Source organism: Vanessa cardui, chromosome W (genome assembly GCF_905220365.1).
Source record: "Vanessa cardui chromosome W, ilVanCard2.1, whole genome shotgun sequence".
Lineage (NCBI taxonomy): Eukaryota > Metazoa > Arthropoda > Insecta > Lepidoptera > Nymphalidae > Vanessa > Vanessa cardui.
The window spans coordinates 12,852,970-12,925,058 of NC_061153.1; the positions used below are offsets into that span (position 1 = coordinate 12,852,970).

Here is a 72,089-nt window from a genome sequence, read left to right on the forward strand (position 1 = left end):
CTTTTAAGAAAACAAATAATTGCATATAATCAGGTTGTAGTTATTTAATGATAATCAAACACTTTCATCATAATAGATTTGATGCTTACGATGATACATATACAAGGGAACAATCAGTTTTCAGCTTCAGGATCCACTTCACTATTTTCACTTTGATCGACAACTTTCCAATTATTATTTTCCACTCTTTTTAAATGAATGATATTTCTACGATATTCTTTTCCTGTTAAGTCGTTCCTTACTCTAACGTCTCCGCCATATACATCTGTTACCGTATGAGCGTCTGGGTTAAAGTTTGGTGTTAGTTTATTTTCCTTGGTCATGTTTTTTATATAGACTTTTTCACCGATTTCTAAATTACTATCCACAGCTTTTCTCTTCATATCAGCATATTCTTTTCCTTTGTCTTTCTTTTCTTTGTCTCTGTCTCTTACCTCTGAATCTGTTATTTTATTTTCAATATCTGCTGCTATTGGTATTTTATCACGGAATTGTCTACGAAAGAATAGTTCTGCTGGAGTTTTCCCAGTTGTAGTATGAGGTGTGCTATTATACATTATCATGTATTCTAAAAGATCATCTTTCCACTCTTTCTTTTCTAGTTGACTAATTCTTAATCGCTTAAGCACATCTCTATTCTGGCATTCGACTTCACCATTCATTTGCGGAAAATAGGGGATGGTATTATTTATTGTAATGCCATATTCCTTACAAAATTCCCTAAAATTCTCGCTAGTAAATTGGTTACCGTTGTCACATGTCAGCGTCACAGGGTATCCGAGCCGAGAAAATATTTCTTTAAGTGCATTAATCGTTCCTGCGACTGTAACATTCTTCATGACTTTTATCTCCTTATACCGACTAAAGTAATCTACAAGAACGAGTAAATAATCATTTGATGGCAGTGGTCCTAGGAAATCGATCGCCACATCAATCCAGGGCTCAACTGGGAGAACTCTTCTTTTAATCGGATGAGGTGGATTTGGTGCTGAAACAAGCGTACACCCTTTGCAAGCCTTAACTCTATTCTCAGCATCCCTGTCGATCTTTGGCCACCATACCTTGGTTCTAAGGCGTGTCTTCATGGCTACTATACCGGGATGTCCTCGATGAGCAGCTTCGAGAACTCTATTACGAAGTTTTTTCGGGATAATAAGCTTATTAGCCCTTAATGCTATATTGCTATGGAAACAAATCTCAGTTTGAAAAGGTTTATAAGCAATAACCGATTCATCCCACTTATTATCGAAAACTGCGTTTTTTAATGCTGTAATCTCAACGTCTGTCGCACTGGCTGAATCAATTTCGTTTAGGGGTACTGCAACTGGTCTGCTATACTCGATAATTGAATTAAGGTAGTTTTCACTGTCGAATGGTATCGGTTCATTTGATAAACAAAGCCGAGAAATTGCGTCTGCGATATTATCTTTACCCGGGCGGTAGACAACCTTGTACTTGTAAGCTTGCAACCGAAGTAGCCAGCGTTCAATACGTGCACAAGGTTTAGATCGGGGCCCAAAGACGGTCTCCAAGGGTTTGTGATCACTGATGAGATCAAACTCTTTACCTAAAAGATATATTTGAAAGTGCTCCACAGCCCATATAATTAGCTAAGGGTTTTATCCCTTCTGCTGTTAGTTCATGTCCTAGAAATTCTATTCTATTTGTTTTGAAGATGCACTTAGCTTCGTTAAGGAGAACATTATTATCCTTTAGTACTTGCAGTACTTTATTGAGACGTCTGATGTGCTCCTGTTCGTCAGACCCATAGATGATAATATCATCTATGAAGTTAGCAGTACCTTCGCAACCTAATAATAACCTCTCTAATACTTTTTGGAACATTTCAGGTGCACATGATACACCAAACATCAGTCTTTTATAACGAAACAATCCTTTACTGGTGCTGAAAGTGGTAATATATCTGCTGCTTTCATCAATTTCTAATTGGTGAAAAGCATTTTTTTATATCGAGTCGGGAGAAATACTTGGCTCGCCTAAAATTTGGCAATAGTTCATCCATTGTAGGGAGTGGGTGATTTTCTCTAATAATGGCCTCATTTGCTCGTCTCATGTCAATACAGATCCGAACCTCACCATTTTCTTTCAATACTGGTACCATTGGAGAAACCCATGCTGACGGTCCATTAACCTCTTCAATTATGTCAGCTTCTTTAAGTTCGATAAGTTTTTTGTTCACTTTTTCTTTTAAGGGGATTGGTATTCTCCTATACGGTTGGATAACTGGTGATATTTCTTTATTAATGGGAATTTGAATGGTGACATCTTTGAATTTGGGAAAGGTGCTGATATTATTGACAGGGATACCAACTCGAAGAGCATTAAGTTGTATTGCACTGACTTTACCTAGAAGATTACGGGTACCATTCCGAATTACATAAAAAGTTGCGGTTTTAGTAATTCCACCGTCGATAGTTATATTGGCGTCAAATGCACCTAGAATATCTAAGGGTTTTTGACTACCGTAAGGCAATAATATTTTATCGGGATTCTTGATTTGATTAAACGCCTTTACCTTTTGACCTTTTAAATATTCCCATGTCTTATCTGTGATAATGTTGCATTTACTGCCAGAGTCAATCAGCATTTCAATGACAACACCCCCGATTTTACAATTAACAATTGCATCATCATCTAAATGAAATATGTAGTCTACTTCCTCTGTGTTTTTGTAAGATTTATTAACTCTTTGTCTTTTGGTTCTATCCGTTTCTCCATCGTTATTTGTTTGTGTTTTCCGTTTCTGTAATTTAGTCCTACAATAGTCTTTATAATGTCCGACAATCCCGCATTTTAAACATTTTCTTTCTCTTGCTGGACAGCTGCCATCAAAAGACAGGTGTCTACTACTGCCACACCTGAAGCATGTCTTTGAAGAGCTCTGATTTGTAGAAGGAAATTTCCGAGTATCCAATTTATTAATATCTGATTTATTTGTGTCACATATTTTACTTGAACCTGGTTTGTCAAACATATCAAGTTGCCTGTTGACGGTTTCGAGTGTGGTGGCGATTGTAATAACCTGTTGAAGCGTGACACTATCACCCGCTGATAGAATTTTCTTTCTTAGTTCTGCGCTTTGGCCTTTTTCGACGATTTGGTCTATTAAATGTTCATCCTTAGCAGCATATTGGCATTTATCAGCTTCATTTCGCAGTCTTACCAAAAATGTTTCGAATCTTTCTCCTTCCTCTTGTTTCATAAGTCGAAAAATGTACCTTTCATAATATCGACTTTGTTTAGGGGAGAAATATGCATCTAATTTCTCTATTGCAATTTTATAAACATCTACATTATCAATTTCGTCTACGTGAGCTCCGGGCAGGTTGTAATATACTTCTTGAAGAGCAAGACCACCAATATGCAAGAGGGTTGCTCGTTTTTTCCCACTTGAGTCAATATTGGCAGTTAGGAAATATATATCAAGGGCTCTTTTCCATTTTTCCCATCTGACCCCCACTGAAACTGGGTCACCTTCACAATCAAAATTTTCGAGACCTGGGAGCGCTGATGTTATCTGAGCCATAATGGGGCGATCTGTAACAATCGCATAACTGCTTATAATTTGTTTAAAGTTACACAAAGGTACTTGTAACCCAACCATTCAAACAACCTGTCCACTTAAACAGAATGGTCTATCTTATTGACCTTCTTAGCCTCTCATATTGATTCTATAAACCATAACGATATTTACAAGATCCAATAATACAACGAAATAGCCTTTCTTATTGACCATTCATTAACCACACGGTCTCTCATATTGACCTTTTAACAACAGTCTTTCTCCACAGACATCTTTTAACACTTCATTATAAAAGTCTATCTCATTGACTTTTCATTTACACAGGGCCTCTCATACTGACCTCTCAATAAAACACGGTTTCTTCTATCAATTATCACACCATTTGTGTTTACTAGTGACCTATCATATTGGTCTTCCATGTTCTCATTTTATATTTATATGTTTATCTTAAATGTATTCACAATACATAATTGTGATTACGTATTTATTCCATATAAATAAATACTTACAAATATACGTATTAAACATACAAATATCTTAGATACACATCTGTTAATAACATAGGTATATAGTACATAAGGCATGATATAATAAACCTTTCGTTCAAGTTAAATCTTTGACTATAAGAAATCATAACAATTAATTTATACCGATAACATATTACGATAGCAGATTAAGATACATTAATTACGTTATTCTATCGAGTACGCTCGTCAGTTTATGCATTCATCTTACATTTATTTACAATACAATGTGGTAAACAACATGACTCAGCGCGGCTGGTCGACAGGTCACCGTAATTACTTTAAAGGTGTAGTAAGAAAATCTGCTAACCACATTGTGACATTTTATCATAATATTAACCTTATCTCATCTAATTTCTTTCTTTTTTTTCAAAATATTTGTGCATTAACACTTACGTTTTTCCTCGTCGCCACTTGTAAAATGCTTGATAACACCAACCACTATCACTATATACACTGACCAACGACACTCGTGCGCACGCTACGCCGGTCAAACACTGAATGCCCCTCACCCCACCCCTGTATTCTACACCTGTATACTACACTCATATTCGTTATAATACATTTTATTTCTCATTTCTATATATTTATTATCAAATGGTTAACATGAGCAATCTTAAATTTGGTTTATTCAACCCGGGCTCACTTGGGTCACATCATGAGGAGTTCATAGTTTTAATGGAGCGTCATAAAGCCGATGTGATAGCCATTAATGAAACTTGGTTGCGTCCTGGAGAAAATGGCAGAGCCCCTCGTGTCCCAGGTTATCGATTACGTCATATTCCGCGACCTACGGAGATACGATCAAGGGGTGGTGGTGTTGGCTTTTATATAAAATGTGGTATATCTGCGCGTACACTTGCACATCCTGTTGTTCATTTGGTTGAACAAATGTGGATACTCGTTAAATTGAACGGCAGGACTATAGTTGTTGGAACAGTTTATCGCCCCCCCTGGTTGAATACGTCCGGTTTTTTTGATGCATTGTCAGAAACTATCAGTGCATTGCCTTATTACGATTCGTTATATTTATTAGGAGATTTCAACATCGATTATCTTAGAACTCACGAATATCGGAAACAAATCTTGGACACCTTTTTATCGACTCACGGTTTGACACAACATGTCACGAAGCCTACACATTTTACGGCTAACAGTGAAACTTTAATAGACTTCATTTGCTCTAATACAAGGGTTCACAATATTATAGTAGAACATATTGCAGAGCTTAGCGGCCATGCATTTGTTTCTTGTGAATTAAATATTAAGAGAATTAAAAGTCCATCAAAGATCTTTATGTTCAGACCGCTAAAAAATATTAACACAGAATGTCTCACAGATACACTTAATTTAGTTAATTGGCAGGACATGCAAAATCGAGGACATTAATGACATGGTAAGTCAGTTCACTGGTAGGTAACTTTGATAGACAGTCTTTATTGTCACAATGTAAGTCCACACACAGAAGGAGAAAGAGTAAGCGCAAGGAAGATAGAAGCGAAGATACAAAAGTTATAAAAAGCACAGTATGAAAGGATAACACAAAACTATTAAACTATTAGCTATGTACAAGTATGTATAGCGTATGCGTATAAGTGAGTGAGCACATAAAAGGTGGCACGGGTTTCGCGTCTAGCGTCGGGATCGTGACTGATTTGAGACAAATCCGTTTTTCCGGATCCTGGAAACCGTTAATATATTTCGTTTTAGATACAAATCATATTTACGTAATCTACAGCTTCAGTCATAATTTGTTTTTTATTATTATTTTTTTTTTCTTTTCTTCTTTTAATTTAGTTAGTTAATTGTAGTATGCATATATCAAAATGATATATATGTGTAGACCAAGTTGGTTTATATATTTATTTTTATCTCGTTATATGAATAATTTATATTGTTATAATATAAATACTTGTAGTATATATGTTATAGGTATAATTTAATTTAATATTTATTATAATAATTATTTATCTCTTACCTAAAGGCATGGCTCCGTAGCTTATAGCACAGATTGGTCTAGCAACGCGCTGCTGCAAAGGCTGCTATTTGTTTTCTTGTTTTTTTGTACGACTTCTTCGTGGTCGTACATATTGTGCTGTATGGTTTGAATGACAGATAATTATATAATAAAGCATACAATTGAGTTACGTAAGATATAATAATTGGATATTCAACTTACCGTTTTAACAAATTACAACTTTCGGATTAAGCTCATTAGATTTTATATTATATAGTTTTTTGTTTTATTTTGTATTTTATTACGGGAAACAGTAAATAACTGAAAGTATTACGTATATACGCAATAGAAGGATGCGTGACAGCGTCGATACACTGCCGGCGCGCGCGCCTTACTGAGGCGGGAGGCCTCTTAAAACTTACACCTTTAACCGTCACCTTGCATTCCTTCCCCCGTCACCCCCCGAACGATTATTAGCTAATGGAACAAAATTGTCATTAGCTAATGGGTTCATAAAATATGTATGTATTTATATATTGTTATTATGTGTATATTGTATGTACATTCAAATTGTAGTTTTTTATTTATTTATTTTTTATTATTATTTTTTCATTTTTTATTTTTATAATATATTATCATATATTGTCACAGCCCGTCACAACCACACAGGGTACCATTGAAAATCAGCGTTGGGTTCTTGGAACCCAACTTGGAAGCTGAATGGTACACCTTTAGGACACGTTAAGCATCATTGTGTTGTTTTGGATTGTTGTTGTTGTTTTTTTTTTTGTATATTAAGTTAGCGAGTAGTTATAGTTAGTTAATATGTTTATATTTTTTTGTTGTTTTTTCTTCCTTTTGTTTTAAATTTTTATACTTCTTATTTTTTTATTATGTTCTGTGTCCTAATAAACATTTCTTTCTTTCTTTCTTTCAAATATTCAGCAAATAAAATAAGTAAAAATATAAAGATAAATATATAAAATATACATATATGTAAAATAATATATATTAATTTTATAATTACAAAATAAAAATAGGTAAATGAATAATTATACGTTAATTAATTTCATATGAACACTCACCCGCCAGTTGCCTAGGAATAATCACTTAAACACAAACAAAAAAATAGAAACAATAATAACACTAAAAACTAACATTAACAAAAAAAAAATCGTTTATTTATCAGGCAGCCATAACAACAATTTTTACTAAAAAGGAATATTATTATATTATATCTATATTTATCTATTATCTATCTATATCGAATATGAAAATGAAATAGAGGCGATCTTTATAAATGCCTCGTATACAACTAAAAACTAACCATTCAATTCAATTCAATTTTTTATATTTATGGCCTCTGTCAATAGGTTGACAATTCTGCCAGTGTATTTTTCAACCCTGAGGTTGAAAAATACACGTGGTTGCTTAATACAGCTCTTTCTCGTTCTGCCCAATGACCAGTAGCACGATCTAAAACAAATAGGACATCACAATATAATATACCAACACCCACTAAGATACAAAATAATAAAACTACCTACATAGATATACTTATTATATAAATAATATATACTTGAACTAACTCAGAGTTTGATATTATATCTTTCAATATACTTAAATAAAATAGTTATAATAGAAATTTCTGAAGATGACAAAATGCAGGACATGTTGAAAGGGCGAGGAAAAGTAGGAGGAAGAAGATCATACAATGAAATAGGAAATCTGGTGCAATCAAAGAAAATATGTTCAACAGTACCCTCATCAAGGCCACATTCACATAAGGAGTGGTCCCGAACCCTGATCTTTGATAAAAAATGGGGGCTACAGTTATGACCAAGACGCAACCGAATTATTGTAGAAGTAGAAAATTTAGAGCATTGACGAAACTTAAAGAACCAGGGTTTTAATGGAATATCAGGTTGCAAACTGCCATAGAATTTACCTTTAACATGACGGGAACAGTTCCATACCTCACTCCACTGCTTATTCAAATCAATTTTAGCGAGAGAACGTAAATCTTGGGCAAAGCAATTAGCATAAGTCTCCGTACCATTGCGAATAGACCACTAATCCCGGAGTGGCCAGGAATCCACGCAAGGGCTACCTCAATTCCAGCAGAGTGACACTTAAAAAGAAGTTCCCGAGTTTTGAGGTTAATAGGGTGAACATTTCTAGAACGTAACGGAAATTTTAAAATATCCTCTAAACAACTGCGACTATCTGTAAAAATTATGGTTTTATTAAGGTTGTGTGATTCTATCAGGGATACAGCTTCATAAATAGCTATTGTTTCTCCAGAAAAAACAGATATCCTGGGTGAGCATTTAAAACTAAGAGTCAGCTTCATGTCAGGAACCCATACAGCTGAACCCACAGGGGCATCTGTAGATAGTTTGGAGGCGTCTGTAAACATAGTTCGCCACCCGGGAAACTGTTCGTTTAAGAGTTCTTTAAACCGAACGTTGGCTCCAGGATCTTCTTTGTTAATACCAAAACAATTACATTGGGCCTAAAAGCAAGTGCATCAAAAGGGACAGCAAACAAAGGATTACCAGGAAATTGAAAAAGAGGAGATGTTGCAATAAATTTTTCATAACTTTTAAAAAGACAAGGAACTTCTTTATGAGCCCAGTAAGAAGAAGATGAAATATAGTTTGAAAGGTGACGAAGAGAAGTAAGTAATGGGTGGCAAGAATTTTGAAAAGCTTTGTAGAGAAATCTATCACAAAGATATTGTCTACGAAGAAATAAGGGAGGATCCAGACATTCTACTTGGAGAGCTTTGGTGGGCGAAGACTTCATAGCACCACAAATGATGCGGAGACACTTAGCTTGAATTTTGTCCCAATCGGCTAAAGCAGATTTATTACACGGTTCAAGCAAGAATGAACCGTAATCAAAATGACTCCGAACAATGGCGTTATAAAGGAGTTTTTGAGTGTAGGGGTGAGCACCCCACCACACACCTGATAGAGACCTTAAAACATTTACCCCAAGCTTACATTTTTCCTTAATGTAATTAAGGTGGACCGTGCCATTCATACGGGAGTCAAAATACACCCCCAAAAATTTAACTTTATTTTTTACTGGAATGGTCTCATTTTCCAGAAAAATATCAATATCCGGTATCAATCTTCTTCTGGAAAACACCACTACCGAGCTTTTAGGACCAGATAGAGATAAGCCGTGATCTGCTAGCCAGATATAAAGATTTTCTATGGCAGCATTAAGGCGAACAGAGCAATCATCCATAGACTTTGAGGCATAATAAAGAGCTATATCGTCTGCGTATTGTAATATGTTACAATCAGATGAACAAGAAGAGTCGAGATCAGAGATATATAAATTATAAAGAATGGGACTTAAAACCGAGCCCTGTGGTAACCCCTTCCATACTGTTCTTGGGGGATACATAGTACCTTGCACTCGAACAGAGATATACCCTTGAGAGGGCCAGGCGAAATTCCGAAGAGAATACGCTCAGGCTGTCCATCGTGCCTACACCTTTTCTAAACCCAAACTGCGATTTTGGCAAGATATTCCTACTTTCGAGAATCCATTCCAGTCTATTTTTTATTAAATGTTCCATAATTTTGGCTAGAACTGACGATAAGGCAATAGGACGATAGGAGGAGGGGTCATTAGGATCTTTATGGGATTTAAGAATAGGAATGATGATTTGATGTTTCCATGATTCAGGGACCAACCCAGTTTCGTAAATTTTGTTAAAAATACTGAGTAAAATTAGTCTTTAACTGTTAGAACATTTCTTTAAAAAGGAGTAAGGAATACCATCAATACCAGGGGAGGAGTCGCGAAGATTGTCTAAAACAGAGCAAAGCTCATCAAATGTAAAAGGATCATCCATTCGATCATAGGAAGGAGGAGAAGGGAAAGATGAAGGAAAGCAATTTTCAGGAGGAACAAAAGGTGGAGCCAGTTTATCCAAAAAATCATAGAGCCATTTAAATAAAACTAATTATAACGGATGAATCGCGTATATTAATTATTTTTAAACATCCCGACGTTAAATAATCGCGAAAATTTAAGACAACATTATCATAGAGCCAGATAGAAGGATCATTAGAAACAGGATTACTATCAATGAAAGAACCTCGGAAGTTTTTTATTTTTTTCCAAACAAGTGAAAAAGGGGTTCGAGGAGAAAAACTCTCACAAAAACGAAACCAGCCGTTACGTTTCTTCAGGGATAATTCTCTTTTTGATTTGGCATTTGTACTTTGAAAATTTAAGTAATTTTCTAAAGACGGAAATTCCATGAAGACCTCTTCCATCTCATCCCGTTTGCGGATGATGTCCGTGCATTCATAGTCCCACCAAGGGGGGGAAGGAATGAAATCTTTAGGAGACTTTTTAATTGGGATAAATTGATTGGCCGAAGTTAATAAAGCAGAAATAAAATCAATATAAGTTTGTAAAAAGTTCTCAGTAGTTATTACTGGAAATAGATCTGTCTGGCTTGTAACAGATTTCTGAAATTCTGCCCACTTAGTCTTCGAGATACGATATTTTAAGAGAGGAGGAAATGGCATAGGCGAGACAGGAACATTATAGGATAAGGAAATAAGAATGGGGAGATGGTCACTACCATATGAGCAGGATAATACCTTCCAGTTACACTGAGAGGCCAGATTAGGGGATGTTAAGGACAAGTCAACACAACTGGGATTCTGAGATGGAGAAGTTCTTCTAGTAGGCGAGCTATCATTTAATAAACAAAGGTTATTATTATCAAACAAATCAATGAGATGAGCAGAAGGGTACTCACACTGAAGGGAACCCCACATAGTATGATGACGGTTGAAGTCACCTAAAACAACTAAAGGGGTGGGAAGAGTTAAGAGGATAGAGTTTAATTCGAAAATAATGGCAGAATTAGGATTAGGAATATAAATTGACACGACAGTTGTATTTATAGCCCTGACGGCTACAATATTAAAAGAGGGAGAGTGGTGAGGAAGAGGAATCAAGGAGTAGGTAAGGGAATGCTTAAGAAGAATGGCACTTCCATCCCATCCACTAACATGATCATCGCGGAGACACGAATATCCAGGAACCCGAAAACGCGAACCCGGCTTTAACCATGTCTCTGAGATGGCACAAATATGAGGATGATAAGAGTTAATTAGAGAGATAATTTCATGTTTTTTATGCCTAATGCTCTTGCAATTCCATTGAAGAATTGTTACCATTTTTATTAAAAGAACTAGGTGTGAACCGATTAAGTTTTTCAGTGACAGTGTACGGTAAACTGATATTATGCTGGGTAATAATATCAATTAAAGAAAGCAAAAGTTGGATGATGTCGGATAATTCAGGATTTTGTCTAGAATGATTATCTGAAGTTGTAAGAGCACAGCCATTAGATTGGGAAGATTTTGGAGAAGAAACAAGGGCAAAGTGAGCGTCTTTGTCAAATCCCTTACTAAGGGGAGGACGAGGTTGTTGCTTGACAGATAAAGTTGTCCGTTTGGACGAAATAGGGATTAAAGGGCTGGAGATTTCATAGATTGGAGTGAGAGGGCTCATAGTAGGGCGAGAGGGAGTGGACAAAGAGCTGGGAGAAGAGCGTGTGGAGTCAGCAAAAGAGCGGCGGGTAGGGCGAAAACGGAGAGAGGCTTCAAGGTATGGGATATTTTCCTCTGACATTACAATTTTTATTTGCTTTTGTCTCATATGTTCAGGACAATTGGGGTCAGTAGCCATATGTGAACCGGAGCAGGACAGACATGTAGCCTGACTATGGGGTATTTGACAGGAACGTCCTGGATGAGCTTGAGCACAGATAAAGCACCTTGGTTTGGACCTGCATTTATCTTGGGTATGTCCAAAGCGGCAGCAATTGTTGCACTGGATAGTGGGAAGGGAGTACAGGGTTACTGGAAGAGATGTGTAACAACAATAGATTCTCTCAGGCAGAGTTTGACCTAAAAATGTAACAACAACTGTTTGAGTTGGTAGCCACTCAGCTTTACCATCAGTAATAGATTTGCGATTTAGCCTTCTAGCTTTTATAGCCCGGCAACCGGGGGTGTAGCATTCAACACAATTCAAAAACTCCTCCATAGACGGGGATTTGCTTCACAATACCCATTCGGGTAATGTGGAAAGCTGGGATAATTATATTATATTTAAGCATTTGAAACAGTGGATTCTCAATAAAATTATTGGCAGAGGAAGCATTCTGAAATTCAACAACAACACGGTTGCGTCCTGCTGATTTAATTCCTCCCTTGAGGACACCAGAGACATTGTTTTTGTAAATAGTTTGGGCAAATTTAAGCAGGTCAATGTTATAGCCAGCTGATGGCTCGGGTTCCACTCGAGAGACGTGGACAATGAAAGGTCCTTGATCGGAGTCGGTATACTTGAGTTTAGTGCCACTAAACTCGGGGAGTGTAAATGTGTGCTGGATGGAAGCGCTAGGAGGACAGGAAGCAACTTTTTTGTTTATAATAATATTATTCTCTTCCGCGGTTTGAGGGCGTTTGGTAGCCTTCAAGACTTTTTTACTGTCTTCTCTAATTATAACCTCAGTAACCATCTCTACATCATGACATATGGAGTCACCTCCGCCCCCATCCGGGGGCTCCTCAGATTCCATCACCAACTACTAACTAATTAAAGATAAACTTACCTCACAACAAGTAACACACACGGAACAACACAGGACAATACAAATATTAGTGAAACTAAGCGATATTAGTAAAAAAATCTAATGAGATCGCGCACGTGTAGTAAACAATACCCAACCTCAAAACTTTAGGCCAACTTATCAAAACTAACCATCCAAAGCAAGAAAACTATAGCGCCTGATTGACAAACGTCAGAATGACGTTAACTTTTAACTAAATAGAATTCGTAAATAGTTTTACACAACAAAAAATTAAATCGAAAGCAGGTAGACAAAGAAATAATTTTAAAATTATAGAAAAACAAACAATAATAAGAAGAAAGATAAATATAAAATAACTATTTCTTAACTACGCGCTTTGACCTCTGCAATATAACTTTATCGCTTATGTTTGCGATGGGAATTTTTTGGACTGGGGACTTACAAGTTGAAATCGAGTCAAGATCAGATAAACATTCGGCACGATGTCTAGATCCATCTGGGGCGATAATGTGTATCACACCGTCTCGTATCCAACACTGTTGATGCCGAACCGCTTCACCGTACGAACCGTCAGGAACTCTGACTCTGTGACACCGGTGCCCTTCAACTATTGTTGTTTGTTTTGGCGAACCAGACCTTATCCCTAATAGCAGTCTCGGTAAATTTGACCACTATAGGTCTGGGCTTGCTGTCCAAAGGTCTTCCCAAGCGATGATAAGATTTGATACTGCTGGTAGAAAAATTTGGCAAGTCCAAGTGGAGCAACAAGGCTGATAACGCGAGAAGTGGCATCCTCGGATCTCTCTTCGCTAATACTATGGAAAAGAAGCACTTTTCGACGTCTCTGCAATTCAGTCCGATCCATTTCCCTGGCAAGAAGTGAAGAAGCAGTGAGAACAAAAGACTTGCGATTGCATTAGAAATTCGCATCCCGAATTTAAGGTTGGGAAAGGGGTGGGGGTAAGGGGGTGTGGTGTAGTACCTACACCACCACTCCCCCCGCGCGGAAAACATTGATTTTTTTTTTCAATTTTTTAATTTTCCATACTAAAATCATCAAAATTCGTACAGTTACTTAAATTTTGGAAGGGGAGAGATATACAATTCCAATTATTGGTATACAATGTGATTTCTGGCGTTTGGTCATAAAATCTAACCTAACCTAACATATCCTTAGCTACTATAACTATCTACTATTTTTGTTGCCGGGGTGGCTTCGCCGCTCCTGTCCCCCTCACAGGAGCGGCGAAGCCACCTGTTAATGTTGGGTGAAAAATAAAAACAACAATAGGTATATTTTAGAAATTTATAGGAACCATTTATCTGTATATATATATACTTGACTACATTTAATAATGCGATAAATGGATCTTTTTTATATTTTATATTATATTGTAATATCATGTTCGTAAAATCTTCTGGGTGATTATTATTTTCTTTATAAAAGAATCACTTCACTACAAAATTAAATTAAATTTTTACATGTTTTTTTTGGGGGTAAATTCCAAGAGAGGGGAGCAACCCCTTTAAGAAACAACCCCTACTATCATCAAATTCGGGATGCGAATTTCTAATGCCGGCCCAAGGACTTAAAAGAATTGAACTCCGATGAAAGAGAAGGCACAGTCGCAGGTGTTGTTGTCCTCTGCAAGTCTTGCTGGGATTCATTCATACGGCTGTTGAATAAGTCGGTCATTGCAGCCAGAGACTCCTTGATAGATTCCATTGTTGTTGTGTAGTTTTAAAGTGACAAATAGTTCAAGTGATAAGTAATTTTCAAAGAGAATTCACTATCTGGTGGGTAGAATAGGTCACATACACATAATATATTATAAATTAACTTGTTTTAAATAAATATATATACTATAAAAATAAAAAAAATCTTTAAGAGCTTTTAAAAGTGGCGTTGCTTGTTTTTTACTCCGTGGTTTTAATTCTGTGTTTAATTTTGTTAATAAATGTTAACGATTCGCCTTCGATGTGAAAAACGTTCGCATATTTAGAACAAAGAGCTATTAGATTACTTTTTTCTTCGTAATTTAAATGATCCGTTCTCAAGCGAGATAGTACTTCTTGTCGGCGTGTCGTATGTCGGGTGCATGTGTTCTCAATATTAAACAACTCAGCGCTCGCCGGCCGGTCTAAAGATAATATAATAATAATAATAATAAAGATTTATTGGTCAAGTTGCACTACAACACAATAACAATCTTATTCACATATCAAAACAGTATAAAAAACACAATAAATTAAAATTACACAAAAAAAAAATTATAATAGAAAAAGGGAAGAAAAAAAAAATTGTGCTGCAGTACAACAATACCAAATGGAGATTCGCTCAGTAAAAGAAGAAGCATCAATGATGCTTCTAAACTGATTTTCAGCGGTCTCCAGAAGGTATGCGCTGATAGCTGTGACACAAAAAAAAATAGTAATAAAAGTAATACAAAGCAAATCTAAACACTAAAAACAAGCAAAAAAAAATTCTTACAATAATATAACGAAAGTAATTAAAAAAATAATAATAATAAAATGATAACAATAATAACAATAAACAGTCCTAGCGGAACGCTGTGCGAGTGAGATATCTACATGAGATAGAAGCAACTAAACGGCAATTTTAATGTTAGAGAAAAAAATTATATTTAACAATAACAATGTAGACTTAATGTTCCATCTCACTCTCAGTCTGAGCGTCACCTCTAGCGCTGAGCTGTCGTGCGTACTGCTCGTCCGCACTAAATAATTATAATTATCGTTTATTATAGGCAAGATCAGAACTTAGGCTTTTCAGTTGTATTATATTTCTCTGGTCCAAGTCCTTTACTTTTCAACCGACTTCAAAAAGGAGGAGGTTATCAATTCGTCTGTATTTTTTTTTTTTTGTTTGTTACCTCATAACTTTTTACTGGGTGGACCGATTTTGATAATTTTTTTTTGTTTGAAAGGTAGTGCTTCCCGTGTGTCCCATTTTTTTTTTATTTTTTTCCGATGATGGTATCCGTATGAAAACGACATAAGTCTTAAATTTGCATTATGTATGTGCGCGATAAATAGGTGAATAACTCAAAATTGGTTGGCACAATTTTGATGATTCTTTTAAAATTATAAAGGACATACTTTAAGGGTAGTTTGGTGAAAGTTAGGTAAGGTTCTGAGTATAGGATCCATGACAAATTAAGGGAACGGGAGGGAACGGAACGATTCTGAGGAGCACGTTAGCAATACTCGGTCGAATCTTTTATTTATGGGTTACTTGGATATTTAAATCATCTTCCGGAACTTGGTTGTGTTCATGTAATTGTCATAATCGAATATTATAATTAACTAGCGACCCGCCCCGACTTCTCACGGGTGCAAAACTGATACTAAATATACTAAAGAATTTGTTTATTTACGACATCACATTGCAAACTTCTAAAATTGTCAGTGTTTCTTTACTATATTGTTCATTTATTATATACACAAACCTTCCCCTTGAATCACACTATCTATTAAAAAAAACCGCATCAAAATCCGTTGCGTAGTTTTAAAGACACAGAAAGGGGGACAGAGAAAGCGACTTTGTTTTATACTATGTACTAGCTTTTGCCCGCGACTTCGTTCGCGTGGACTTCAGGTTCGTCCCGTCTAGTCTAGTAATCGCTTAAAATCGCTTCGTAAATAAGCCATTATTTCTCGTACAAAGTAAAGAATAACATCACGGACTTTTTTGTAGACCTTTTTAAGTTGTACAATACTGTAGTACATTGTTTTGATCTATCTTGTAGGATTCAGTTAGCGTTTGCAATGTAAGCGCAAAAAATGTGTTTTTTTACGACCTCACATTAGAAACCTCAAAAATTGTAGCCTATGTGTTATTCTGATGTATAAGCTATATTGCGGTAAAGTTTCATTCAAATCCATTCAGTAGTTTTTACGTGAAAGAGTAACAAACATCCATAAATACAAACTTTCGCCTTTATAATAGTAGTAGGATTGACGGAACTCCTAAACGGCTTACAGTTAGGGTGCGATTTGGGGCAGAATTTTTTACTGTCTTTAATCAAATTTTGTGTATATGATGTGATGTCATATGATGTACGACTTAGCATACGAATAGCTCTTTTGCAAAGTTTTTTTACTGAGGTCGATTACAGCTCATTCGAGGGTGGTACCTTGTAGTTTATGCCGCATGACGTATTAAAGCCGCATTTTCGAAAATCTATTTTTGCTTATTCGAAAGTTTATTTTGAAATTGTCCCCGAAGTAGTTTCTGATTCATATAAACGCCACGCTTAATCTATCCATATTAAAAAAAATGTTAGTCTACATCAGCTTCCGTTACCGACACCGGCTCCAAATATAACAATAACTATAACTACGTTACATAATCGTAAATCGACTTTTAAGTAGTCTAATATTTTTCATTTCATTTTACCTAGGAGGACTCTCAAAAATATGTTAAATATGCAATTATTTTTATTACTTTTTAGTACATTTTTATTTGTTTTAAAATAGTGTTTTGTTTGAAGTCGGTTTTTCTTTTTGTTAAAATTTTATTTTTATTTATTTATATTCTAGGCTCTCAAGTGTAAGTGATCAAAAACAATACTATACGGAGAATACTAATGTTAGACAGACAGTTAACGCCAAGAAAATTTAAACCAGTGGAAGTATAATATTTAATATCCAACACAAAAAAAAAAATTGGAGTCGGAGATTGTGTTTAAAACTACAATCAAAATCAAAATCAAAATAAACTTTATTCAAGTAGGCTTTTATAAGCACTTTTGAATCGTCATTTTACAATTAAGTGAAGCTACCACCGGTTCGGAAAGTAGATTCTACCGAGAAGAACCGGCAAGAAACTCAGTAGTTACTCTTTTTTAACATTTAAAAAATACAACGTCATGTTAATTAAATACAATTATTTCAATTAATGTATCCTGCTTGGAAGTCAACAGGTATTAACTCCACGCTTTTTTATCATCTACAAAATCTTGTATCGAATAGTATGCTTTTTCTACCAATGTATTTTTAACAAACGATTTGAATTTACTAAACGGCAAAGTTAAAAATTTCGGCGGAATTTTATTATAGAAACGGATACCTTGCCCCAAGAAGGATCCATTGACTTTGTGGAGTCGGAAACTTGGCGTTATAAGTTTATCCTTACTTCTAGTGCATATACAATGATTATCACTGATTTTATCAAAGTGATCAATGTTACTGTGAATATACATGATATTGTTGTAAATATATTGCGACGCAACAGTAAGTATTCCTACTCTGTTAAAAACATCCCGAAGAGAGTCTCTAGCTCCAAGATTATAAATAAACCGAATTGCTCTCTTTTGTAAAATAAAGACAGATTCAATATCTGCAGCGTTACCCCAAAGTAATATGCCATATGACATAATACTGTGAAAATAACCAAAATAAACTAAACGAGCGGTATCAATATCAGTTAGTTGTCTAACTTTTCTAACCGCGTATGTTGCGGAGCTGAGTCTTCCTGTTAGGGATGATAAATGAGAGGTCCACTGAAGTCTGGAATTCAATTCTATTCCTAAAAACACCGTAGTATAAGCTACTTCAAGACGGTCACCATTTAAAGATATATTATAATTTTGCTTGCTAACATTAGGTAGGGTAAAAACTACACATTTTGTTTTTTGAGCATTCAAAACTAAATTATTTACTGTAAACCAATTGTGTATCTGTGATAATGCACCGTTCACATCGTCATAGTCATTTTTTTTCCTGTCAACCTTAAAAATCAGCGAAATATCGTCAGCAAACAACACTATATCACAAATACCCTTAACATAGAAAGGAAGATCATTTATATATACTAGGAATAGAAAGGGACCCAAAATTGAACCTTGTGGAACTCCCATTTTTAACGTAGATCCAGAAGACTTTATTCCATTAATGAAAACTTGCTGGATTCTTTGACTTAAATATGAAGCGATGAGATCAAGAGCTTTACCTTTAACACCGTAATATTTGAGCTTATAAAGAAGCGTTTCGTGTTCTACACAATCGAATGCTTTAGATAAATCACAGAATACTCCAATAGCGTTCTGTGATTTCTCCCAAGCATCGTAAATATGTTTGAGAAGCGCAATTCCCGCATCAGTTGTCGAGCGACCTCTTCTAAAACCGAATTGCTCACCATGAAAAATAGCATTTGTACCGAAATGGACGAGAAGTTGGTTTAAAATAATTTTTTCGAAAATTTTACTTAAGGATGGGAGTATTGAAATAGGCCTGTAATTACCGGGATCGCTTCTGTTTCCAGTTTTAAATACTGGTAAAACTTTACTACATTTTAACAAGTTAGGAAATGAACCCGTGTCCAAACTCTTGTTAAAAATTACTGCTATATACGGAGCAATATGGTATATGATGTTATTAAAAAATTTTACCGAAATGCCCCATATGTCGTTAGTTTTTTTAATATTTATAGTTTTAAATACTTTTATGACATCTATTGCAGAAACCGTTTCAAATGAAAAATCAATAACGCATTTAGAAACACTATTATTTAATAACCTAGCTGCATTTGATGTAGATGATTTTAAATGAAATGTTATTTTATGGGGTACTTTATCAAAAAATGATTCAAATAAATTAGCAACCTCTAATTCAGAACTCGTGTATCTACTACCTGTGTTCAATTCTATTGGTATCATTTCCTTTTTGGGTTTTCCACTAACACTACTAATAACATCCCATGTGGCTTTAATTCTATTATCAGAATTCAGGATTTTTTTCTTTAAATATAAGGACTTAGCAGAAATGCATACTGTTTTAAAAATTTTGGAATATTTAATGACGTATTCTAAAAAGGCTACGCTTCGATTCCACCGCCTCATATCATATAAGTCGTATAATTTATTTCTACTTTTATAAATACCAACAGTAGCCCAGTCACTAAACTTTAATTTTGTGTTACTATAACATGATTTCATTTTAAATATATTGTTAAATTCTTTTAGTATTACTTCAAAAAATGAATTATAAAGCTCATTTGGATCCTGTGTCGTAAGATCTAGATTAGACAATTTATACGCCACAATATCTTTAAAACAATGTAATTTGTTAGCCGTTATTGGCCTGTATGTTATTTTTTTTAAATGATTTATTTCTTTGTGTTTTAATGAAAACTTCTGACCACAATGATCAGAAGTTAAATTATTTATAATTGATACTTCATATATTTCACAGTCACAGAACACATTATCAATACACGTAGAAGTGCCGTCGGTTATTCGCGTCGGTTCATTAACTCTATGAGTTAAATTAAATGACATAAACAAGGCGACCAACCGAACACTTAACGTAGTTTCTTTAAGTAAGTCGACGTTAAAGTCCCCACATACAATTATATATTTATTAGTTTTACATAGCTTTTTAAGAATGTCCTCCATAGTGGTTTCAAACAAATAATAATCTCCCGATGGGGGCCGGTACACGCAGACTATAATGTACTGTGGAAATTCCACGCAGGATAGTTCGATAGTACGTTCGATAGAGAGGGCCACAATATCTTTTCGAGATTTACAAACGATATCATTCCGTACTAATATTAATGAGCCACCACGAATAGCACTCCCTCTTACGAACGCACTTGACAGTTTAAAGTTTGAAATATTAAATATGTCAAATTATTTAACCCAATGTTCTGTGAAACAAAATACATGTATTTTATAACACTCCGAAAATAATTCTATTTCATGATCTTTGCCACCTATGCCCTGTATATTTTGATGTATAATATTTAAGTAAGAGGGCGCAGATGTTGTCGTTTTATTTAGTTTAAACTATTAATTTGAGTATTTTTAATTTTGTCGGTGTTAATATAAATTAAATTATTATTTTTATTATACATATGATCCTTGGTAACATTACTTGTAAAATATTTTTTGATATTGTAGGCAATTAGGTTACCAATTTGTCTTTTCGATTTCATTGGTAGGTACATAGTATCCTCTGTCCACTTAAATCTATGAATGAATTTATTAATGTCAAATAACATTAAATCATTACTGCAATGTCGAGTCAAATTATATAGACATAGGTTTAAGTCATAAATATGTAAATTCTGTGCATCTGTCAAGGTATGTGAATATGGAAATAAACTAATTATAAATTTGCATTTCTTTTGATTTTGGATTTCAATTAATAATTTAATATCCTTAATTAAACTCTTTTTGTTTAGAGACAAACTGTCACCATGCATTAATACTACTACATTATTAGAACCCAGATGCATAGAATTTATTTTATTTATTTGGTATTGATAGGTTGCCCCGGGTGAGCATGTGTTAAATACATTTTTTATTTCACTTTTAATTATTGAGCCAAAGCCCTGTCCTAACTTATCCGATACTACAATAACATCTTTATTTAATTCTAACCCCAGTTTATTATGGTTATGGATCCCTGGTGCACATTGACTCAATTTGATAGGTGATGCTTTGGTATTATTACTATTAGGAGGAACCAACTCATTTTCCTGAGTATGCATACAGTTACATTTATTCGATAAGGATTCAAATTTTTCTAAGTTAGAGGTGCATAGCTCAAGAAGATTGTTGGCTGTGTGTGTTCCTCTATCTGTTTTTGAGCCAATTCATATTTTTTATTAACAAAATCTAAAGATCTTTGTAGGCTAGAAATTTCTAATTGCAGTTGTTCAATGTCATTTTCATATATTATTTTATTATTCTGCAATTTATTATTTGATGATTTTACTTTATTAATTAAATGTGACCGGTCTTTTCTCATTTTGCATATGTATTGATAGTTATTAATGTTTTTTTTTGTTTTACGGTCACCGAGCGCTGGCATGACTCATTCCAAGTGCTATCGGGCCGCAAACAGACAGGTACCTACTCTTATTATTAATCGTAGTCCTAAAGTAAACTAAACATACTTAGTGTATAATGTTGTCTTAAATTTTCGCGATTATTACACATTTAAATAAAACTAATTATAACGGATGAATCGCGTATATTAATTATCTACTACTAACTACTAACAGTCTACCCGTGACCACGACCACTGCAAAGTGCTCGAAACGTCGGGATGTTTTAAAAATAATTAATATACGCGATTCATCCGTTATAATTAGTTATACTTAGTGTATTATAATAATTACATTCTGTTAAAATTTATTTTCATAATTTATATCAATTTTTAAATACTGAATACCTACACACGAGTACATACTATAACATAACATATATACATATATATATACATACTCATAATAGAACAATTATTTAAAAAAAAAAAAAAAAAAATAAATAAAAAATAAAAATAATAAATGAGTATCTAGTATCCTCATTCAGTTTTTTGTTTATCTAGCAAGTATTGTTTATATTTACTTTTAAATGTTGAAATTGTTTTCAGGTCCCGCAAAGGAGGTGGAAGATCATTCACTGCACTTGGTGGCGTTATACCTGAAGCTGCCTCGGAACGCTGCAGTTCTGTGCTGGGGCATTTTTAGCATAAACAGTGACGCTCGCGTGACATGTTCATTACTGTTCCTTTTTAACCATTGTAGTTTGTGGTATAGGTAAGGAGGAATCTGATATTTAATAACACCAAAAAGTAACGATGCAAAGTGTAGTTGTCTACGATAATTCATTTTTAAAATATTGGCACTATTTAGAAAAGGCGTAACATGAGTACGAGGTGGAATATTGAAACAGTACCGTGCGCATGCATTCTGCACTCGCTGTATTACCTTTTTAGTGCGTGCAAGTAAGCGGGGCCCTATAACTGCGTCAGCGTAGTTAAACTTAGACAAAATTAAGGCCTCGCATAGTTTGATACGGACATTCGTTGAAATTGAGTCTCTTATACGATAAAGGATCTTTAATCTATAAAAACAAGTTTTAGATATATTATTTATATGATTTTCAAAGCGAAGCCTTTCGTCCATTAGTACACCTAGATTACGTGCCTCGGTTACCCTTTCAATATGTTCACCTCTTATCTCTACTTTAGGGTTATAAATGTTAACTAATTGTATTTGACGATCTGTGCCAAAAATCATGTATTTTGTCTTGGCCGCATTTATAGTCAAAGTGTTTGACTCCGACCATTTGGAGATACGGTCTAAGTCCTGCCCAAGCTTGTGCAAAACTAAACTTATCTCACTTGGTTTAAATGATATATACAATTGTATATCGTCCGCGTACATCTGAAATTTACAATTCTCTATTTTGTTTACTATGTCTGATATGTAGATTATAAAAAGAATAGGGCCCAAGATGGATCCCTGCGGTACGCCCCTGTTTACCTGGCTACAGACAGATTTATCAGCATTACCATCCTCACGTCCTATTTCTACATATTGAGTGCGATCGGACATATAACTTTTGAACCACTCTACAGCTTCTGAGCTAAAACCATAGTATGCTAATTTTGAAAGTAATAGAGTGGTGTTTATGGTATCAAAAGCTCGCGAGTAATCGAGAAGCACAAGGATAGTCGCCTCCCCCCTGTCCTGAGCAGATAGGATATCGTCCACTACATAAGCAAATGCGGTTGTAGTACTCCTTTTCTTTCTAAACCCAGATTGTTCTGAAGGCAAAATATTGTTCAGTTCGAGATAGTCCCTTAATTGATTGCAAACTACTTTCTCAAGAACTTTAGACAAACAAGGCAGGATGCTAATAGGGCGTAAATCCTTTAGTTCTGTAGGGTTACTTTTCTTTGGTATGGGCTTAATTATGGACTTATGCCATATGTCCATATGTTTATGATTAGGATAAATACTAGTCGTTATTGATTTATTTATGATTTTTGTAATTAATTAAATTGAATAAGGAAGCGTAGGTAATAACATATCAAGTGAGATGCCATCAGATCCGATGGCGTTAGTATGCAATGACTTGATATGTCTGAATATGTCAGTCTCTGTAACAACATTTATATTAAATATTGAATGTCCAAATTTATGCGTTAGAAAGAAATCAATATCCGATTGGAGAACAATGTTTTTGCCAGGAACCGTTAGAAAAAAGGTATTTAGTTTATTAGGATCACGTAATTGTTCTGGTAGCTGCATGTCACATTTCCTATTGATATTTACATTATATTTTATATGCGTCCATAAGAGCCGAGAATTTTTGATATTTTTATTCACATACATATCAAAGTATGCCTTTTTTTCATTTTTTATTGCCTGATTCACTAAATTCTTTAATTGTTTATAGTAACTGAGATGAACATCGCTTTTATTTTTAGTTGCACGTGTGTGCGCACTGTCCCTAAGTTTCATCATAAACTTGATGGTAGCGGTGATCCACGGGTATTACCGATTTTTGATGCTAATACATTTAAGAGGTGCTAAAGTATTATAAACACGAAGCACTATCTTGTTAAATTCCTCCACCATATCATTAACATTTTCAAGTTCAGCAATGCACTCCCAATTAATTAACGCTAGATTCCTATCCAACTCATTCCAGTCAATAGCTTTAATGTTTCTAATACATATGCTTTTAGAGTGAAATATATCTTTGTCGATACTAAGCTCGCAAGAAATGAAAGAGTGGCTACTTAATGTACTAATATGATCAACCCATACCCGGCATATACTTGTATCTGAGCAAATTAAGTCAATTAGGGTCTCGCTATGGTTTGTAAAATGCGTCGGTTCAGTAACATGTTGGGTTAAGTTAAAAAAAGATAAAAAATCAGTGATCATATTGTAATTAACGTGATTATTGTTAAGAAAATTAATGTTAAAATCGCCCATTATTATTAGATGATCGCGCCATGTAAACGTACTCAGAGTCTCATACAGGGCATCGAAGAATGTATGCACACTTAACCATGGAGGTCTATAGGCTGTACCTATTACGATTTGCTTGCCTTTGATTTTAATTCCTATCCACATCTGCTCAACGGACGACGGAGGATGAGTAAGAGTGCGTACAGTTAAACCCTGCCTTATATAAAATCCTACTCCGCCACCGCGTGCTCGTACCCCTGGTGGCCTTGGTATATGTCGAAGATTATAACCTGCAATGTTAGGCGCACGCCCGTCTTCGCCTGCTTTTAACCACGTCTCGTTAAGACCTAATATGTCTACTTTGTGTCTTTCTACGGTAACAATGAGTTCCTCATGATTAGTCCCAAGAGACCCAGGATTTATAAAACCAACTTTTAAGTGTCGTGGATTAATCATTTAGAACCAAAAAATATTATATATACATATATGTATATGTGTAATTACTTGATGGCATTTTGAATGCAATATGCAGGAACAAGTTTCAACATAAATTTTAAAGCAGACTATAACAACATTACTTTGAATTATTGCAGATAGATTAAATTTTATTGTTATTGATTTTATATTAGATGTTACGAGTTTTAAAAAGTTTTCGAATTTAATTCCAAGAAAAATATAATACAAGCTGTACCTAAACCAATGCACAGAAAAAGTGTCTATACTTAATATTGCTTTTAAGTAGTTAAAGTAACTAATTAAAAAAACAAAAAACAATATTTGTGAGTCCATAAACAAATAGTTAAATTAAATATAATGTCGTTTGGTGTTGGGTTCTCTACCTCTAAATAACCACGGCTATAATTTACTGTGGTAAGACATTCATGGATAATACAATTGCAAATTAATTGCTCTTTAACAAAAACTTCTCCATCCGGGAAGTTAATAGGAATGCGAATTAATTTTGAAGTTTCGGCTGGGATAATGTCCTCGTATAGATTAACATTGCGAAAGTTATACACACTAATTGGATTTGAAGAAGTGCGAGTAATTAGGTATCCATCTTTTAAGTCAACTTTAGCCTCCCGTTTCGTTAACAAGTCTAGTCCTATCAGTCCCTCGAAATAGTCATGGAATTTATAAATGAATAATTTAATGTCTTGAGAATCCCTAAATTCGTCAAAGCACGGTAATGTAATAGAATACTCATTCCTACTTATCGTATACACATTAGTCACTTCAAATGGATCGTAGTTTAATGAAAAATTTGAAAAATACTTTTTTACAGCATGAGGGCTAATGAAAGATTGGTTTGCACCGGTATCTATTAAAAGTTTAAGCGGAGGGTTTTTAATTTGAATATACGGTAATTGTCTTTGCGTCTGTAAGTTTAATTCTATTTTGGTTTGGGTGATTTCTGGTCTGAATAAAAATCCTGATCGGTACAAATAGCTTCTGACTGCGGTTCGGCTTCATTTAATTAACGGTCATTATTCGTATCGTAATTAGCAATAGAATTATCGTAATAGTCGGGTCTGTAATTAGTATTGTAGTATTCAGGTTCATTGTAGTAATTATATTCCTGTTCATAGTAGTAATCTGGGTAATTGTAATACATATTATCATACGGCAAACATTCGTTCATATTCATATCGCGAGATTTTAGGTAATTTGTAGGTGGTGGATTACCCGATTTACGCCAGTCATGATTAAAACTCTGGATTCCACTCACAGGCTTTGGCATTGAATTTTGTTGGGAATTATTCCTAGGTGGCAAACGAAAAACATTACTGCGTGGATTATAATTAGGCGATGGTGCACTAAACATCTGTTGCGTTTTTGTATGCATATTATACGGAGGTTGATTTCGATTAAAATTAAATTCAAAAGGCTGTGGTTGTTGTATAGGACGTTATCCTACAGGGGCTGGCCAATTAAATAGTGGAAGTGGTGACCGACTGTAGTACGGAGTAGACGTGTGCATCTAATTACTTTAAAGATTATATTTTTTATTTAAACAGTGCTTAGTTAAAATAGACTTTAACTATTTCAACAAAACGTTTATATTGAACTGTGCAATAGAACAGACATACGATCTTTGAGAATAAGTATTCCGTGACGAGTTAACTGCTTATCGCTATCTAAGCATGAGTTTCCAACCACTGGCGCAAGGCGGAAATTCCATGAGCGGAAGCGATTCTGCTCTTGAAATTCGTGGTACTACCTGGGAGCAAGAAAATGTAACACAGAGAAGAAAGAAGGAACGAGAAAACAATTCTACTACATTTTTTATAGAAGAAATAAATAAACTTCGGAGTGAAATACAGTGTTTTTTCCAAAATTTTAGTGCAACACACAATCAAACCAATAACAAAATATGTCAACAAATGACTGAAATAAAACAAGAAATTCAAGATATTAAAAATGCAACAGAAAATTTAATTACTGAAAACTATACTATAAAAAATGAATTAGAGAATATGAGACGACTAAATTTAAGTATTCAGGAAAAAATGAACAAACTTGAAAGTGATTTAACTTCATATACAAATAATTCCGCCATATCATCGTCCGCTAATCCGCTACCGCTTGGCTACGAAGACCTTATGCTAGAAATACAAGATCGTTGCAATCGGCAGAAAAATATCGTACTTGCGGGTATACCTGAATTAAACGATAAAAAATATCAAAACAGAAACAAATATGATATGGAGGAAGTAGTTAAAATTATTACAAGCGTTTATGAAAACTGCCCAAAACCAAATAAAATTTTTCGACTAGGTAAATACACCTCGGGTAAAAACCGCAACATAAAAGTATGTTTTGATAGTCAGGACACTGCGAACTGTATATTAAGAAACCGTACATTAACGGAAAACAAAAGTATTCGTATTTTTTGGGATCAAACACCGACTCAATTTAGATATTTACAAAAGTTAAAGAATGAGCTTGAGCAGCGTAAACAAAATGGTGAGTCCGACTTAAGTATAAAATATTTTAACGGAATACCAAAAATTACAAAATTAATTCCAAAAAACCCCAAATAGTGGCTTTAACACCACCAAAAAATGAACCACTCACTTACCAGATTACTCATGATTATTGCTCGGTTACAATGACCTCCTCTTCTTTAAAATTATTTTATGCGAATGTTAGAAGTTTAGTCAAACTAGGCAAAATTGACGAATTACAATGCATCATTAAATCTTTTAATTATACTATACATATAATATTACTAACGGAGACCTGGATAAAATCGGATTCTGAAGCAAATATCTTAAAAATTCCAAACTATTCGCATATTTACAATTATAGAACTGACTCTCTTGGCGGAGGAATGTCCATGTATGTCCACAATGATTTATCCTACACGCTTACAGAAGAAACGTATACTGATGGTAATAACTTCCTATGGATTTATTTAGAAAAATGTAGCTTACATATTGGACTTGTTTATAGACCCCCGACAACTAAAATTGAAAACTTTTTTGAAATATATTCAACTCAATTGGAAAAAAGAAAAAGGTCAATAGTATTTGGAGACTTTAATATAAATATTTTAAATAAAGATCGATGCAGTAAGAAATATAAATATATACTACAAGAGTCCGGTTATATAATACTCAATAAAATCAACAGTCAATTTTGTACAAGGGAAACAGAAACATCTAAATCGATCCTTGACCACGTCTGTACAAATACTAATAATGATTTTCATATTGCTCTGATAGATTCACCGCTATCAGACCATAAACAAATATATTGTGAATTTAAAAATTATAAAAAAGAAGCCAAAAAGAAAATAAAGTATGAAGCAATAAATTATGACAATTTATATAAAGATATGGCAGAAATAAATCTTCAGATTATAGACGACTATGAGAAACTGAACGAGTACATAAAAACGATTATAGAGAATAATAAAGTAATTAAATACAAAATACAAAATCTACCAAAAGACGACTGGATAAACAAACATATACTGGATGAAATTAAAAACCGTAATATCGCGTGGAAAAATGTTAAACAAGATACAGATAATATGGAACTAAGAAAGGAATTTAATAATTTACGAAACAAAGTTGGAAGTGCTATTAGAGACATTAAGGATAAATTTTATTTTAACTCATTTATTAAATGTTACAACAAGCCTAAAAGAATGTGGGACCTTATCTATACTTTTGCCAATTATAAAACCGTAAATGATAATATTCTCCCTAAGCTTATAGTAAACGATAAAATTATTAGTGATGGTACGGAAATATGTGAAACTTTTAATTCTTACTTTTCGTCAATAGGCTCCATTTTAGCTAACTCTATACCATCCAAATACCATAAAACAAGTACTTCATACATGTCATCCGCATACAAAAACACGAAAACACTCACAAAATTTACAAAATGTACAAAAGATGAAATAAAAACAATCATTAAAAACCTAAATACTAATGCAAGCACAGGTGTCGATGGTATTACCCCTAAAACAATTAAATGTGTTAATGATGTAATAAGTGAAAACTTAACGCTTTGCATTAATAAATGTTTCAGAGACGGTGTATTCCCAGATAGCTTAAAGGTGGCTAAAGTTATCCCTATTTATAAAGCTGGCTCGAGGACTGACCCTGGGAACTATCGTCCTATATCGGTTTTGCCCGTTCTATCAAAAGTATTTGAGCAGGTTTTGTACACGCGTATATATAATTATCTCACTGGAATAAATTTTCTTTATAAAGGTCAGTATGGGTTTCGTGCTAAATCAAATACTCTTGCAGCTACAATTGATCTAATTTCTAAAATAAAAATTAATATAGATCAGAAAAGGATAGCTTTAGGTATATTTATTGACTTGAAAAAGGCGTTTGATACCGTCTCACATAATATCTTGCTTCATAAATTGCAAAAAATAGGTGTATCTGGATCAGCTTTTAGCGTCCTTAAGTCATACTTAACGAACAGACAACAAATAGTAAAAATCGAAAATTTCAAAAGCAGTTCATATAATATCAATTGCGGTATACCTCAGGGGTCAATTCTAGGCCCTCTATTATTCTTAATCTACATTAACGAAATTGGTAATTTAGGATTACACGGAGAAGTGTCATTATACGCAGATGACACATGTCTGTTCTTTTTTGGAGACTCAATACATGAGATAATATCTAACGCACAAGCAGATTTAAATATACTAAATGAATGGTTCCAATGCAATTTGCTAAGTATAAATGTTACGAAAACCTCCTATATGCTTTTTACTGCTAAAAATAAAAAGATCCCTAATTATGAATTCCTAACCATAAATAATACTAAACTTAAAAAATCTGAAACAGAAAAGTATCTTGGTTTACTCTTAGATTCCAAACTATCATGGCAACCTCATTTAGATTATTTGCAAACTAAAATAACATCACTGACTGGAGCTTTACGCAGGTGTGTCCGATGTATTCCATATAAAGTTCGAACTATTATTTATAACTCATTGGCTAAACCCTCACTTGAATATTTAATAGAAGTATGGGGATCTGCACACAAAACTAATTTAAAAGATTTACAAATATCACAAAACAAACTATTAAAAACACTACACCAACTGGACTACCGCTTTCCAACCAAAGAACTTTACAAGAAAACTAATACACTATCTATAGCACAATTATACAAATACAAAACATGCATACTTATAAGAAAAATTCTCTCAGGATCTATACACACACAAACTACTTTTAAGACTAAATCACACAAATACTATACACGAAATATACATAAATTACAAATACCTAAGTCTAGAACTAAACATTATGGTAACAAAACTATACAATTTGAAGGAGCGCTAATGTACAATAATCTACCGAAAGAAATATTTAACGAAAAATCTTTTTTGAAATTTAAAACTAAATTAAAAACATACTGTCAAACTTTATAATTATGTTTGAATGTTTGTATAAATAAGGTCACCATTAACTATATATATGTTTATTATTATGTTACTAGTTTAAGTTTCCTATGTAAGTGAACTTTGTTCTTAATGGGAAATAAATCATCTCTAAATCTAAATATCGGTGGTTGAAAGTTTTGAGGGCGGGATTGTGAGAATGGAATGGGTTGAATTTTAGGGGTCGACTGCTGTTTTAGTCCGTCTGTACGATGTTGTAAATATGTAACATTTAATTCCTCCTGAACATATTCAAGAGCTTCTTCTATGGTTTCGGGTCGCATACACCGAATTCGTGAACCCAAAGGTTCTTTTAAGCCGCGAACAAATGCCTGCATAGTAACTTTTCAACCGACTTCAAAAAGGAGGAGGTTATCAATTCGTTTGTATTTTCTGTAAAGATCGCGTTTGGCGTCGATCGTAGTCGGTAAAGTCTCGTGAAGTCTAACGTAAGTCATTATCGTACTGAATAGCGTTTGGCAATGGCTATAAATTTCCTGAGGAGTCTTATTTCCTTGTACGGCTAACGAGAGGTCGTTGTATAAAGCTGTTTCGTCCCGTTGGTCAGAAAAAATATTAATTAGTGAAGTTCTGATACCAAGCCAACTATCTGGTATGCCATTAGAATTAATAGTAGCGGCGGCAGTACCCGTAATTTTATTTAGTATCCTGTTTAATAGACACAAGTTATATAATTCGCTACCAGGCGCGGTGTTTAAACATTGCGTTACAATTTGGTCGCAAATATTAATAAATCTCGTAAGTACATTACATTACTACGACGTCGGGCCTGCTGCGATGCAAATTCCCGATATCTATGAACTCTAGGGTGATAAATTTTGGATTGTAAATACAACTAGGATAAGAGCAACACGAGAAAAGTTTAAATGTACTTACATATACTTCATTTCTGGTTTCTCCTCGTGAATCGAAGTCTGGATTCGCCTTCCGATTCTGCAGCTGGTCCGTAGATTCTGGATACTAGTGATGACCTAACTGTCCCTATCTAGTATCCTACTGACTGCGCCAGTTACGTTAGCTACAGTTGAAAGGTCGAAAAAAAAACCAAAAACTAATTTAACTTATTTAATTAAAAGAAATTACAATACAACTTATTTCCTAATTAACATGTCTAGCCTACTCGATGTAAGTAATTGGAATGAATAATTAAATTATAAAATCACATTTGCAATGTTACACTTAGTTTGGTTCTCAAGACGAAGGAATCGCTGCATCATCAGTCCTCTTGATGTGTGTGTACGTAACTGAGGTATTGTTGTATTTTTTCCTCCGAGATCGCTGTGTTTATCGCTTCGTTGAGCGATTAAGGTAGTTTAAACGTAACAATATTAGATAATCGTGTTAACAGGTGTAACCCAAAAATAAATTTATTTCCATATTTTATTTCTACTAAAATTATAGTATTTATTTTAATAATATTTATTTAATACTTTATTGCACACACAATGAAAGGACATACAAATAAAGAGAACAATTACAACAAAGATAAGAAAAATAAGAGCGAGCAAAGGCGGTCTTATTGCTAAAGCTAAAAAATTCTTGAAAAACTTGGAGTTGGTAAATCTCGTAATACCCCGATAAATATAGATACTGAATCAAGAGTGATTAAACATTTCTCTTCCTCTTCTACAACAGCAAATTTTGATAAAGATTCTACGCTGAATTTTCTTTCATCATTACCAACTTCTAACTTCCCTCCGTTTACCTTCTCCTCTTTCACTGAATGTGATATTAAAAGGAACATACTGTCTGTGTCCTCGAATGCCGTTGGTACTGACTGCATAAGCCGTAACATGATCATACCCATCCTAGATATTATTATCCATGTCTTAGTCCATATTCTTAATTACTCCATCACCTGTAATAAATTCCCGGACACATGGAAAAATGCCCTTATTATCCCAATCCCGAAGAAGTCGAATGCAACTAACTATTGTGATTTCCGACCGATTTCCATCCTACCATTCCTATCTAAAGTCCTTGAAAAGCTAGTATTCCCCCAATTAAACCTCTTCCTTAATCAACACTCACTTCTTAATCCTTTACAATCCGGCTTCCGTGCAGGTCATAGTACGGTCTCTGCTCTCATTAAAGTTACTGACGATATTCGGTTAGCCATGGACAACAAACAACTCACTATTTTAACACTTTTAGATTTTAGCAACGCATTCAACTGCGTTGATCACGATGTTTTACTGAGTTTGTTAAGGTCCTTTAACATATCTCCATCAGTGATTGAGTGGTTTCTGAGTTACCTCAAAGGCCGTCGACAACGTATACGCCTTAATGAGACGTTTTCCTCATGGTGTAATGTCCAGGCAGGGGTACCTCAAGGTGGCGTCTTATCTTCCTTGCTCTTTGCTATTTTCATTAATTCCATTTCCCAATATATTTCTTCCTCCTACCATATGTATGCAGATGATATTCAAATGTATCGCCACACTACCCTTGAAAATCTTCACATTGCGATTGAGGGCATAAATTACGACTTACAGAAAATTCACCAATGGAGTAAACTGTACGGACTTGCTATAAACCCCGGGAAATCACATGTCATCATTATTGGTAGTCCGGGCATGGTTTCTAAGGTTGATTACGCTGATATACCGTCTGTTGAGTACAATGGTACCTGTTTACCTTACTGTTCCGTTGTGAAAAATCTAGGGGTGTATTTAGACCAAACATTATCTTGGTCAGATCACTTGAAAGAACTGAGCAGAAGAACCTACGCTTCACTGAACTCGCTACGACGGCTTCGATCCCTTCTACCAATTCCTACCAAAATTATGTTAGCAAATTCTCTCCTTTTACCTATTCTTGATTATGCCGATGCAAGCTATACTAATCTGACCGAAGACCAACTCAATAAGCTTGAGCGACTTCAAAATCTCGCCATCCGGTTCATATTCTTCCTTCGTAAATATGACCACATTTCTGTATTTCGTTCGAAGCTCAAGTGGCTCCCTATTCGTTTTCGCCGGAACTTGCATATTTTGTCTTTTCTGTACTGTGGGTTATTTAATTTAAGGGCTCCTTCTTATTTAAAGGAGAAGTTTGAATTTCTAGGCGATTCTTCTCTTTTGAGATCTTCCCGGAGTCTTACACTCAAAATACCGGTACATAAAACAAAATTCTACAGTGACTCTTTTACCGTTCAGGCAATTAAGTTGTGGAATAATTTACCATTAAATATAAAAAAATCCAAAACACTATTAATTTTCAAAAATTCCCTAAAGAAGTTTTATCTGCATAGAGACGATTTATATTAGTGCTTATTTATTAGTTTAGTTATAATAATAAGTCTATAATATTGATATGTATATGTTTATATATGTATATGTGTGTGTATGTGTATGTATGTGTATGTATATATATGTATGCTTGTGTATGTACATATATGTATGTATGGGTATATGTATGTATATATATATTATATGTACATTGTATGAGAATTTACATGTAGATATTTGTATGCAATATATGTATATTACCGACTTTGCACCACCTACCCAACTATTATACAACCTCTCTCCTTATTGGGTTGTCTGGAAGAAATGGCTACTTAGCCATAAGACCGCCCGTTGTACTCTACAATATTATATATAATATTGTAACATATTATAATGTGTAACATGTGGTGTACAATGAAGTATAAATAAATAAATAAAGCAATCTCTAACAGCCAACCTTTGGTCTGGATTTGCAAAAGCAGAAACAGGATAGCGCAAAAAAATAAAAATAAAATAATAGTCAAGATAAAAGAAAATAATGACTTATAATATACTGTTGGAGATTCCTTAAGTCAAGAGTGGAATTACGGTGACGACTGTTATATAAGCAGCTGAATACCAGCGCCTCCTGCTATTTGGTTTGCATCTGTCGGGCGATATAGACGTGTGTCGTAATTTACGTTTTGTCATATCTTTTTTCGATTGTTATTTGTCTTAATTTTTAAAGAATTTGTTTCATTTATTTTCAAATAATTATGTATTTATGTTGTAATTGTAAATTTTAGTTTTAGGTAATAAATTTAGTTTAGTTTATTCTTTATTGTACACCACACAGTGAAATAAAAAAATACAAATGACAAAGATATGGCCTAGATATAACAGGCGTACAATTTTGGCGACCTTATCGCTACATAGCGATCTCTTCCAGGCAACCAACGGTGTAGGAAAGGTCATAGAATATAAGGTGGGTGGTGCTCTACTAATAAATAAAATAATATGAATGTATTAATAAAACTATGAAATAAATATAAATATAGAATACACAAATTATATATCCATTAATAAATTATATTGTCAATACATATAAAATAAATATATATATATATATATATATATATATATATATAAATCTAAATACAATGAGTAAGAATATAAACGATGTCTTCAAACATAACGAAAAAATAAATAAATTAACAAAATAAAAAACAGAAAAAAGAAATCATTATCGTAAAGGAACTTGAGACAGAAAGTGATTTTTAAGGTTGTTCCAGAGCGTAATAGCCTTTTAGAATTGTAAATGATTTTTTATAAAAAATAGACTTATGTTCGGGCACCCTTAAAATCAGTCTCTTCGTAGAACGAGGCTGTTCTCCGGGTTTTCCTAGAAATATAAATTTTTCCTTCAGGTAAGGGGGAGTAACAGGGTGAAACAACACACAGTAAAGTATAGACAGGACATGCATATTCCGGCGAAGTCTGATGGGTAGCCAATTGAGACGGGAACGAAATTGCGATACGTGGTCGAATTTTCGTAATCCAAATATAAACCGAATAAAGGTATTTTGAAGTCTCTCAAGTTTATTTAACTGGTCTTCGGATAAGTCCACAAAGCTTGTATCAGCATAATCCAAAATAGGAAAGAGTAGAGTTTGTGCAAGCATAATTTTGGTAGGAATGGGAAGAAAATTTCGAAGACGACGCAAAGAACTCAGCGCGACGAACACCTTCCTGCTGATTTCATTCACATGGCGAGTCCAGCTAAGAGAATTATCAACGAAAACTCCAAGGTTTTTGACAGAATCGCAATAAGGAATGACAGTATTGTCAAACATTATCAGAGGCAAGGAGGACCAGTCGACTTTGGATAATTGTTTCCGGCTGCCAATAATTATGGCTTGAGATTTACTAGGGTTGACATTAAGACCAAAAGTTTTACTCCATTCAAGAATGATATTGAGGTCATTATTCATCCTTGTGATTGCAAGCGGAAGATTTTCCACAGTCGACTGGGTGTAAATTTGGACATCGTCTGCATACATGTGGTAGAGAGAAGAAAGGTTGTGAGTAATAGAATTAATGAAAATAGAGAAAAGTAACGGTGACAAAACGCCGCCCTGTGGTACGCCAGCATAAATATCACACCACGACGTGTAAGTATCATCAGTACGAATACGTTGCCGACGACCACGAAGATAACTGTGAAACAAGTCAATGACTGCAGGAGACACGTTAAGAGAGCGCAGCTGACTCAGTAGGACATCAAAGTCAACACTATTTAAAGCATTGCTGAAATCCAACAAAGTCATAACAGTGAGCTGTTTACTGTCCATGCCTAATCGAATGTCATCGGTAACTTTTATAAGGGCAGTAACCGTACTATGTCCTGGGCGAAAACCAGATTGGAAAGGATTGAGCAAGTTGTTCTTGTTTAGGAAGAGATTTAATTGAAAGTGAATTAGTTTTTCAAGAACTTTTGACAGGAAGGGTAATATAGAGATAGGACGAAAATCGGAAAAGGTAACAGGATTAGCTTTCTTCGGCAGTGGTAAAATATAAGCGCTCTTCCATGCTTCAGGAAATACACAGCATGAGACACATTCATTTAGAATATATGTGATCACGGGAGCGATAATATCAAGGAGAGGAATGATCATAGTACGGCTAACATTATCGGTACCAATGGCATTAGATGAGACGGACAGCACGCTTTTCTTAACATCACACACAGTGAACTGACTTAACACAAAAGGAGGATGAGAAGGAGTTGAAGTCATAGAAAGTGAGTTAAGAGTACGTGATTTAGCTGAACTATCAAATGAGTTCGAAGGATTAGAAAAATATTGATTTAGGAGTTCTGTATCAATATTAAGAACAGATGGATTATGAGAAGATTTACCAACTCCAACAGTCTCAAGAAATTTCCAAACTCTGTGAGAATCGCTAATCTCGACTGAGGCATGAATGTGGCGACGTTGCGCATCCCTACATAATGTACTGCAGCGATTCCTAGCTTTAATATACTTACTACGATTTTCGTCAGAATAATTTAATTTAAATTTACTTTTAGCAACATTTTTCCTGTGAATGCTAGTTTTTATGTCTTCAGTTAGCCAGGGTGCAGGAAGATGTTTCAGCTTTACTTGGTGAATTGGCGCATGAACGTCGTACAGTTGATTGAGCAACGAGCTAAAGACATCAACCCCTTGCTCAATACAAGACGCCGACTCCACTGCTGACCAATCAATATTACGCGCATCAGCACGTAGTTGTTCAACATCCATTCCAGCAAAATTACGCCGCAGAAGTATCTTAGGCTTAACTTTTGGAGGGCGCAGTTTATACGAAAGAAAAATTAAATCATGATAGGAAAAGGCATCGGCAGAACACTGACCGTGCTTGGAAACGAAATCAGGAGAAGACACAATTATAAGGTCAAGAAGAGAAGGAGTAGAATTTGGATATCTGTGGGTCGCTAAAAGGGGAAGAATATGCATGTTACACGCTTCGCAAACAGATACAAGCTTATGAGCTCTGCTGTCATCCTTCAGTAGACATGTGTTGAAGTCGCCCATTAATATGGTGTGACCATAATTTGGGACAAATGTTTCTACAAGGGCTTCGAAAGAGGAAAAGAAATTCGTTAATAGAGAGGGACTGTAAAAAACGCCAAGTAAAATTTTTGTCTGGCTTAGAGAAACTTCTACTAGTAAGTGTTCAGCCGAATCAACAGGAGGTGGCTGACATGACGAACTTACAATTTTAAAAGGAATGTAGGATCTAAGATAGATCGCCACACCACCACCAGTCCTGTTGCTTCGATCATTACGAATGAGATGGAACCCTGGCAAAGAATACGAAGTAGACGGTAAACAGGGCTTAAGCCATGATTCCGATACTAAAATCGCATGAATATCACGGGACTCAAAAGAGGCAAGCATGTCAGGATAATGGGCTAAATTACTTTGAGCATTGATGTGTACTACGTTAAGATTTTTCACACATTCAGAAAAGAGAGAATTAAGATTGGCGTTAAGAGGAAGGGAAGAAATAGCACTTTGAAGACTTAAGTCACTCAATGACTCATCACCCGAAGATACCGAAAGAAAAGTGTCAGTAAGAATACTACAATTTGAAGACATTGTAATTATAAATATATAACAATAAAATAAAAAAAAATAAAAGTTAGAATAATTAAAATATTTTTTTTATATATACATATAATTTTTTTATATGTATATATAAAAAAAATAAAAAACTAATAATAATAATTTAAAAATAAACTTAAACGTAAAACTAGTTTACTTAATTTACTGTTACTGTGCCCGATATCCACCGGCGGCATGAAAGAGACCAAAAGTATAACAAAACGTAGTTCAAAAATAATTGTTTACAAAATAAAAGTTGTAAAAGTAAAAAAAAAAAGAAAAAAAAATCAAGAATAACAATTAAAAATGAATCAAATGGTGTTTTTGTACCTTATTAGTTTAGTTAGAACATATCTTAAGAATAATTGATAAACAAAAGAGGTAAAACTAAAGTATAATAAACAAAGTTCAACATATGATAATATTAAATCCTTAGCTAAGTAAAAAAATAACATTATAATTGTGAAGGATGCCGGTTCGGCTGACACGGCGTCACCTGCACTGTTGACGCTGCCAACCACCTCCGGAATAGCGTTCACTTCAGCCACTGTGACGACACGATGGTGCTTACAGTCAGGACCGACCACAACAACACAGCCGTCTTTCGTCCAGCTGCGTGATACCCCGAACCGTTTACGTGCCGCAACAAATGCTTCGTGCCGGCCCTTCGTCAGAAATTCGGATAATGTGATACCGCTGCCCTTTAATTTGGATTTGCCGTACCATATCTTGTTGCGGAGCCCCTGATCAAAGAATTTAACGCAGATGGCACGATGCTTGTCACTATTATTTGAACGACCCAAGCGATGGCACCTCTTAATATTGCTGACTGTGACTTCTGCCAAGGATAGCCGCTCATTCAATATCTTGCACACAATCTCAGCTGGGTCTTCATTGTTGACCTGGGGCACACCGTGAAAAAGCAAGATGTTTCTTCTGGATCGAACTTCCATGTCCTCTTGCTGCCTGGAGAGAATCTGAAGCTGCACCTGCAAGTTCTCCAGTGCCGTCATCACAAAAGTTCTGAATGCACTAAATTGCGCATTTATATTAGATGACGGACTAGCTGCAGGAATAGATGCCCGAACTTCCCTCTGGAACTCATTCATTTGAGCTGTGAACATGGTAGCTAGCTGCTCGATCGATTTCTGGAGCTGATCCATTATACTTGTTTCAAAAATTAGTGGTAGTGATGTGGCAAATATTTCATAAAGTTATTTATTTAGAATTGTGTTAAAACAATTATTTATACTTGAAGCCGGTGGATATTTGAACTCACAGGTACATTTTATTTATTATTAAACTAGTAAATGAAATATTAAATATTATTTAAAAACGAGACTATTTTTAATGTGTGTACTCTATCGCGTCTACCCACGGATTTTCAAATTTTTTTCAAAAAATTGTATTTTTTTTTAAAATTTAAACTGATTTCTAATATCAGAAGTTTTTGTTATCTTATATTTTTGTTATATAATATACCCTCTTTTTTTTGTGTATATTTTCTTACATATTTTTTTGATTTATAAATTGATAATGGATAAACGAAATCGTTCCCGTTCTCAACGCCGTACGCGTGTATCTCGCAAAAGATACTCGCGTACCCACCGTCGTGCACGGAATAGTCGTTCACGTAGTGATTCCCGTATTCGGTCGCGGCACTCCTGTGATAGTTCACGCACACGCACCCCGCGTCTTTAACGTTCACGGGATCGGCACATGCGGCGATGTCACACTCGCAGCGATTCGCGCGTGCACTCGCCGCACACAAGGCGCTCCAGTGGACGTGTCGGCGGGCACTCGCCGTACACAAGGCGCTCCAGTGGACGTGTTGGCGGGCACTCGCCACACGCAGGGCGTTCCAGTGGACGTGTCTGCGGGTACGGCCCCGTACCGCCGTCGCTATCACCTGCGGCCCCGCCATCGAGCAACTGTGGATCCTGGAACGCTGTACTAGCGCGATTGTAGGCGCTGGAACTAAGTTCTCGTGTACCAGTTTCGGTTGGACTGACTTCAGCTGCACAAGGTACAGAGCAAATCGTGGAGGCAATTCAATCGCTGAAATCCGTGAGTACCCACAGTTATTATGTCTCGAACTTCGACCCCAGCATTCATGACGTAGATTCTTGGTTCCAAGAGGTTGACAGGGCCAAGTTAGCTAACAAGTGGGACGACCGCGAATGCCTTTCTAAGATAGGTAATTGTCTGAAGAGAGACGCTAGGTCTTGGCTCAATGAATGGGTATGTAATGATCGCACATGGAGTAGCTTCAAATTAGATTTTAAACCTTTATATGTAAAGAAAATCGATTCGGCAGGAATTTTATATGAAGTCATGTCTTCTAACTCTGATAAATATCAAACATACGCCGAGTATGCCCGTAAGTCCCTGCTAAAATTACGCATTGTTAAGGGCCTCAGCGACGATTTAATCACTGAAATTGTTTTGAGGGGTATTGTCGACCCGCACGTTAAGGCTACTGCGACCAGTTCAAATTTGAAGCCTTCGGATCTAGTTAATTACTTATCCACTTTTGTAAAGCCACCGAAAATTTCAACCTCAACTTTTCACTCAAATATTCAGTTTAATAACGGTGGTAACGGTAAACCACATGGTTTCAAGAAACGCCCAATGGGTCCAGCCAAATGTTTTGGGTGTGGCGATAGTAGTCATAAGCAGGCTACAAGCTGCCCCAAGCGGGTAAAGCCTACTACTTCCAAAGCTTCTAATTCAGAGCCAAAGCCAAATGATAAACAATCTAATCCAATCTCAAAAACGTGATTGCTAGGGCGAAGACGGAGTACATTGGCAGAATTGGCGAAAAACTGGTGCGCCTCCCTTCAGGAACATGCGTTCTGGTCTCTCACTAAGGCTGTCTTAGGGAATTTCTGTCAGCCTTCGTTTCCATCTCTGCACAGGGACGGTGAGTCATTGGCCCATACCGCGAAAGAGAAAGCTGATCTTTTAGGCTATCTCTTCGCGTCGAACTCGACTCTGGATGACCAAGGAAAGTCTCCACCAACAATTCCGCGGTGTGATACCACGATGTGATACCACGATTACAAAAGAGAGCCATCCGGTTTATTTATAATCTTGGAGCTAGAGACTCTCTTCGGGATGTTTTTAACAAAGTGGGAATACTCACTGTTGCGTCGCAATATATTTACAACAATATTATGTATATTCACAGTAACATTGATCACTTTGATAAAATCAGTGATAATCATTGTATGTGCACTAGGAGTAAGGATAAGCTTATAACGCCAAGTTTCCGACTCCGCAAAGTCAATAAATCCTTCTTGGGGCAAGGTATCCGGTTCTATAATAAAATTCCGCTTTAATTGAAATAATTGTATTTAATTAACATGACGTTGTATTTTTTAAATGTTAAAAAAGAGTAACTACTGAGTTTCTTGCCGGTTCCCCTCGGTAGAATCTACTTTCCGAACCGGTGGTAGCTTCACTTAATTGTAAAATGACGATTGAAAAGTGCTTATAAAAGCCTACTTGAATAAAGTTTATTTTGATTTTGATTTTGATGCCGGAGATTAAATTCCGGCAAAGTGCAGTTCGCAAAGCACTTTCCTTAGATATTCATAAGTCGAGTGGACCTGATGGCATCCCTCCAATCGTGCTACGGACATGTGCTCCCGAGTTGGCACCGGTCTTAACGCGTCTTTTCAATCCTACACATTAGGCGTCGTCCCGAACTCCTGGAAGACAGCTTTGGTGCACCCGATCCCTAAAAGAGGCAACCGCTCAGATCCGTCCAATTATAGGCCTATAGCCATCACCTCCTTGCTCTCCAAGGTAATGGAGTCCCTTATTAACTGCCAGCTCCTGCGGTATCTAGAGGAGAACCATCTGATTAGCGACCGCCAGTACGGTTTCCGTCGGGGTCGGTCAGCCGGTGATCTTTTAGTTTACCTTACTCATAGATGGGCTGAAGCAGTTGAGAGCAAGGGGGAGGCATTAGCAGCCAGCTTGGACGTAGCGAAGGCCTTCGATCACGTATGGCATAAAGCGCTTCTCTCGAAGCTTCCTTCCTATGGGCTTCCCGGGAAATTATGCAATTGGATTACCAGCTTTTTGGCAGATCGGAGCATCAAGGTCGTTGTCGACGGTGCATGCTCCGACTTAAAATTCGTCAATGCTGGTGTTCCACAAGGCTGCGTTCTATCACCTACTCTGTTTCTTCTGCATATCAATGATTTGTTGCAAATCGGGAACATTCATTGCTATGCAGACGACAGTACCGTTGACACCTTATACACCGACCGCGCTAATATTTCTCGGGAAAACGTCGAAGAGAACCGGAACAAACTTGTGTCTGAAATCGAGTCTTCGTTAAACGAGGTCTCGAACTGGGGCCGGCTAAATTTAGTCCATTTCAACCCCAAAAAGGCGCAAGTTTGCACGTTAACCGCTAAAAAAACACCATTTGTCGTATCTCCACGATTTGAGAACATCCCGATAGCCGCTACAGGTAGTATCGGAATACTTGTCGGTACTAATATATATGTCAGAGTCAGTCGTCACATCAACGCAAAGATAAAAGTACCCACCTTGACTTGATTGATTTGTTGTTTACTCAATGATAATTACAATTAGCTAGATTTTTAATGCAAATCTTTTAGGACAATTCCTAATTATATCTGGTATGATTTACTAGCTACCTGCGATTGACTTATGACGACTAGTTTCGATTTCGGTAATTGTTAATAGCATTACGAAACATTATAAACGATTATTTAATTTGTATCACATAGAAATAACTCCAAATTGACTGTTCTTGATTAACGATAATTCATATTGGAATATTTTATGACTAAAAGTCATAATAGCAGATTTAATTAGTTTGTATTTTCATTTTGGTAAACACGTGGCTAGCGTTTCGCGCCATGGACAGAGTTGTTGGGAGTAGGGGCTAGGGTATAAATACCGTGTTCACTGGCTAGTCTTCAGTCGACTTCAAGGATCGACTCAAGCAAGAGCTCTAGCTCCCGACAAAACTGTCGGTTTACCCCTCAGGCTTGACTGCCTATACTACGCTATTTAGTTAGCTGTACTTGTCCGCTTTTACGCGGTTACGCTGCCCGTCGGCATATTGCTTTCGCTGTATATCTCTGGCTTATCCGTTTGCTTTTTTTTTGATTGTGTATAAATTATTTTAAGACCATTACTGTAATTATTGTAAATAATAAATCTATTGTTATTTAAATTAATTGTTGTTTCTTAAAATGGGAGCCCGACCTCCTGACGATCCGTCTAATACCGCCCCCGATCCTATATCAGAACTGGGATCTGAACAGACTGAATCAAGGACAGAGGACCCATGGCGAGCATTACTTGATCTTCAGAGCCGTAACATGCCACAATTGATAGATGCTATAGAAAGAAAGAAAGAAAGAAAGAAATGTTTATTAGGACACAGTACATAATAAAAGAATAAGAAGTATAAAAATTTAAAACAAAAGGAAGAAAAAACAAACAAAAAAATATAAACACTATCTATAACTACTTGCTAACTAAATATACAAAAAAAAAAAACAACAACAATACAAAACAACACAATGATCTTAACATGTCCTAAAAGGTGTACCATTCAGCTTCCAAGTTGGGTTCCAAGAACCCAACGCTGATTTTCAATGGTACCCTGTGTGGTTGTGACGGGTTGTGACAATATATGATAATATATTATAAAAAAAAAAAATAAAAAAAAATAAATAAATAAAAAATAAAAAAATCTACAATTTTTTTTTTTTTTTTTTTATGGCATAGGAGGCAAACGAGCAGGAGGCTCACCTGATGGAAAGTGACTACCACCGCCCATGGACACCTGCAACACCAGGGGACTTGCAGGTGCGTTGCCGGCCTTTCAAAAAGGAGTAGGCTCTTTTCTTAAAGGTTCCCATGTCGTATCGGTTCGGAAAAACCGCCGGCGAAAGCTAGTTCCACAAAGTGGTTGTGCGAGGCAGAAAATGTCTGAGAAATCGCGCTGTTGTGGATTTTCGGACATCAAGGTGGTGCGGGTGAAACTTAGAATTTTGGCGAGATGTCCGAAGGTGAAATTCAGCAGCCGGGATTAATCCGAACAATTCCTCGGAACATTCCCCGTGAAAAATTCGGTAGAAGATTATAACTATTAGTGCGTGTACAGTTAAACGGAAATATATTTTACCAAAAAGTGTAATTTAAATAGTGAGTTTTGTTCGATAATACTTTGAATTATCCTACACTGTGTGCCATTAAGTGTCTTTGTTTAATGAGCTTGTGGTGTTGGACACGCCCCAAGTCAACGAACTCTGTTGCTTCCATCATTGACGTCAAATAGGATCTCCATATTCGCCCTATAATCCTATACATTGTTTGGCTCAGTGGTGCAGCTATTGCTTTTTACGCTTGAGTCCTTGGTTCGCGCCTCAACCGGCTCTGCACTTTGTCTAATCATAATTATTTATTTATATTTAAAACATGAAGTTTGCGTGTTGCAAATCTTTGGTAGGTGGCGCCTCTGAATGCATGACTTGTATTAAATGTGGCCAGAATTATCACTATCATTGCATTCACCCGTCTAGTAAAACTAAACCATCTCAAGAAGTAATGTTAAAATGGACTTGTCCAGATTGCTTATCGTCTATGCCTCGTCAAATAAACAAAGACAATACGCCTGTACGCGGCCATAGTTCACAGGTCAAATCTGACTATAGTGAGAACATCACATTGCGTAGAGGTGGCTCGACCTGCGGTATGGTTTCTCCCCGTAGTCCTGTAGACTCCAATGAGTCGTTTTTGAGAGAGATACGGCAGATCATTTCATCAGAAATGTCATCACTTAGATCTGAGCTTAAATCAACTATTGCTCCTATCCAAACAGATCTAAAAGTGTTACGCGAAGAGGTATCAAGTCTGAAAGATAGCTTAGATTTTATTAACAATAAATATGAGGAAATTAGAGGTAAAATCGACAAATGCGAAACAGATTTGAAACTTATTTCTGAGCGTTGTAACAAAGTAATGTCTTTAGAGTCGAGAATACAGACAATCGAAACGGATTCCAACAACCGTGAGCAGTGGGCGAGAAGGTCTAATGTGGAGATTTATGGCATTCCCGAAAAAAAGAATGAAAATCTACTTGTTATTTTGCAAAATATTGCTGACCGGGCTGGTTTTGATCTCAATGTTACCACGGACATTGACTTTGTTACAAGAGTATCCTCTAAAAATAAAGACTTAAAGAAAATTAAGCCCATCATAGTCAAATTTCTCTGTCGGTGGAAGAAGGATGATTTTCTTGCTAAAGCAAGGAAACTCAAACTTAAGTGCCATGATTTAGGTTTCGCCGCTAGTAATAGCAATATATATTTTAATGATCATCTTACCAGCTCCAACAAGGCACTCCTTCAAGTTGTTAAGAAAACCGCTAAAGACAAAGCGTATCGATATGTGTGGGTCAAAAATTGTTGTATCATGGCGAGACGTAATGACTCTAGTCCGGTTGTGCATTTTGTTAACATGTGTGACGTAAAAAAAATTGTGTAGGTGTTATTGTTTACTTATTTCAGTGTCGTAATATTTTTTTAACATTTTATCATTTACTAAATTTAGCTGTTATTATGAATGAACATTTTCTAGAATTTTATTATAAGAAATTATTGCACTTTTTATGTAATAATATTTTGTTTTGTGATTGCTTTATTGATATTACTTTATTATTAGCAGTGTTAATGTTTAAGGGCAAGCAGTTAAAATGGGCTTATATTTATACATTTTTTTATTTATTCTGTATTGGTAGGCTATACACTGAAAAAATATATTTACAATTGTTTTATGGAGAGTTTTATGAAAAGAACGTACTTAATTTTTTATGGTCTATGTTGATGAGAATTTTTATTTACTCTACTTTTTATAATTATGCCTAATTTGAGTGTTTTTTATCAGAATGTACGTGGCCTTAGGACCAAGACGAATATTTTTTATAGAAATCTGATCCAAACAGATTATGAGGTAATATGTCTTAGTGAGACCTGGTTGCATGATGCTATATTTGATTCTGAATTTTTCGACTCGCGGTACTCTGTTTATAGAAATGACCGCGACTATGTCTTTCGTGGAGACAGTTTAGGTGGTGGAGTGTTGATTGCTCTCCGGTCACATTTAAATGTCCATTCCTCAATGCCGATTAAATTAAAAAATTCAGCAGCTGAGGTTATCAAAGTCTCTGTATTTACTAATTCTCTTCCAATATCTAAGTTATTACATATTTATTGTTGCTATTTTCCGCATAGTAAATATCACTACGAGGCTTTATGCGAATTTTTTGATTTAGTCTCAATAGATATAATCTGTCACCCTGGTGATAATTTTCTTATATTAGGAGATTTTAACATCTCCAATGCTTCTTGGGTGTGTTCTTATAACATGGGTTATATGGATCTTCAAAATTTTCATGACGATGACATCTACATTAACTCACTTTTCTATTTTCTAAATTTCAATGATTTAAAACAATTTAATTCAGTTTCTAATGCTAATAGTAGATACCTTGACCTAATTATAAGTGGTTGTGAATGTCTGGTATGTAGATGTGATGACCCACTAGTACCGGAAGACCCACACCACCCTGCATTAATCTTGTCTCTTAAGGTCACATTATTGTCTGCAATAAAATATGCTCCCCGTACTATACGCTTGTTCCGTGAGGCAGATTACGATGCAATAAATAGTGCATTGGCCAGCATTGATTGGTTTGAATTGCTTAATGATTCTGATATATCTAATGCTGTAGATTTATTTTATACCACCATTAATGATATAATTAATGACATGGTTCCAACTAAGACAGTTAAACATATTAACAACTATCCCTTTTGGTATTCAAAATCTTTAAGAAAAATAATCACGGAGAAACTGAAATTTCATGTAAAATGGAAGCTATACAAAAGACAGATTGATTATGATACGTTTAGTTTATTAAGGAGGAGACAAAAACAAGCACAACTGACATGTTATAATAACTATATCCATAATGCCGAAATAAAAATTAAACAGAATAGTAAGTTTTTCTGGAATTTTGTAAAATCTAAAAAAACATTAAATGATTTCCCGGATTCAATGTTTTTTAATGGAACTGTCGGACATGGAGGTATTGAAATCTGCAACCTTTTTAACTCCTACTTTAAATCAGTGTATGAGCCACCGGATACTTATGATTTATCGAGCCTTACAAATGACCCCTCTGAAACCCATATTTCTATTGGATCCATGTCAATATCTATCGAGATAATTAATAAGTACCTAAAAGCTTTAGATATTACTAAAGGTTATGGTCCAGATGGTCTTCCTCCTTTATTTATCAGATCATGTGAAATGTCTCTTACCTATCCAATTTACTTACTATTCAACAAATCTTTGAGTTGCGGTGAAATCCCACTAATTTGGAAAAAATCGTATGTTGTTCCAGTGTTCAAATCAGGTGATAAACACAACGTTCAGAACTATAGACCGATTTCCAAATTATGCGTTTTGGCTAAATTATTTGAGAAAATAATTTACGATCAAATTTTTCCTCTGCTGCGGTCTATAGTTCTTGATCAACAACACGGTTTTATTAGTAAGAAGTCTACTGAAACCAACCTCTGTGAACTTATCCATGAAGTCACTTCAGACATGGATAGAGGGTTCCAAACGGATGTCGTGTATACCGATTTCTCTAAAGCATTTGATAAAATTTCACATAACATATTAATTAACAAGTTAAGAGGAATCGGTATACATGGTGACCTTCTTCGGTGGTTGACATCATACCTTAATAATAGAAGCCAAGCAGTAACCATCAAAGGTTTTTGTTCATCTTTTGCTCCAGTTCCCTCAGGTGTACCTCAGGGGTCTCACCTCGGTCCTCTTCTTTTTATCTTATATGTAAATGATATATCAAAAATTATTAAGCATTCCTCAATCCTACTATATGCAGATGATATTAAGCTTTGTAAAAGGATTACGTCTTCTACGGACTGCTTACTTCTTCAAGATGACCTTAATAACCTATGCGCATATTGCAAGAATAATTCTTTATTCTTAAATGTAAGAAAATGCAACATCATTTCCTTCACGAGGAGGCATAGTCTTTTTACACATGAATATTGTCTGAATAATACGATAATAAATCGTGTGACCGAGGTGAGAGACCTAGGGATACATCTCGATCAAAAGCTCACTTTTAAGTCCCATATTAATCTGACGGTAGCAAAAGCATTCCGTGTGCTTGGTTTTGTAATTAGAACTGCTAAGGACTTTAAAAATGTCTCCACACTTGCTCTTTTATTTAATTCCCTCGTGAGACCCATATTAGAATATGGATCCATTGTTTGGAATCCGCACTATAAATTGCACATCAACCGCTTGGAAAGTGTACAAAAGAAGTACTTAAAACACCTGCAGTTTAAATTTGATGACTACACTCATAAGCTCAATAAAAGTACTAGTATACTCTCTCTTGCTGATCGTAGAATCGTAAGGGACCAAATGTTTCTGTATAAATTGGTTCGAGGTTTCATAGACTCTCCATACTTGCTAAATTGTGTAAACTTTCGATGTCCCAGGTTAGCTGCTCGTAAACATTTACTGTTTAATGTGCCTTTAACACGAAGTAAATATGCTCAAAACGTTTTTATTAATCGTGCATGTAATAATTATAACGAAAAATTTAATAACATTGATCTGTTTGAAGTAGATAATGCTAATAAATTGAAAGTGAAAATATTGCAATTGCTTAATGATAATAATAATAATGTATAATTTAATAATATAGGTATATAAATTTTTTGTTATTCTTTTAAATCCGTTATAATTTAAAATTGCTGCCTCTATTAATTTACTAATTTAATTTATAATTTTGTATCTTACATAATTGATTTAATGTTTATAATTTTAATGTTTATTATCTTGATAATTGCTTATTGTTTTCATAGTTTATCTTATAGACAAACTCAGATTAGTTTAATTCTATTAATTATATAAATTATCCTTTAAATTAAAACAAAATTGTAATTGCTGCTATTGTAATTTGTAATATCCTCCTTTTTTTCTTGTTGCTCTAATATATACAATATTAATTTATGAGTGGAAACTTGATTGGCTTGTGATTTAATTTGTATTTGTTAATATTAAGACTTATTGTACTGTTTGTTTCCCAAATAAAATAAAATAAAATAAATAAAGATGCAGAGTGATCCGACATCTCTACGCAAAGCCAAAGGATCAAGGAGATCGGAAAGAGCTTGATCGTCGATAACTCGAGCCGCTCTACGTTGGATGCGGTCAAATGGCAGGAGCTGGTACTGGGGAGCACCCGCCCAGAGGTGAGAGCAGTACTCCATGTGAGGCCGAATTTGCGCCTTGTAAAGTTTAAGGCGATGGGCCGACGTGAAGTACTGTCTCGCCTTGCTGAGCACGCCCAGCTTTTTTGAAGCCAATTTGGCTTTGCCTTCCAATTGACCGCGGAACTGAACGAGGCTCGAAATATCAACGCCAAGTATTCCGATACTACCTGTAGCGGCTATCGGAATGTTCTCAAATCGTGGAGATACGACAAATGGTGTTTTTTTAGCGGTTAACGCGCAAACTTGCGTCTTTTTGGGGTTGAAATGGACTAGATTTAGCCGGCCCCAATTCGAGACTTCGTTTAATGAAGACTCGATTTCAGACACAAGTTTGTTCCGGTTCTCTTCGACGTTTTCCCGAGAAATATTAGCGCGGCCGGTGTATAAGGTGTCAACGGTACTGTCGTCTGCATAGCAATGAATGTTCCCGATTTGCAACAAATCATTGATATGCAGAAGAAACAGAGTGGGTGATAGAACGCAGCCTTGTGGAACACCAGCATTGACGAATTTTAAGTCAGAGCATGCACCGTCGACAACGACCTTGATGCTCCGATCTGCCAAAAAGCTGGTAATCCAATTGCATAATTTCCCGGGAAGCCCATAGGAAGGAAGCTTCGAAAGAAGCGCTTTGTGCCATACACGATCGAAGGCCTTCGCTATGTCCAAGCTGGCTGCTAATGCCTCCCCCTTGCTCTCAACTGCTTCAGCCCACCTGTGAGTAAGGTAAACTAGAAGATCACCGGCTGACCGACCCCGACGGAAACCGTACTGGCGGTCGCTTATCAGCTGGTTCTCCTCTAGATACCGCAGGAGCTGGCAGTTTATAAGGGACTCCATTATCTTGGAGAGCAAGGAGGTGATGGCTATAGGCCTATAATTGGACGGGTCTGAGCGGTTGCCTTTTTTAGGGATCGGATGCACCAAAGCTGTCTTCCAGGAATTCGGGACGACGCCTAATGTGTAGGATTGCCGGAAAAGACGCGTTAAGACCGGTGCCAACTCGGGAGCACATGTCCGTAGCACGATTGGAGGGATACCATCGGGTCCGCTCGACTTATGAATGTCCAAGGAAAGAAGTGCTTTACGAACTGCACTTTGCCGGAATTTAACCTCCGGCATCGTGGTATCACATCGCGGAATTGTTGGTGGAGATTTTCCTTGGTCATCCAGAGTCGAGTTCGACGCGAAGAGAGAGCCTAAAAGATCAGCTTTCTCTTTCGCGGTATGGGCCAATGACTCACCGTCTCTGTGCAGAGATGGAAAACATGGCTGACAGAAATTCCCTAAGACAGCCTTAGCGAGAGACCAGAACGCTCGTGTTCCTGAAGGGAGACGCACCAGTCTCTCGCCATTTCTCCGTCTATATTTCATGTACTCCGTCTTCGCCCTAGCAATCACGTTTTTGAGGGACCTAGAGGCAGAGTTGTATTCCTTTTTAAATGCGCTGGGATTTACATCACGAGACGCAGATGCATTAGCCCAGGTTTGATAGCGTTCCCACTTTCGGCGTGATGCCGTTTTGCAGAAGCGACCAAACCAAGGCTGGGACTTGCCACCGATGGGTACTGCAGAGTAAGGAATGAATAGTTCCATACCCTGAAGCACCACATCGGCAACAGAGTCAGCAGCAGCGTTCGGATCATCCGGCGAGAAACAAATCTGCCCCCATGGGTAAGATGCAAAAAAAGACCGCATCCCATCCCAATCTGCTGACTTGTAGTGCCATACTCGGCGGCACCCAACAAAGCGAGGCCGTGAGTACCGCACAACCGGCACTGTACTCCGGACGAGACAGTGGTCAGACGAGCCCAGAGGGGGATCGACGATAACCTGATAGCCATCCGGATGTGAAGTCAGCAGAAGGTCCAACAGGGAAGGTGTATGATCCTCCACATCCGGTATTCGCGTTGGCGAGTTGACCAGTTGTGTCAGATCATATGCTAGAGCGAAGTCCAGAACAGATCTACCCGCATGATCGGTGTTGCGTGAGCCGAGCCATTCTGCGTGGTGAGCATTAAAGTCACCCAGAATAATGATCTCTGCGGATGGAATCTGCTGAAGCACGGAATCTGTAGCCATTTGGACGGGCTCAACCAGTCGGTCGGTTTCGGCATTACCGCTATGGGACCTATAAAGGCACGCATAGATTCGCGGATGGTCATCGCAGTCTACACGCAGCCAGATAATCGATAGGTCCTGTCCTTCAAGGCTGCCGAGGCGTCGAGAACAGATATCATCTCTGACGTAAACGCATACCCCAGCTCGTGGTATAAAGGAATGTTCCAATTTGTACCCAGGGTACGAGAGAAAAGTCGTATCGGCAGGAGAAGATATCTGGGTCTCGGTTAGAAAGAGCAAGGCCGGCTTCGCCGTTTCCAGATGGTAGTGAACGGCGTTGAGGTTGGAGTTGAGTCCCCTTATGTTGCAGAAGTCCACAGCGAGGGTGGTAGGGGTTACCTTATGATGCCTGCTCCGCTTGCCTCGAACAGTGGCGAGCGCAAAATTGCCCCCCCCAGAATTCGGAGGGCAGCCTGGGCATCCCTGCTCAGGTGGTGTATGTCCTGAGCATGGATGCCCAGAGAGGGATTCTCCACCGCTGTCGCTGATGGTACCCTCCTGGGGTAATTTAACCAAATTCTGCACAACCATCAAGTTTTGGGGGGGAGGGGGATTGGGCCTCCGGAACTCTCACTTACCGGACGAAACGCGGTAGCATAACTACCACTTTACGCCGATTTTAAGTGAGAGAGTGGTACTTCCCCGGGCGTGCCGGCCCATTCGGCTGTAACCCGAAGGTATACAGCGTGGCACTACCACTTGCGAACAATTTGAATGTACATACAATATACACATAATAACAATACATAACTATAAATATATAAATACATACATATTTTATGAACCCATTAGCATAAGCTATAAAGGGACCATCTTCATTTTCTCCCACTGTTCATTTGCCTGAATTTAATCCAGACTTGCCCGACTCCAATGCTCGCGCTTAGAGCACCACCGTCGATCTTTGTTTCTCGGAGCAGCCGCTTAATGGAAGCTCGTTAATTATTGCCTTAAGCAAGTCGTTAAAAGGCCACGCCTCAACATGGTTTTCACAAGTATCATATGGCGGTATGACATGGACAGAGTTCAAGATTCTTTTCATATTTCAAAAGATAAAATTGTCGAACAATGTTCTTTGCCAGAACCACTTAACTTTGATAATATCAATACTGATATTCCTTCCGAATATAAAAAGCAGTTAATAGAACTTTTGGAGGAGTATTCTCACGCTTTTGTGGCCGGTTTGCCGCGAACTCGAGTACAATCAGGAGAATTAAAAATTCGTTTGATAGATCCACACAAGACCGTACAACGTCGGCGATACAGATTAACTCCGAATGAAAGGCAGCTCGTCCGAACTAAAATTAATGACTTGTTAGATGCCGGTATTATTCGACCTAGTTGTTCCCCATTTGCAAGCCCAATTCTGCTAGTTACAAAGCGCGATGGTACAGAAAGAATGTGTGTAGATTACCGTGAGCTCAATAGTAATACTATACCTGACAGGTTCCCCTTACCTCTGATAGCGGATCAAATAGAGAGATTATGCGGTGCTAACTATTATACTTGCCTCGATTGCACAAGTGGCTTTCACCAGATTCCTATTCACCCCGATAGTATTGAAGCTACTGCTTTTGTCACCCCAGATGGTCAATACGAGTACTTGGCCATGCCTTTTGGTTTGAGAAATGCTCCTAGTGTTTTCCAACGTGCAGTTACTAATGCATTAGGTGAGCTAGTACATTCTTACGTTATCATTTACATTGATGACATCATGATACCCTCTCAAAACCCTGCTGAAGGCATTTCCAGGCTAAGAGAAGTTTTAGAATCACTTACTAAAGCTGGATTTACCCTTAACCTCAGTAAATGCTCATTCTTAAAGCAACGAGTAGAATATCTCGGATATGATATCACTGCTGGTAAACTCCGACCTAATCCCCGAAAGATAGAAGCGTTGACTAAATTAGAGCCACCTAAAACAGTTCATCAGCTGAGACAGTTTATAGGTCTTGCATCATATTTTCGAAAGTTTGTTCGAAATTTTTCCCAGACCATGAAACCTTTGTTCTTGTTAACTGCCGGTAATAAGACTCTCAAATGGAATGATACATAATAATAATAATATTCTTTATTGTACACCAAGACAAGTATAACACACAGGAAATAAATATAAGAAAATAAAGCATGGCACAAAAGGCGGCCTTATCGCTGAAAAGCGATCTCTTCCAGGCAACCTTGGGGCAGAGGAAATGGTCTATTAAAGGCATAGGTGTACAATTTTTATAAATGGAATATTCAATATACATACATAGGAGTATATTTGTGCATACAAAAATAAATAGATATATATACACAGGCAAACATACATATATAATCAATAAATATATAAATAATATATAAACTAATCGATAAATACATATAAAGAAATATTTATATAATACCAGGTTACATTTCTAGGAAATGTTTCTTGACAGCTTTTTTAAAAACTGGCAGTGATTGTGCACGTTTAATGGACAGAGGTAGGGAGTTCCAAAGACGGGATGCTTGAACAGTAAAGGATTTGCTATAAAAATTTGAGGAGTGGGAAGGAATTTCAAGAAGCAAATTGCTTTCAGATCGAAGGGAACGCTCGTGGGAATCACTAAGGAATTTAAATCGTTCTTTTACGTATGGAGGAGAAACAGGATTGAACAGTATACAGTATAGCAGATTGAGAATATGAGTATTCCTGCGAAGGCGAATTGGGAGCCACTTGAGCTTCTTGCGAAATTCGGATATATGATCATATTTCCGTAAACCAAATATGTAACGTATACATAAATTTTGAATGCGCTCAAGCTTACTTAGTTGCTCCTCAGTGATGTCGACATAGCATGTGTCAGCATAATCAAGAATTGGTAAAAGAAGGCGATGTGCAAGCACAATTTTAGTAGGAATCGGAAGCATATTACGCAATCTGCGGAGTGATCCAGCTGAAGCGAATATCTTACGACTTATGTCACAAATTTGTGGTCCCAGGAGAGATGTTGGTCAAACAAAATACCCAGATTTTTGACACTGTCACTATAAGAAATTTCAATATTATCGAATATTATTGGTGGTAGCTGCGTTCTATCGATTCGAGCTAGTAATTTAGAGCTACCAATTATTATCGCTTTCGTTTTAGTTGGATTGACTTTTAAGCCAAAGGATTTGCTCCAGTTTGCTATTGATGTGAGATCGCTATTAATACATTTTATAGTTTTCATTAAATCATTTACTGTGCAGTGAGAATATATCTGAAGATCGTCTGCATAGAGGTGATAGAGAGAAGTGATAATATTGCTGATAGAATTAATAAACATTGAAAATAGGAGAGGGGACAACACGCCACCTTGCGGGACTCCGGCAGTGACCATTGACCAGTCTGAGTATGAATCATTCAGTCTGACTCGCTGTCGGCGTCCCTGCAAGTCATTTTGAAACCATTCAGTAACCGTAGGAGATACGTTAAGAGTGCGCAGAATATCACAAAGGATATCAAAGTCCACAGTATTAAAAGCGTTACTAAAATCAAGTAACGTCAATACCGTAACCCTTTGATTGTCCATATTCCATCGTATATCTTCAGTAATTTTGACAAGTGCAGTAGTCGTACTATGACCAGGACGGAAACCAGATTGAAGAGGATTAAGGAGACTATGATCTAAAAGGAATTTGCTAAGCTGTTGATGTACAAGACGTTCAAGAGCTTTGGACAAAAGTGGACGAATTGAAATGGGACGATATTCGGACATGGAACAAGGATTACTTTTTTTCGGGAGAGGAATAATTTCAGCATTTTTCCAAATAGATGGAAAGGCGCTAGTGGAAATGGATGCATTAAAAATTGATGTGATAACAGGAACCAGGATATCAATGATGGGAATGATCATCTTACGACTTATACAGTCAGACCCGATAGAATTGGACTTAATTGCTAAAATACTCTTCTTAAAAAAGAAAACAGGAGTATCAAGAGTTGGTAAAGCTGAAAGTTGATTCCTTGTACATGCTTTAGTTGCACTGTCAATAGCAACAGAAGAGGAAAAATAGATATTTAAATCATTGAGATTCAAGTTTTGAGAAGAATTGCCCCGTCGGGTCTTACCAACTCCTAGTGACTTTAAAAAATTCCATACTTTACAGGAATCTTCTTCTTCGATGACAGATTAATAGATATGGCGTCGTTGTTCATCTCTACACACTCTATTGCAACGATTTCGAATTTTGACGTATTTCTCTTTGTTTGACTCACTGGCATCTGATCTATATTTCGCTTTGGCATAGTTCTTTTTATCCTGTAATTTCCTTATTTCAGATGTAATCCAGGGTGCTGGGAGATGTTTGATCCGCACGGGTCTGATAGGCGCGTGGACATCATACAGCTGGGTTAACAACGAATTGAAAATAGCAACTTTGTTATCGATTGTATGTGCATTTTCAACCGTCTTCCAATCGATTTTAGCTGCATCTTCAGACAGTCGCTCCAGATTCATACTACTAAAATTGCGCTGCAGAAGAATTCTTGATTTAGCTTTGGGTGGTTTAATTTTATAAGACAGATAGAGAAGGTCATGATAGGAAAATGCATAGGCATCACATTGGCCATGTTTTGCTACATGATCAATCGAGGAAACAATTAGATCCAGAAGAGAAGGAGAACAATTAGGTAGAACATGTGTGGCAAGCAAAGGAAGAATGTTTAAATTAGCACTGTTGACAAGAGAATTGAGTCGGGAAGACCGGTGGTTATTTTTCAACAAGCATGTATTGAAGTCGCCCATGATTACTGTGTGACTATATAAGGGAGTTAAATTAAGTAATAAGGTCTCAAAAGATGAAAAATAGTCAACAGTAAGACATGGACTATAAAAAACTCCGAGTAAAAGTTTAGTGTGGGAGAAAATAACTTCAACAAAAAGATACTCTGCTGCACCGGTCTGAGGTTGCGAAGTATTAATGATATTAAAAGGAATATGAGAGCGAAGGTAAATTGCAACCCCTCCACCTGTCCGGCAGATACGATCGTTCCGGATTAGGTGGAATCCCGGTAAAGAGAAGGAAGTGGAAGGCAAGCAAGGCTTTAACCAAGTCTCGGAAATTAAAATAGCATGAATATTAATATTATTACTAAAAGACGACAACAGATCAGGATAATGTGCAGGAATACTTTGTGCATTAATATGGACTGCATTGAAATTTTTTGAACAATCTGTGAAGTGAGAGTTAAGACTATCACTCAAAGGGGCAATACTATAAAAACTGTCATCACTAGACAATCCGTCGGAAGAGGATAAGGATAAAAACGTGTCACAATCATGTGTTAAGGACATTTTCAAATAATAAAAATAAACAAATAAATATCTAGATGTAAATATATATATAAATATATATATTTATATAAATATATATATTTATATAAATGTATAAATATATGTATAAAGGTATTATTACTAAAAAAAATAAAAATAAAAACAAATTCAAATTGTATAAATTGATGTATATGATGAAATATCTATAAATATAAAATATTGTATAATACAGTTTATTATATACCTAAAGTATATCAAAATAATACAATAAAACCTTTGTAAATTCCATTCAACGCACCCGCCAGCTGCAAGGAGAGTAATATAAAAAATACACAACATAACATAATAATAGCAAATTAGCAATACACACAATTATATATACATCCTGCAATTTTGTTTACTTATAGTTTTCTATAGGCTTGGAATTATAATATAGTTTAAACAAGAGAGTGAGACTAAGAAAAACAATAAAAAAAAATTGAAATAAAAAAAAAAAGTTACAAAATTAGGTATGCCAATTGTCAGTTACCATTTTACACTTACATATTAAGATAATGAAGTCATGACATAAACAAACTAACGGCAGTCGTCGCGTAGCCACGTATAATATCTGACGTGCAGTAGTTCATTAGTTAATAGTAAAAATAAATGTAAACAAATATGGAAAATACGTAAAAAAAAAATAGTAAATCAACGAAGTAAATAAGTGTCTTACTATTAAAATAACAAGAAAGTATATAAAAGTAAAAATAATTTAAGGAAATAAGTAATTAAAACAAGAAATAAAAGTTATCGTACAAATAGACAAGACACAATAACATAGTACCTATACGAAGTGAATCATTTCTTTATCACCCGCTTCGAACGCGATGCAGCTGTCTTGCACTCAGTTGTTATTGGACCGGCAGCGATGTTTTGGACGGGAGACTTCAGCGCTTCAGATGGAACGGACCCCGGAATTTCGTCGAGATCTGCTAAACATTCAGCCCGATATCGCTTCCCGTCCGAGGTGATCACGAATATGATCCCGTCGCGCGTCCAGCACCTGTTAACACCGAAACGCTCTCTTGCCTCCAGGAACGCAGTGTGCCGTGTCTTCGTCAGGAACTCTGACTGAGTGAAGCTAGTTCCCCTTAGCTTGGTTTTGGCAAACCAAACCCTGTCGCGCACTGCTGCGTCACGAAACTTAACGGCAATGGGACGAGGCTTGTTGCCAGATGACCGACCAAGACGATATGACGATTTGATGCTGGCACTGGAGAAATTCGCTAGGTTTAAGTTTTCGGCGACAATACTGGTGACGCGCGCCGTCACATCCTCGAACTTCTCCTCCGGTACACCGTGAAATAAAAGTGTCTTACGACGTGTTTTCATTTCCTGACGGTCGATAATCTTAGTCAGAAATTCGACTTGTCGTTGCAGTGTAGTTAAAGCTGACAAAATGAATTTCTTGAAGGAACTGAAATCAGCAGCCAACGAACTGGTAGCCACTGGTGAAGAATTTTTATGTAAATCCTGCTGGAATTCGTTCATCCTTGTATTAAATAATTCTGTCATCGTTGCTAATGTGTCCTTAATTGAGTCCATATTGTCGTTAGGTACTTGTATAATGTAATAACTTCTTTGTAGTGAAAAATTTTTTGAAGGAGATTGTTGCTGGTGGGCGGTATTATTTAAATATATAATTTATTCATAAATTGAGTTTTATTTACAAATACAATAATTCAATTCAATTCAATTCTTAGTTTAATGGCTTTTAGTTGTGCCGGCAGGGCACAGATTATTTCGCCAATGTCACGTAGGATGGAGAAGACACGAATGAGATTGATCGGTACGGTTGAGACACTAAACTCAATTGAATTTTAAAGTCAAGAATAGTAGTATTAATTTCCTTGTTAATCCTTAACCTAGAACAACACAAACATTAAGAGTTAATAATAAGATAATTAAAAAAAAAAAATAGTTGTTAGTATTCTAAACTATATATGTAACAAAATATGAAAAATTGGACTATTCACAACTTAATTTTATTTAATTTGATATATTTACATAAGATTGAACAAAATGGACTAAACACAAACGTCAACAAACATTCAACATTTATAGGGCGAGGGACTTTAGGAGGGAGGATGTCATAAATGGGACGAAGAAGTTTAGGGCAAAGGAACAGGATATGGGTTGCAGAGCCTTCGTCTAGGCCACATTCACACAGCGAGTGATCACGAACTCTGATTTTTGCTAGATGAGTAGGTGTGCATGAATGGCCGAGGCGTAACCGACAGATGGTGGAGGTGACCCAACGGTCAGCGTGCCTGTGAGATGAAAACCAAGGTCGCCTCGGAATTTCAGGTTGTAACGCCGAATAATATTTACCCTTGACCAATTTTGATGAAACCCAAAAAGAATTCCAGGATTTAATCATTTCAGCTTTGGCAAGAGAAAGCAAATCCTGAGATGTGTTGGCAAAATGCTCAGATGTACCAGATTGGATAGCAATCTTAGCATATGAGTCTGCCATCTCATTACCAGATATAGCTGAATGGCTAGGAATCCAGACCAGCAGGACTTGTAGCCCTTGTTGATGACAGGACAACAGGGCCTCTCTGATCTTAAAAACGATTGAAAGTCTTGATCTGCTACGAAAAGGATTCTCTTTAATGGCTAACAGACAGCTTAGTGAGTCACATAAAATAATTGTTTTTTTTTTTTTTTTTTTTTTTTTATTATTCTTTATTGCACAGATCAAAGATGTACAAAGGGCGGACTTAACGCTATTACAGCATTTTCTACCAGCCAACCCAGAATAGTGCAGGAGAGAAGTCAGTAGGGTGTGCACAGAAGTTAAAGAAAATTTTAAAATATATACATAGCTATAGACCCCTATACATATATATAATAATAATACAGTAAATTAATTAAATCGATGTTATACATCATATAAAATACACAAATATACATATACATAATATACATAAATATGCACAAACATATACATATATAAGTACATAAATATTTAAAATATATACATAAATATAAATATATATATATATATATATATATATATATATATATATATATTTTCATATATGAATCCAATTATGAGAATGGTATTGATGAAAAGACATCACACAGTGTTGATAGACGACAGATAAAATTCTTTTACTTGGCGCTTGAAGGAATCGCGGAATAATATGAGACAACATCACATACATTACTCTGATCCCAATGTAAGTAGCTAATGCACTTGTGTTATGGAAATCAGAAGTAACGACGGTACCACAAACACTCAGACCCAAGACAACATAGAAAACTAATGGTAATCTACATCGACTCGGCCGGGAATCGAACCTGGGACCTCAGAGTGGCGTACCCATGAAAACCGGTGTACACACCACTCGACCATGGAGGTCGTCAAAAATTGCATTACCAATCAATTTATTGATTGGTAATGCAATTTAACACGGGTTTTGAATAAATGAAGTGTTGGAGACTGACGAAATTGAGTTGGCAGTGCATTCCACAATCTAACCGCCTTTGCCGTGAACGAATTCATGTAGGAATGGGAGTTACAAAAAGGTATGCTTAATTTATTATCACTCTGAGAGCGAAGATTAAGGTGAAGAGTAGGGTTACCAAGGAAGGAAAAACGTTCTTTCAAATAGGACGGGGAGCAAGGATGAAATAGTGTGGAATAAAGGAGCAAACGTAGCGACGCGTAAGTTGCGGCGATGCTTTACTCGGAGCCATCCCAGTTCAGATCGATACTGGGATACATGATCGTATTTTTTGAGTCCAAAAATAAAACGGATGCATAGGTTCTGTAGTCGTTCAAGTTTTTGAATCAGGTCCTCCGTTAAATCAGGATAACAGAAGTCAGCGTAGTCCAAAATTGGAAGGAGAAGAGTATTGGCAAGAGTTATTTTGGTTATAATAGGTAAGAAGTTTTTCCATCTTTTTAATGAGTGTATCGATGAAAAAATTTTGCGACTTATTTCAGCTACGTAGTTGCCACGAAAGAGATCTAGCCATAATGATGCTTAGATTTTTAACAGCGTCGCTGTAAGGTAATACCGAGTCGTTGAAAACAACATCCGGTAGGCCAACGTAGTCAATTTTGGATAGCTGTTTAGTGGTACCTACAATACAAAGCTGCGATTTATTTGCATTGACATACAAACCAAATGACTTACTCCAATTGGTAATAATGTTTAGGTTGGTATTTACCTACCGCTTCAGAAATGTTCTCAACTGGGGTAGTCAAATAAATTTGTAAGTCGTCAGCATAAAGATGAAAAGAAAGAGTGAGGAGTTCAGTAAGACTATTGATAAAAATGGAAAACAGGAGTGGAGATAGCACACTACCCTGAGGCACTCCAGCACTGAGACGACAGTCCGAAGAAAATCGTTCTCCGCTATGCATACGTTGTTGTCGCCCATACAAATAGGATTGAAACCAGTCTTAAGCGTCCGTAGATACGTTTATAGATTTTAGAACCGCTAGGAGAATGTCATAGTCAACGGTATTGAACGCATTACTAAAATCTAATAATGCTAAGATGGTGACATGACATGTTTCTGGTCTATTCCAAAACGGGTATCATCAAGAACCTTCGTGAGTGCCGTCACAGTGCTGTGTCCAACTCGAAAGCCAGACAGCCAGATGTGATTTTGTGATAGAAATAGGGAAAGTTGAGTAAGGACAATACGTTCAAGAATTTTAGACAAGAAGGGAAGGATAGAAAAAGGGGGATAGTGTGAAAGTGACGTAGGATTAGAGATCTTAGGGATAGGAATAATATGAGCGGTGCGCCAAACATTGGGGAAAGTTTTAGATGAAAGAGAAAAGTTAAAAATATGACAGAGTACATGCACAATTTCGTTTAAAACCATTGCTACCATTTTACGGCTTATACCATTACTGCCAACTGCATCAGACGAAATGGAAGACATTTGTTTTTTAACGTCACTGGCAACGTACCAGAAGCAAACTAGAACGGAGGGAAATCAGGTCTTAAGCGTGCATTAAGGGAAGAGATACTATTAGATTTATTAGGATTACCGGAGGGAAATTTGGAGAAATTATCATTTAGAGTGCTTAAATCTAAATGGTGAGAAATACTTGTCTTCGATCTGCCAATTCCCAGCGAATTTAAGAAAGTCCACACTTTAGATGCATCCTTATTTTCAACTGACGAGTGAATGTATCTCCTTTGAGCATCTCTGCACATCTTGTTACATTGATTACGGAGTCGCTTGTATCTACTGAGATTATGCTCGGTTGGTGTGGACTTATATATAAATTTAGCTTTATTTCGCTTTGTCATGACCACTTTAATCTCCTCAGTTAGCCAGGGTGCAGGAAGATGTTTCAGTCTAATTGGTCTAAGAGGAGCGTGTAGATCAAAATGAACTTTTTGAAACTACGTCGCATTACCACTGTTGGCTTAACCTTTGGAGGGCGGAATTTATATGACATGTAAACAAGATCATGATAAGACAAAGCATCATCTGGGAACTGACCATGCTCGGCGACAAGTTCTGGTGAGGAAACAATTATTAGGTCAAGGAGAGAAGGAGAGCAATTAGGGAAAAATGAGTAGGATTTGTCTTAAATTTTCGCGATTATTACACATTTAAATAAAACTAATTATAACGGATGAATCGGGTAGTCTACCCGTGACCACGAACACTGCAAAGTGCTCGAAACGTCGGGATGTTTAAAAATAATTAATATAAGCGATTCATCCGTTATAATTAGTTTTATTTAAATGAGTAGGATTTGTATGCAGCAAAGTAAGGTTGGAGCTAGTGACAATATGTTTCAAAAGTTTAACACGAGAGACATTTTTAACTAAACATGTATTGAAGTCACCCATTAATATAGTATGATCGACATTAGGCACGTAAGTTTCCAATAAATTTTCGAAATTTTGAAAGTAATCTATATGAAGTGATGGCGAATAAAAAACACCTAGAAGTACCTTTACGTTACCAAATAACACTTCCAAAAATATATGTTCAGATGACTCCGAATACTCAGGAGGAGATTTATGTAATATAGAAAAAGGAATGTGACTTCGTAAATATATAGCTACTCCACCCCCACCCTTGGCAACTCGGTCATTACGTATTAAGTGAAAACCCGGAAGTGAGAAGGAAGTAGAAGGTTTTAAAAACGTCTCAGACACTAATATAGCATGAATATTCGTCACGTCAGAAGAGGCCAAAAAATCAGAATAATGTGCGGGGATGCTTTGTGCATTGATGTGGACATTAAATTTTGTATGTAAACTACAAAATTTTCTATTAAGTAAAAAGTATTTAAGGGCAGCGAAGCACTATGAAAGCTATCAGACGATATGGACATAGAATAATAGCTATCACTATCTGACGTACACGCAGCACTATTATCTGTCATACTTTTGTATGTATATAAGAAGGTTAAATTAAATATATATGACAATAAAAAAAACAAATTCCAAAACCATTTGCCTACCAGGTCTATGGTAACATTCGTAACTAGAAAATCTAACAATGAATTATTACAAACTAATATTAACAAAATAAAATAATGAAATTTGTATATAAATAAACTCAAGATAAAAAAGAAGCTTGTTTTATTTCTACACGCGGCATATCTACTTATATTTATATATACCGTACGAAACCATCACCTTGCGATCTATATCTATTGATTTTTAAGTTATAAAAACTATAATTAAATAGCACAGAAAATATACTAACAATAATATTATTATAGCTATAATAATATTATTATGGCTAGTTTATAAAAATACAATAGATATTATCTATAACATAGATTGACCCACACTTGACATTGTTGTAGGCTGTACAGTGTAATACTTTAGCATCACAAGCAAAACAATATTACCCGCTAACATAAAATATAACAACAAATCAAAGCACAAGCAAATTTCACCCTTATCAAGATATATTATTATATTATATAAGAACAGACTATAATATATATAGGATCGGGGGCGGTATTAGACGGATCGTCAGGAGGTCGGGCTCCCATTTTAAGAAACAACAATTAATTTAAATAACAATAGATTTATTATTTACAATAATTACAGTAATGGTCTTAAAATAATTTATACACAATCAAAAAAAAAAGCAAACGGATAAGCCAGAGATATACAGCGAAAGCAATATGCCGACGGGCAGCGTAACCGCGTAAAAGCGGACAAGTACAGCTAACTAAATAGCGTAGTATAGGCAGTCAAGCCTGAGGGGTAAACCGACAGTTTTGTCGGGAGCTAGAGCTCTTGCTTGAGTCGATCCTGGAAATCGACTGAAGACTAGCCAGTGATCACGGTATTTATACCCTAGCCCCTACTCCCAACAACTCTGTCCATGGCGCGAAACGCTAGCCACGTGTTTACCAAAATGAAAATACAAACTAATTAAATCTGCTATTATGACTTTTAGTCATAAGATATTCCAATATGAATTATCGTTAATCAAGAACAGTCAATTTGGAGTTATTTCTATGTGATACAAATTAAATAATCGTTTATAATGTTTCGTAACGCTATTAACAATTACCGAAATCGAAACTAGTCGTCATAAGTCAATCGCAGGTAGCTAGATTTGCATTAAAAATCTAGCTAATTGTAATTATCATTGAGTAAACAACAAATCAATCAAGTCAAGGTGGGTACTTTTATCTTTGCGTTGATGTGACGACTGACTCCGACATATAGATAAATCAAAGGAGTAAACATCAAAGAATGAAGATAACTTACATTAGAAAACAAATAAGAAGAAAAGTATACACAGTTTAAAATTATCAATTGCTTTTTGATGTTTCTCTTGGGTCGGGCTGTTTAAGTTTGGTACCTTTTGTATTGGAGAGTGCAGCAGGGCCAGCTAAGGTTGTGGAACCAGCCGTAACAATAGGAGACGAATCTTGGGATGCTGATGAATCAATCAGAGGGCTAAGCTCAGCAGCTGAGGTGATATGATGACGGGCTCCATCCGGTCCAATAATAACAATTTTCCCGTCTTTCGTCCAGCATTTGGCGATACCAAAATGTTGCCTAGCAGCCATAAATGCCTCATGATGACCCTTTGTAAGGAACTCAGATAGCGTAATACCTGAGTTTTTTAGTTTAGTTTTGGCATACCATACCTTATTCCGTATTGACTGGTCCTGGAATTTTACAAGAATGGGTTGAGGTTTGTCACCAGTTATATATCCCATACGCTGGCTTCGACTGATAGTGCTAGTGGTAAGTTCGGACAAATTAAGATGTTCTGAAAGAGCTTTGGCAACAACAGTGCTTATTTAAATAAAACTAATTATAACGGATGAATCGCGTATATTGATTATTTTTAAACATCCCGACGTTTCGAGCACTTGGCAGTGTTCGTGGTCACGGGTAGACTAAGATGACATTTGTCTATTTGAAGAACAAAGGAAATATTATTAACAACTACCGCCAACGATTTCTCAATTGATATCTTGAGTAACGTTCCGGTTGCACGCAGAAGGCACTAACTGTATCTTTAGGTCTTGCAATCTGTTGGATTTGGGATTTTAAATTTTTAATAAGTGGATCCCAGGTGTTAGAAAGTCTCCAACCATCTTCTCTATTGAAGTTCGGATGTTTTTGAATTTCAATAGCCTCGCGTATCATTCTAGGAATGAATCTGTGTTCTCTAGCGAGGATCTGTGGTTTATCAAATCGGATAAAATGGTTAGGTTTATCCAGAGCATGTTCACAGACTGCAGACTCAGAAGAACGCCTATTTTTGACATCTCCTATATGTTCCTTGACCCTGGTACCGATGCTTCTCTTTGTTTGGCCTATGTAAGATAAACCACACTCACATTCGAGTTTATATACTCCTGCAGTTTGTAAAGGGATATTACTCTTGATAGGTCTCAAGAACTGGCTCACTTTCTTATGAGGCTTGTAAACGGTTTTAATCGAAGCTCGCTTCAAGATGTTGCCAATCCTGTCTGTAACTCCTTTCACATATGGTAGAAATGCAGGTTGTCGCTCAACTGTGGGTGGCTTGATACGGCTTCTGCGATGCTGGCGAGGCACGGGCAGCTTGTTCTGGTGGAGTGCAAGCTTGACCTGACGTAGCTCGTCCTCTAGGTGTTCAGCATCGCAGAGATGGTGGGCTCTCTGAAACAAAGATTTGCCAACGGTAGCTAACTGACTAGGGTGGTGGTACGAGTAACAGTGCTTACATTCTCTTTCTTAGTTTCAGTGATACTATGCACCAGAAGTATCTTCCGCCTGCTACGCATTTCAATTTGGTCATACTGTTTAAATAAAACTAATTATAACGGATGAATCGCGTATATTATTTTTAAACATCCCGACGTTTCGAGCACTTTGCAGTGTTCGTGGTCACGGGTAGACTAAGATGACATTTGTCTATTTAAAGAACAAAGGAAATATTATTAACAACTACCGCCAACGATTTCTCAATTGATATCTTGAGTAACGTTCCGGTTGCACGCAGAAGGCACTAACTGTATCTTTAGGTCTTGCAGTCTGTTGGATTTGGGATTTTAAATTTTTAATAAGTGGATCCCAGGTGTTAGAAAGTCTATTACTCTTGATAGGTCTCAAGAATAGTATAGAATAGAAGTATCCCTTTACAAACTGCAGGAGTATATAAACTCGAATGTGAGTGTGGTTTATCTTACATAGGCCAAACAAAGAGAAGCATCGGTACCAGGGTCAAGGAACATATAGGAGATGTCAAAAATAGGCGTTCTTCTAAGTCTGCAGTCTGTGAACATGCTCTGGATAAACCTAACCATTTTATCCGATTTGATAAACCACAGATCCTCGCTAGAGAACACAGATTCATTCCTAGAATGATACGCGAGGCTATTGAAATTCAAAAACATCCGAACTTCAATAGAGAAGATGGTTGGAGACTTTCTAACACCTGGGATTCACTTATTAAAAATTTAAAATCCCAAATCCAACAGACTGCAAGACCTAAAGATACAGTTAGTGCCTTCTGCGTGCAACCGGAACGTTACTCAAGATATCAATTGAGAAATCGTTGGCGGTAGTTGTTAATAATATTTCCTTTGTTCTTTAAATAGACAAATGTCATCTTAGTCTACCCGTGACCACGAACACTGCAAAGTGCTCGAAACGTCGGGATGTTTAAAAATAATATACGCGATTCATCCGTTATAATTAGTTTTATTTAAATGTGTAATAATCGCGAAAATTTAAGACAACATTGGTCATACTGTTTGGAAAGCATCTTTATTTGGAGTTTCAAGCTTTCCAAAGCAGTCAACACAAAGCTCCGGAAGACGCTAAACTGAGCTGCAATATTAGAAGAGGGACTTGTTGCTGGAATAGCCGCTTGCAAGTTTTGTTGGAACTCAGCCATTTTGTTATTAAAGTGCAGTGCTAAGTCATCCATAGATCGTTTAAGTGATTCCATTGTTTGTGCTTATGTCAGTTACAATTAGTAATGGTGAAGTAAAGAAATTTGAAGTAAATCAAGTAAGTTTTATTGATGATTTATCTTGATAGGAATTGTACTGGTAGGTAAGTAGTTACCTAGTTCATTTTCATTGGTGATTGATAGGTCACGTATTTTAAATTTAATATTAAATTGAGAGCTTACAAAATGTGTTACATCACAGGATTGGCAACATCTTGAAGCGAGCTTCGATTAAAACCGTTTACAAGCCTCATAAGAAAGTGAGCCAGTTCTTGAGACCTATCAAGAGTAATATCCCTTTACAAACTGCAGGAGTATATAAACTCGAATGTGAGTGTGGTTTATCTTACATAGGCCAAACAAAGAGAAGCATCGGTACCAGGGTCAAGGAACATATAGGAGATGTCAAAAATAGGCGTTCTTCTGAGTCTGCAGTCTGTGAACATGCTCTGGATAAACCTAACCATTTTATCCGATTTGATAAACCACAGATCCTCGCTAGAGAACACAGATTCATTCCTAGAATGATACGCGAGGCTATTGAAATTCAAAAACATCCGAACTTCAATAGAGAAGATGGTTGGAGACTTTCTAACACCTGGGATCCACTTATTAAAAATTTAAAATCCCAAATCCAACAGATTGCAAGACCTAAAGATACAGTTAGTGCCTTCTGCGTGCAACCGGAACGTTACTCAAGATATCAATTGAGAAATCGTTGGCGGTAGTTGTTAATAATATTTCCTTTGTTCTTTAAATAGACAAATGTCATCTTAGTCTACCCGTGACCACGAACACTGCAAAGTGCTCGAAACGTCGGGATGTTTAAAAATAATATACGCGATTCATCCGTTATAATTAGTTTTATTTAAATGTGTAATAATCGCGAAAATTTAAGACAACATTGGTCATACTGTTTGGAAAGCATCTTTATTTGGAGTTTCAAGCTTTCCAAAGCAGTCAACACAAAGCTCCGGAAGACGCTAAACTGAGCTGCAATATTAGAAGAGGGACTTGTTGCTGGAATAGCCGCTTGCAAGTTTTGTTGGAACTCAGCCATTTTGTTATTAAAGTGCAGTGCTAAGTCATCCATAGATCGTTTAAGTGATTCCATTGTTTGTGCTTATGTCAGTTACAATTAGTAATGGTGAAGTAAAGAAATTTGAAGTAAATCAAGTAAGTTTTATTGATGATTTATCTTGATAGGAATTGTACTGGTAGGTAAGTAGTTACCTAGTTCATTTTCATTGGTGATTGATAGGTCACGTATTTTAAATTTAATATTAAATTGAGAGCTTACAAAATGTGTTACATCTGTTATGCAGCTACCCCGGGGTTACTTACATTCGTTTAAAAAACACGCAACGTATTGTTCGAAACTCTAATCTTGTACTAGTGTCTAATGTGGAGTCAAACGCACAACCAATAATTAATACCCCATTAAATGGAGACAATTTTACGAAATTAAAAAGTATTATAGAAAAATATTCAGAGCACATGATTTCGGGCACTGCAACATCCACTGTTACTACTGGGTGCATGCGCATTCAGCTCAACAGCAGTGTTCCAGTGAACTATCGACCTTACAAAATGTCGTACGATGAAAAGTCTGCGACATCAACTGTGACCTGATGTCCAAGGTAATATATATAATATATTAATCCCTTGGACATCAGTTCGAGAGTCGGAGTCCCCCTATTCCAGTCTTATTTTGTTGGTCAAAAAGAAGGACGGCTCCGACCGTATGTGCGTGGATTTTCGAGCCCTCAATAAAATAACAGTCAAAGACCGTTACCCATTACCTCTTATCGATGACCACATCGATCGCTTGGGTAAGTGTCGTTATTTCACTGCGCTTGATATGGCAACAGGATTCCATCAAATCCGCCTTGATGATGAATCCGTCCCCTATACCGGTTTCGTGACGCCTGAGGGGCAATACGAATACTTAAAAATGCCCTACGGTCTCACCAACGCATAATTGCATCCACCTTGCGTAGTTTTATAGAATCCGGAAAGGTTTTGGTATACATAGATGACTCATCCTTTCAAACACTATTGATGATGGTCTTCAATCCTTGGAGGAAGTCCTAGCCACTTTAACCGCAGCTGGGTTCTCGATCAATCTTAAAAAGTTTTCATTTTTGTGTACCGAAAAAGAGTATTTGGGGCGCGTTATATCTAACGGAGAAGTGCGACCCTCAACTAGTAAAGTCAAGGCCCTTGTGAAACCCTCCACAAAGCGTAAAACAGGTCCGTCAATTTTTAGGATTGGTGGGCTACTTTCGCAAATATATCCCCAATTACTCAAATAGAATGGCTTGCATAACACGTTTGACTCGTAAGGATGTTTCGTTTTCCTGGGGATCAGAGCAAGAGCGATTCAGACAAGAAATTATTGCTTGTTTGACCAGTGCACCCGTGTTAGCCATATTTGACCCGAGCTTGGCAACTGAAGTGCACACTGATGCCAGTAGCTTGGGCTATGGTGCCGTTCTGCTACAGGTGTGTAAGGATGGTACTAAACGCGTAGTTGCTTACTACAGCCAGGCTACCAAGGGTGCAGAGCCAAAGTACCATTCGTATGAGCTCGAGACCCTGGCTGTGGTAAAGGCTCTAAAACATTTTAGACATTATTTAATAGGATCTAATTTTACTGTAATTACCGATTGTAATGCTTTAAAAGCAACTCAGAATAAAAAAGATCTAGTCCCGCGTGTGGCGAGATGGTGGATCTTTCTTCAGGATTTTAATTTTACGATTTCTTATAGAAAGGGCATCATGTTGCCACATGCTGATTATCTAAGCCGTAACCCCGTAAATAACATTGATAGACCACGTAACTGGGCTCAGATCGCTCAAGCCGGGAACGATGAAACACGTAACATGATTCAGGCGTTAGAGCGAGGACAGTTAGACGTTCCCCGATATTTAGTACAAAATGAGGTGCTTTATTATCAGTACAGTCGGGTCGGAGAGGAGACTCGACTTCTCTGCTATATACCGAAGGAACAACGCCTGAGTCTCTTGCGTGTGTTCCATGATGAACATAGTCATATAGGTGTCGATAAAACTTTAGAATTAATATTGAGACATTTCTGGTTTCCCGGCCTTAGGGCATTCGTTAAGAAGTATATACGTCATTGTGTAACTTGCTTGGCGCATAAACGGGTCCCTCTAGAGTCACTTCAACCTATTTCTTCTTGGCCTAAACCTAATATCCCGTTCGACACCCTTCATATTGATGCACTAGGCCCTCTGCCTATATCTAAGGATTTCAAACATGTGATGCTAGTAATTGATGCATTCAGTAAATATTGCTTACTTACACCTATCCGCTCCCAAGTCTCAGAATGTTATTTCATTATTCGGTACCCCTCGTCTGATTATATCCGATAGAGGGCGAATGTTCGAATCCGCAAGCTTTCAGTCGTGGGCGCAATCTCTGGGCATTTCACTTGACCACATAACACGCGAAATGCACCTTTCCAATGGACGGTATTCCAATGGAACGGTATGTTCGCTTCCACCGCATTCGCATTCTATCGCAAAGCAATGTAGTTTAGTGAAATATTGTTGTATTACAAATGAAGATATATTTATCAAGAACTGTTTGTAGTTAATCATATAGCAGAATTATCAACAAAACACTTGTGATATTGAAAAGTACGGTATGTTTTGAATGTTTCCTTTTGTCATTGGAATGGACTATATACGTAACATGCATTTAGGCATATAAAAGGAAAATGATTATTAAAAGAAGCTAGAAACACGAAAATTGCTTAACCAGCACACACGATTACTTTTTAACTACTCTTTGGGGTCTAATATAAGAAGATTTACCTTCCTTATGCACGGGTGTATTAGCAGAAGTTGTTGCACTAGCACCAGTAACGTTGTTTGTTAAAGGAATTTGACCGGATGAAGAGGGCAAGGAATTTAACTCGGTTAAAGTAGTAATCCTATTATGAGCACCATCAGAGCCCATAACAATCACATACCCATTCCTTGTCCAGCATTTATCAACACCAAATCGTTGTCGTGCAGCTGTAAAGACGTCATGCCGATCCTTGGTGAGGAATTCTGACAAAGTTATGCCGGAGTTCTTAAGACCGGTTTTTGCATACCAGATCTTGTCTGATAATTATCTTCCTAGTCCAAGATCGCAAAACTTTATAAGAATAGCCCGTGGCTTGTTAGTTTTAGCCCGCCCTAGACAGTGACAACGGCTAATGGTTTCTGTCTGTAAGTCGGGGATCTTAAGACGTTCCGAGAGAGCTTCAATAACAACTGAGGCAACATTTTCATTCTTGCTCTCTTGGATGCCATGAACCGAGAGGATTTTTGTTCGAGTCCTCATCTCCAATTCTTCTTGTTTACAAGCCAAAAGTCCGAGTTGAGCTTGAAGACCTTCCAAAGCACTGATTACGAAGGATCGGAATTGAGCTGCGATGTTGGATGTGGGACTTGAAGCTGGGTTAGCAGAAGCTTGGAGACGCCTTTGAAAATCAGCCATTTTTTTGTCAAAATGTTCTCTTAGTTTACATATAGTGACTTTAAGTGCGTCCAATATAAATAGTGAATAAAAATTTTGCTAAATGTGTGTGGATTTTCTTATAAGGAATTAAAGCTGGTAGGTTGAAGGACATTTAAATCAATTCCATATATGTTATATAGTCATAAATATATGTATTTAAAATTAATAAAAATTGCAAGAGCATAAAATAATGTGTGTTTACTATTTAAGCACCTACCCGCGAAAAAAAGTAGTATTTATCTGTTTTTTAACAAAACTTCGATTTTTGAACCGTAACCGTCGTTGTATTTATAATCTGTCAATTTCGTGGAATGACATCACTGCGTTATCTGGTCGTCATCCTGTCGTTGTGCAGGCGCCGGTAACCTTTTTTTTTTTCACGCAGGGAAAATCAAAACCCTGCGATGGCCGCCATCAGCACAGAAACGAAACGGAAAGGCTGCGGGATCGCTTTCGCAGCACGTCCGCTGCCCCTCCCGTGCGTTGCTCCGCTCGTGGCTGGCGGAGCACGACTCGGGAGGGCGAAAAATGGTCTCGCCATCCCCGCACCCCTCGCTGATGCGTACACCGGCAGTCCGGGGCCATAACC

At 36.5% G+C, this 72,089-nt stretch overlaps 2 protein-coding genes across 2 annotated transcripts; both read right to left on the bottom strand.

Moving 5' to 3' along the window:
* Positions 1-24,638: 24,638 nt before the first annotated feature.
* Positions 24,639-38,896, bottom strand: LOC124542639. Its single transcript, XM_047120567.1, has 3 exons — positions 38,184-38,896; positions 31,929-32,163; positions 24,639-24,728 (listed from the first exon to the last, which is right to left on the bottom strand). The coding sequence occupies exons 1-3, from the start codon at positions 38,891-38,893 to the stop codon at positions 24,639-24,641; spliced, it is 1,035 nt and encodes a 344-aa protein (XP_046976523.1). The 5' UTR covers positions 38,894-38,896.
* Positions 38,897-57,345: 18,449 nt separating this feature from the next.
* Positions 57,346-58,092, bottom strand: LOC124542640. Its single transcript, XM_047120568.1, has one exon. The coding sequence runs from the start codon at positions 58,090-58,092 to the stop codon at positions 57,346-57,348; it is 747 nt and encodes a 248-aa protein (XP_046976524.1).
* Positions 58,093-72,089: the final 13,997 nt, after the last annotated feature.

Coding starts and splice junctions, on each gene's coding strand:
- LOC124542639 (XM_047120567.1), bottom strand. CDS start 38,893: ATGGATCAGCTCCAGAAATCGATCGAGCAGCTAGCTACCATGTTCACA. Junction 32,164..38,183: donor GCATCCTTCACAATTATAAT/GTTATTTTTTTA, acceptor AATAATATCTAG/GATGGGTATGATCATGTTAC. Junction 24,729..31,928: donor CAGTATCTATATTTATCGGG/GTATTACGAGAT, acceptor GGTTAAAAGCAG/GCGAAGACGGGCGTGCGCCT.
- LOC124542640 (XM_047120568.1), bottom strand. CDS start 58,092: ATGGACTCAATTAAGGACACATTAGCAACGATGACAGAATTATTTAAT.